Source organism: Dermacentor silvarum, chromosome 3 (genome assembly GCF_013339745.2).
Source record: "Dermacentor silvarum isolate Dsil-2018 chromosome 3, BIME_Dsil_1.4, whole genome shotgun sequence".
Classification (NCBI taxonomy): Eukaryota; Metazoa; Arthropoda; class Arachnida; order Ixodida; family Ixodidae; genus Dermacentor; species Dermacentor silvarum.
This window is the reverse complement of record NC_051156.1, coordinates 100,538,802-100,610,354: the sequence shown is the minus strand read 5'-3', so window position 1 is coordinate 100,610,354 and position 71,553 is coordinate 100,538,802. Positions and strand designations below refer to the sequence as shown.

Below are 71,553 nucleotides of genomic sequence, written 5' to 3'. Positions count from 1 at the left end.
CACTAAGCAGCTCCATTGCAACATGCCCCTTCCCACGGCCTAGCAACCCAAGTCATACAACTGAACAAATGTTTAGATAAACCATGCTCAAGATTGACCTTCACTTAAACATCACTGCTATATTGTCACTATGTGCCTCTGCAAGTCGTCAAATACCATCCTAAGCTTTATTTTCAATTTCCGAAGTTACAAGGAGCCATGATGTTACAAGGAACCACGAGATAACAGGGATATCCCAATACCTAGCTCGTATAAGTGCTTAGCACAGTAAAAAAATTCCAGCTTAACTACACTCCGACAGCGTCTCCTAGAACAGCACGGGGGGGGGGAGTCACCTACCCGAAGAGCAGTCCCAGTGGAAGACAGCGTCGCGTGTGACCAGTCCTAGAGTGGACGGTGTGACCCAGGCCCAGTAGACGAGGTCTCGTTCCAGCCGGCTCTTGTGCAGCAGCTTCTTGGTGCGTGTGCTGTACAGGTACAGCGCCCACTGGTCTGCGCACCACAGCGGTGGGAAACAGTGAGCAAGAAGTCACGAGGGTGCATGCCTGATCAACCACAAATCTGGTGACACACAGACAGCATTGCATTCAATCAAACATAGTTCTGCTGCTAGAGTAGGTCAAACCCAGCCAGAAGCCACACGAGGGTAAAAAAAAAACTAGTTAATACATAAACTAAAATCATTTTTAAGAGCAGGGAAGAAAATTTCACAACAAGCTTTCATTGTGCATTCAGCCTCTAGGAACTGCCAATGCAAGCTGTGCTAGACAACAGTCACAGTGGCATCATGGCTGAAAGTAAAAGAGGAATACTCAAGCCATGGACAAGGCCTGCTGTCCAAGACACTGGGGCCGTGACTCCTCCACAAGCCAAACTTAAAGCTTCCGGTGACACATCCACCTAATCTTCACATACACACCCATCATCACTTGTCAAGCAGTATGCACACATAGTTATTGAGATCAGAATCTGCCCGTTGTTTCAAAGCTTCAATGAACAGATGGGTTGAGGAGTAGGCGATAGCTTATTAAGGACCGCTGCCAGATTTTTGGGTGGCAAATGGACTTGATTACATCAACTGATGCCTTTTTATGACTACATGGTCACAACTGCATGTCAGTCACAATCACAGTTAACACGCAATATTTATGGGGGGAAAAGAGAAAAAAGCTGAACTACCTAACTTGAAGAAGTGCCATTACTGTCACAGAATTAAAGCAGAGGCAATAGGTCACGTGACCAGCAGAAACATGGTGGATGAGGAGGATCTGAATTTTTTTTTATTATTTTGTGCAGTGCACAAACCAGCAGGGAGAAGGTCGGGTGGGAAATGGGATGAGTGTCTTTTGCCAAGTGAGCTATACATAAAAAAAGCATTTTTCAAAGCACAATTCACAAACACAGTCTGCACAAACAAAAGATTAGGGAAAGAAAATGGTAGAATATCTTGCATAAGAGGATGCTAAATAAAAGAATAATCTGAGCTGTATTAGCCTTTTGTAATGCCCTTCGATAATTCCAGAAAAGCAGGCGGGTCTTCGATATCAACAGCTGTTGATATCGAAGAAAGACAAGGTCTTGGGTGCATTAGCGTTCCATGTGGTTTGCTGTTCCATTATGCTCCTGGTGGAAGGCCTATATGTGTAGTAAACAGGTCGATTTCGCTTTTCAGGTGAGTGAAACCGTTGGGCGAGGAAGCATATCATATCTCATGTGGCTATTTACCACTGAAAGCTGGGATGGTACACAATCAGACCTTTGCCGACTGCTGTTCCGATATGTTGATCCCTTCTGTTGCCAAGTTCGAGTGATTGCTTTTTGACGTGCAGGATTAGTAGACGGTGTACTCGCGCTCTGTGCTATAGACATACGTCAGGTGTTTCATAGACGGTCTTGCAAGCTTTGAGGATACCGGCGGTAGCTTTCTGCGTGAACCAGGGGCGTAGCCAGGGGGGGAGGGCTGATGGGGCTCCAGCCCCCCCCCCCAATATTTTTTCGTGCTGGCATGCACCGCCGACCAAAACAACCACTGGCGCTCTTTCTTTTGAATCTCTTTTTCACGCTCGAAAAGACATTTCGGCATGAACATTGCAAATTCGGGCTGGATTTCGTGGCAACGCCCTTGCACCTGGAGTCACGTAACGCAAGGAGCCCCATCCGAGCACAAACTTTCAAGGGCTTTTCGATGGCGAGCGGGCGCGTCGCGGCATCTCGCAGCGGCTGCGGAATCTACGGAGCGCAAGGATTTCAATTCCGAAATTTTATGGGTATAAAGTTCTCATAAACTTTTCACGCGAAAGGTGCACTGACATTTCCAAGGACGTGCTTTAGATTTTCAATTCTGAAACTTTAAGGGTTTAATGTTCGTATAAACTTGGGCCGACATGCGCACACTGGAGCCCTCGTGTCCAAGCCGTTCCAGAAATGTATGCACGCGCTCGCAATCTTCCACACACAAGAAAATACTAAATATCACTGTGACTGTCAGCTGGCACCTGATAATTTTCTCCAAAGATTTTCAGGAAGCACGCCCAATGTGATCGATCAGCTGGACCAGGGCAGGCAAAGTAAAATAAGAGAAAACAGAAGAAAAATAAAGTATTGAGGCAGTTCTTTTTTGTGGGCGACAAGGTCTGGCTCTTCGTGGCCATAGGGACAGTGATCCTATGGATTTAAGCCAAAGCCCCCCACTGAAAATACTGGTATTTTCAGAGCGCTTCTTCACATGCGAGCTGATTGTGAAGATACATATCTGAAGAATCATTTGGAAAGTTGCCCCAGTAATGAAATGCCTTGTATTTAAGCCCAAATGTACAAAACCAAATCATAGAAATTTGTGGTGAAATCATCGAAGGAAGCTTAGATGCAAACGTAAACGCTGCAGGCTGCTTCTCCATACTTGCTGATAAAATGACGGATATTGCTGGAATCGAACAGCTTACCATTTGTGCAAGGCACCTAAACAAGGATGCCAACGATATCGAAGGAGCGTTTTTAGGTTTTAGCACCGGAATAGATGCCCTCTTTCATTGCGACTGCAAGTTCTATGTAAATGTGTACAAACTGCTGCAGATTCTTGTCACCCTTCCAGTGACCACTACGAGCGCAGAGAGAATATTTTTTAACGTGAGATTACTAAAAAACCACTTGCGCTTTACAATGTCTGATGAACGCATGGTTAGGCTGGCGCTTCTATACGCCCATAGAGACGTCGGCATCAACGTGTCCGAAGTCATTGACCGCTTCGCTAAACTTCCCCAGCGAGTGAAGTTTGTCCTTTAGATAGCGAAGCAGCAAAAATTAATGCAAGTAAAAAGCTCTGTTCCTTCAGGTCCATAAACTCGTAATTATGAAAACGTATGACTGTTCATTAGCATTTAAAACCACAGAAATATTCACCAATTTTGACCGACCTTGCTCATTGAAAGCCTGGCCCATGCAGCGTTTCCCATCAAACACACTCGGATATTGGGTAGTTCAACTTGCTGCATCATCTGTGGCTTTCGTTTAGCCTTTTCTTTCCTTTTTAGCTACCTGCTCTTACTTCTTTTTTGAACCGAAGCAAACCCTTCTACTTCTTTAATTTTGGGTGCAGAATATTTGTTGCCGCTCTGCAAGCAGTTAAATTACACCTCTTCGTAGAGATTTCTGCATTATTCCTTTATTATTCGACAATATGTTGCTGTAGCGACCGCCGCATGGCCCAAGTACAGATAACGATTTCTGCAATCTTAGTTTAGTTCTTGCCTGGATCGTCCGTCTTTCTATGCATAAAGTTTACTGTCTGCGACTGAGCAACATGTTTATTTGTCTTGTTTACGCATTATATACAGTGACATTTGCTTAAATACGTAGATTCATTGGAGACTTATACATATATTTAAATATCTTGTTGCGAGGTTTTGTGTATACAAGCAGTGAACCTTGTTTCCAGCGACACTTTTTTGCCCTTTATCAAGTTGTATCTTCGCATTTGTACATTCCATTCTGTCTTCACATTTCTAATGTATATTTTGCAGAACTCCTACTTTTTATATGTACTCACTGTTGCGAGCTATAATCTCGGTGTAGTTACACTACACGATCGGTAACAGCTGCTCCTGCGCAATCTATTGCAACGAAGGACAGTGTCATTCAGGTTTTTCCCTGGCCGTTACAAAAATGTAAACAAGGCTCTTGAATGACAAATATTCATCAAAATATTTGTCCTCAACTTGTTCATTTCATGGCCTTTACGTTTTTCATATCAGCTGCATGCATTGCTTTGCTGGTTTGAACTGATATAGTTCTAAAGTATGTGTGATATTTTCTTCACTTATTAAATAGACAAAAAAAAAAACGCGGAATCATTGATATCAGTTATTTCTGCCATAATTTTTAGGACATGCGAATATATTCTTTTATGAAAAAACACATATTTTACTTGACAGTGCGTAGCACTCAACAATTAGTTTGCAGCATCTAACATACAATGGCATTGGCAATGCAGTTATTATTGACGTATTTGATCCTTGAACAAATTCTAAATGGAGGAGGCCGCGCTGCAATGTGAGCCCCCCCCCCCCCGAACAAAATTTCTCGCTACGCCACCGGCATGAACAGCGACGTGTCACGATCGTGATTTTACTTACGTCCATGGGGGAATTCCACATAAGTTTCGCAGGCAATGAGCTAGCTTAATTACAGAGGTTCAGTGGCATGAAGAGAGAGCACGACGTGGACTACGCTTTGTGAACACGTTCTATGTGCCCAGGCTGCGATTCCACTATGCAAGCTTTATGGTAGCGTCGGCGACCTGATTCCAAGACTGCACCATGTCGGAGCCCATGCTAATGAATTTGCTGGGTAGTGGGGCTATCTACGAATAGGTACGAGCAGACGACAGTAGCCAAGAGAGTGACTTCCGGTCCCAGTGCTTTCGAGTGAAAGCTTCGACAGTCCCCGACAGCTGAATCACGTGACTTTCACGTGCCCTTTTGTCAGGGCTAGTCAAACCGGAAGCCGCAAACAGTTTGCGGGCAGTCCGGGGCTGCGTAATCGAAGAGGCCCAAAGGCTATCCACCCCTGCTGGTGGGAATGTTGAAATCTTGAATTGCATGATAAAAATCGTTGTATTAAATTACTAGGCAGACGGCTGTGCATATGCCGGCCTTTAGTATTACCAGAGTCCTTCAATACTTTTCTCCTAGTCATGAAACTCCCGCGTAACGCTATGGGAGAGCTTCATATAGCGCCCGCAGTTGCGGCGCCGCGGCGCTAGAAGGGCGACGGGGAAGGCTGCCGCTGCCGCCGAAAAGCGGAGTGTCGGTGCGGCGTACTGTTGTGAGTGGTTGTTTTTTGTTTCGTCTGAACGTGTCTGTCCATGTAGTGACATCTACACTTCTTAATTCACAATAGCAGTGATGCCTAACACTTGCTGTGCGCCAGGCTGCCGCTCCGGATACGAGGGCGTCGACGAAAAAGTATCCTTATTCAGTTTACCAGCAAACCCAGAACTACGCGACAGGTGGAAGCGAGCAATCCCGCGACAAGAGACTGCCTGGTTCTCGTTCGAATCGGAGTATTTTCGCGGGTGCGAGAAACATTTTGATGCCGGAGACATTATTCGTGCGGACGTGTGTACAGTGAATGGAAACGTTGTGTCACTGCCACGCGATCGACCCAAACTGGTATAAAGACGCTATTCCGAAGATTTTCTAAGGCGTACCTGTGTATATTGTCTAAGACCAAAGAACGTTCGCATGCAACGACACGGCGCCCACCTGCAAAAAGGCGGCGAACGGTATCATCAAACTGCGCTGAAGCTGAAGTGGCGACCGTCGCATCTGCAAACGTCACCGATGCAGCCGAAGAAGAAATTCACGGTTAGTCTGGTACACACCTTTCGAATATGCTTCTTGCTCACTACGCAGGCAAACTGGCATCACTCTCATTACGAAATTCCTTCTTTTGGACGATATACTACTGGAGCCGGCTGAGTGCATGCAAGATATCTATCGTCCGGAGTCAACGAAGGACTGCATTTTGGACTACCTTGGTGGCTAGATTGCATGAAAGTTTGCTAAAATAAGCTGCAAGGACTGCCTCTAAACACTGAGGAGCACCTCCTGAGAGCTAAGTGCACTGACCGAAATAAAGACTAGGGGATTTTTCAAGTGCCATCAGACCAGCTTTTTGCCTTCTGGAAATTGTAGACGAGCACCTAGAAGTGTGCACCGTGGACAATATAGCCTGTGCCAATGTCTGCATGAACATTGTTGAAGACATCCTGCTGAACGACCGTACTTCCTCGGCCAGTGTTGGCTGCGCAACACGTTTTGTCAGCGCTACGGCTGAAGGTGTGCACTTTTTTTATTAAGTGCCGTTTGCATTTTTTACATGCGAAAGGAACAGGCTATTTCGTGCTAGTGCTCGTTCATCCTGTCCAGCCACAGGAGAGAGGAAAGCAGTGACAAATAATTTTTCCAGGTGTTTTGTCTCAAAAGTTGGTAGATAGAGATCCACCAACTTTTCTTCCAGTGTATCAAACGCAATCTTAATTGCAATCATATGTGCACTAGCGCTTGCTGCACTTTGGCATTCTTGACGCTTGCTAGTAATTACTCCCTAATAATCGTATACCATGCCCTCCATTCCGCCCTTTTACAAAGTAGACACTGTCCTGCAAGGGGTAGCGTGGTTAGCATAAGTCAAAATGCTATCCACAAGACCTATGCAAACTTTTCTGTTAGGCAGAAAAAATAATTTAAAAATTGGCTCTAGTTGAATGAAGAAAACTGAGTATAAAGACAAACAAGAGAAACATGCAAAAAATAATACAGTTATTCAGTTTGATCGGTAAATGTAGTCTTGAATGACCTACTGACGATGGAAGCTCCGAGCTGTTAAAGGGAAACTGAGACATCCACCCAAATGTAGCAATTTGCTACAATGGAAACCCAACCGGGTTCCTCGAAAGAAAGCCTCGCAGTTGAAGAAAAATTCGTCCTGGTCCGGGACTCGAACCCGGGAACACCGCCTTTCTGGGGCAGCCGCTCTATCATCTGAGCTAACCAGGCGGCTAGCAGATGGCAGGGCGAAGTCGAATTTGTCGACAACTCGAAGCAAAGGCAAGTGTATGACGTAATAGTTCAGCGGAAATCTGCTAGGTGGAGATAAGTAATTAAAGGGAAACTGAGACTTGGGTGGATGTCTCAGTTTCCCCTTAATTACTTATCTCCACCTAGCAGATTTCCGCTGAACTATTACGTCAAGCTCCGAGCTGGTTTCAATCTGCGCAGGTATTTTTATAAAAAGACTCAGGTGGTGTTTTCGGGCGACTAAGTAAAACTCCAACCTTGAACTGATGGTCACTGCGACATTAAATGTGAATGGATTAAAAAAATACACTCACACAGGTTTCAACAGATCATGTTTAAATTTGTATGCATAAATGCAAGAACTTTCGCTTAGAAACCACACATATCCTCTATATCTACCATGCCAAGTTCACAGCTGCTGCTGCAATTAGTGCCAAGATGACTTTATTCAAGCGTGCCTGTTCTGCACGCGAAATTCCCATTGGCAGCTTCGCGATGCCCCAGAATAAACAGGCAATTAACAGGAGAATAAGAGCTGCGGACCGCCAGCGCGCAGTAGGGCGCACCATAACTTCTTGCGCAAGCAACGTTAATTTGTGGGTCAGCTAGGCTTAGCCATGGCACACTGTATAATTTAAGCACGATTTTAATCACCTACCCAGGAATCAGGAAACATAGGTATAGGTACGAGCACAAGCGAAATTGCAACACTTGACTGGCAGCCTTGGGTGAACCATTGCTAACAATCAATGACTTGAAGTAATAAACAACTCGCATGCTATCTTATTTGGTCAATAGTAAGCACTGCTACGTTCAGTTAGCAGACACAGTGCAATAAAAATGTGGGCGAGGTGTTTTTCATGGCAAACATCCACGCGAACGCGCGACTGGCCTTCCAAGCGCGGCAGATCGGTGCCCTTCTACTCACGGCGGTGCCTCTGGTGGCAGCTTTTGTCCCTATATGAAACTTCAGGCGGGAGTTTCATGACCAGAAGAAAGTATTGAAGGACCCTGGTATTACCCAACAGTAATAAATGATCACCGGAGAATCTAGTGCCAGCACTCCTTTAACAAACCGCCTTCTAGCTCTTACTCCATTTGTCATCTGTGCCCATCTGCTCCTCCACAGCACCACTTGTTGCTCTGACCTTCTCTTGTCTTGATTTGTCTCTTTTAGCCACTTCGTCAGATGTTCGCCAACACTACATGAATGATCTCTGAGCACAACTGTGAATACGCCTTTCAATGATACTTCAGCTAAATCCCACAGTCGCAAACTGCAATGATGTATCTCTTACCTGTGATGGCTAAAAGGGGCTTGTCTGGATTCAGCTTGGCACAGCGTGCCTCGACCTTGTAAGTCTGAGGCGCAGACCGCTGTGGGTTGAACACCGTCACCACCGAGCACCTGTCGGCACTGCTGGAAGCACTGCAGCAAATAATGTACGAAGTGTCACGCCCATTGTACCGGTCAACACGCAAATTTGCACACTTTAGCTTGAGAACAATGTTACTGCACTTGAAGAAGGGTCATAAGGTCAGGATTCAGGCAGCTACGCGCAAAAATGGTTTCCAAAGACTGTACATCATTCTAAATATCCACAGTTTGTGGCTTTGTTCCCTCTATGAAAGTTCCACAGCATGCATACCACTCCAAATTTGTTTTTTACGTGGAAAATGTGCCCCATGTACCTTGGAAGGCAAGACGAAGAAATTCCAAACATGTGACATATACGCATGTCACAGGGTCTAAAGCAGTGCAAAATGACAAGTTGCAAGGCTGAACATACTTCTGTCTCGCCTTGGGTCGCTTGAATACCATTGTGTATTACGCGAAAGCTAAGGTTCCTTTAGATACTGCTGCTATATCGGCAATACCGCGCAAATTCTTTGACCCCAGAGGACGTGTTTATTATGCGGGAAGATTCCTCGATGCCGAACTAATCCACGATGTCACATTTCATTGCGTAACTGCCCCCGCATGCGTGAAAGAGCAGTAGCGACGGGGTTCCGCATAGCCCTGCCGCTCTCATGTTTCAATTAGTGCGCGGCTCTCGGTCTTTCCAGCAGAGAGAGCGTGTGAACGTGAGTATTCCAAGCGCCTGGCATAGCGAGAACGTGCGCACCAGCGCGCGCCTCCGACAGCTCGCGAGCTTCCGTGCGCAAAGGCGCGACCGTAAACTCACTTTCGGCAGGTCATGGTGTGGCGAATGCAGAGCCACTGGCTCGGGGTGACCGTGACACGCGGCCATGTGACGTGCTCCAGCGGAATGCCCAGCTGAGTCAGCTGAAACACGAGAGGAAAGACGCAGCTGTCAGTACGTGCCGCGGCGTCGTTGATAAACAGCGCGCTAGTCCGGACACCCGACTTTAATGGACCGCCAAGGGGACTAAGGCAGCTCTCTGCTAAGTGCAGAGCTCGGAGGAGAATTACCTGGACGAGTTCTGTCACGCACAGTGAAGGGGTGACGCTTTTCGGGTCGGCGGTCGACTTTTTCCTGACGGTGGACATCGTCGGCCGCTGTCATCGGACAGACGTCGTCGCGTTTGGCAACGAATGACAGTTTGTCGCGAGGAGGCCGGTACATGAACATGGGGGCATCGGGTAGCGCGTTATGTCAACGCCAACCGCGGCGTTACCGCCAGCGGGACACCCTACAACAACGTGCAGCGCTTCGAGCAACGGGATCCGGGCCGCACGCAAACATCCGCAAAAACTTCTCGGGCCGGCGGTGATGCTGATGGCGATGACCATGGCTGCATGTATCGTCGTCCCAACCACTCAGCACCTGTCATCGTGCTAGCTACTACAAAAGCAGGGGAGCAGATATAACAACGCGTTCTCTATCTCCCGAGCAAACATGTCCACTTGGACTTTTTACGAGAAGCATGAGTAGACATATTGACAAGGGTCGGCCACGAAATAAATATTCGCAACACACCCTGTCAATCACTAGCAAGGCACCCGTGAGTGAGTGAAATCTTTATTCACATAAACGAAACAATCGCGCCTTGTTTAACCACGAACTTGCTTTCGTTCGTGAGTCTTAAAAATCAGAAACAAGCGTGTCTTTATCCATACATCGCAAACGGAACAGTTTTCACCGCCAGTAGATTCACTAGGGCCGCACGGAACGCACGCACAAACGCGCTCGCGACCAGCGAGCGCACGCACGGAGGGGTCGTCAGTCAGTAATCGTCGTGAGTGATCTCTTGGTGGTAGTGCATTCCCCGGTCCTTCATCGCCTTCGCCCTCTGCTTCTCGAGCTCCTGCTTGGCGTCCGCTTCGATGCGCTGCACCTCGAGTATGTCCTCGACGCTCACTTCTTCCAGGTTGGCGTCCTTCTCCTTGTCTTCGTCGATCTCGCCCAGCAGAACGACGTTGTCGCCGCGAATGACGAAGATGCCCCGAGGAATGTCGCCGTACTGCTTGCCCACGTGTATCCTCTCGATGGTCTGGTGCAGGACCAAGTTGGCGAACTGGTCGATGCTCCGTAGGTAACCGATCAGGGTGCGTCCGTCGCGTAGAAACACGAGAAGCTTCTTGTCGAGCTCCTCGAGGAGGCTGGCCGTGCCGGGCAAGTAGAAGAGCGTCATTGTCTTACAGTTTGCTTACGAAAGTCCGCACCGCAGTCCTCGCATGCGAACAGATAAATTTCGTGAACCGAGAAAATACTAAACCATGACGACCGAACCAAACACCAAACTTCCCTGGTTGTCGACCGGCGCTCCGTGCGGAGAAACGTGCGATCACGTGTTGTTTACGGCTGCCAAAAGGCGAGATGAGCACAGCATTGGAGCACAAATTGAGGTAGCGGTCCTTCGCTTCTAGTACTCGCGAATTATGAATTTGAGCCTGTAAGTTTTGTTTTTTACTTAGGTTATGTCGCTGCGTTTATATATTGCGGGAAAAAGTTTGTTGCAGAGAGAGAGAAATATTTTTTTCCGTTTCTCCTTTTCTGACAACCTCGCAGCCGCGAACTTTGAAGCAGACACTACCGACACTACAATGACGAGTGCCAAGTTTACGCAAAAGTTCAAACTTTGTCTGCCCTAGTAGTTAATTCTAATTATGTCAGTCTGCTAAGTTCAACACACAAGGACAAGTAATCGCGAAAAAAAAAAATAGAAACGCACTCTTACGTTTACGGGCCTGCGTTTGTCGGCTGGCATGCACAGTGAAAATATATTTTCTGAAGCACTCCAAAACTTATCATAGCGTGCATGGTATAATTTAGTACATGTACCACTTGGCACAAATTGGTTCAATGTTATCGCTTTAATCTTTATAATAATGTTAATGTTATAACTTTAACATAAGTTAAAAGGAAACCGGCTAGCTGCTCACTGGTTTTCTTTTAACCACATACATAGTCAAGTATTATAAAACTTATTACTAAACAGCTGCTATAGGAATCTGACCAAGTAACTGTAATAGAACTAAGTAGCTAATAAAGCTCAAGTTACCTGTGTTCTTGTTCTATCAACTTCAAGAAAAAGAAAAAAGATTTTCCATTTTTTGTTTATATTTTACAATAGAATTGTTCTTCTTTCTTCTCATTTCCTTCTCCATGAAAGAGTTTTCGCATTTGTGGCAATGTGCGAAGCAGCCGTGCTCGGAAACAAAATAAACACTAGGGATGTTCCGAGTTGCATTTCTTTTTTTGAGAGTTGCCAACAGCTAGACAGCAAAATTAGTCCATGTCTTTACAGTTGGCTTGTTCGAGCCAACTGTTTTGTGCAGTAGTCAATTTAACATTAAATCACGACATAGAATTTCATTTGCAAGTTAACGCATACATAAAATGGCAGTTCCTGTAGGTATCTCTAATAAAACACACAGACCCCTTAAAGGAATAGCAGGTGACGTTCAACAGCTACTATAATTTGCTCATATTTGGGCTTCCGCATTCTTAGGCCATTGGGTATAGTATGTGCCCATTTTTGGCCAATTCTCCAGAATAGGCGTGTTCCATTGCAACACAAAAAGTATTGAATGCCTAAATATATTTATATATGTGTCGTACTAACCTCTGATAGAACTCTAGTCACGGTTGTTCCTTCAAAAGCATCATACATCACCTTTGTCCTCTTGACATCACTGCATTGTGTCGCAGTGCATCCGCCTGAATTGGTGTTTGCAATTCAGCATAGCTTGAGAACAGTTTAGTTGTACAGGCAAACATTGCACGAGATTACACATTGCATACGAAGAAGATATCGCGTTTATTTAACCACATCATAAAATAGCCACATCACAGACTTCGACAAGTGCATTGGATCTTCATAATTTCTTTTTTTTTTTTTTTTTGAGCCAGACAAGCAACCAAGCCAAGTCTTTAGTGAATGATGCAGATAAAAAAAATTAAATCTTGCAGCAAAACTTAACTGAAAACGAATAAAAAAAAGAACCACAAAGTGTGTTGTCTTCTTTCAATGTTATTAGAATAAAAACACAGGTCACCATACTTACAAGACATTACCAACGCAGAGACAAACACAACTTCTAAATTTAAAAACGCCTTTTATGAGTGTTAGCGATGCCGGCATGAATGAGGATATTTAAGCTGTTTGGATAGCACCAGTGTGCTAGCTGGCACAGCATAATTCCTATATATGTATTAAACGTACAATACGTAGTGCGTAACATATTGAGTGAGGCCTTTTTAGATGTAAGCGTTTGGAAAATTACGCATCAATGTAATGTCGTACAGTTAGACGCCAATCTGGCAAAGCGGAGTGTGGGAAATTAAAGAATTCATTAAGTGGGGAGCTCCGTCAGGTTTACAAATGCAAGAACAAAACATGGGGGAAGGAAAAGCCTTATGAAAATGATAATTTTATTTTGAGGTGAGGAAAGACAGTTGGGTCACAGCTGCAGCTTTTTTGCAGCAGCTTGCATAGTGTTCAGGATGTGCGTAAGAAAAATCAAACGCACATCAAAATCTGGCTAGGAGCCAGGCACGATTTAGAAAACAAACACAGCACTAGGCAAGAACTAAGAGAGATAGCAGACGACATGCACATACTCTGCACTATCTCCTTTTCTAGCTTATTTTTGTTCCGCTGTTCTTCTCAAATTGTGCATCCATACCAACCTGCCAAGCTTTCCGCTCGACACTTGCAGCCACAACAAGGAGTTCGGCTGCAGCTAGGAGCTAGGTTTCTGCCACAGCAGATTGGCAACACCTGCATTGACCGTCTGACAAAAGGAAAAAAAAAAAACAGATTCGCTATTTGTTCAGCCACATGTGTGCATGGGTTGGCATTGTTATTTGTTCATGAAATTCTGCATGTTTGACTGCACACTCTGCTGCACTATGATAGGGAATACTTAACCAGTGTTCAAACAGCTATCCTTAATTGTAAACATGCCGCAAGTACAGGAACAATGCTCAGCTGCTTGCTCTACAACTCTCATGATGAAGAATCCCGGAACTTTAGTTTGTATCAGCACAGGTATACTATCAGCATAAATTGAAACGTAGACAATTTCAGAAAGTACTCCAATACATTTTCTCTCCAGGTTCACCTGCATTTGTCACAGCAGCTTAACCTACTTCCAGGTGTCAATTATTTCTGTTGATTTAAAACGTAATTTCACCACATTTGTTGCATCTTAAGAATCATAAAAAGCATACAGCTGAAGAATAGAATGATAATTTTAAAATATTTAATGGGTTTTGTGGAAGTTTAAAGAATGTGGACTCCATGCGAGAACTCACTATAGGAAGATCAGATACGAGAAAATCCACTATTTCATGTTTAGCAGGCTTTAAAAGCACCTATCCAGCCACTTGAAAATTATGCCCGATTCAACACATTGTGAAAAACAGTGAAAGAAGTGAACCCACTGCATACAACGATCAACATACTCACACCAGGCAAAAGTACCCAACCAGTCTACCATAGCACTCATTTTATTAAACATTTTTTTTCCCATTTTATTCAAAGTTGCAGCACAATTCCAATTAGCAGTGTTTCCAGATGTACGCAACACTTTTTAAATATCATTACTTTCATCAATGCTTGTGCTGTTGATGCACAATCTTGGCGTACACAATTGTGTACATACTGCCTTAAAGGGTTAAATCAGACTCTGAAACGTCCACTTGGGACTACACTCCATGCCTAGAAACTGGCTACAGAGGGATTACAAGTCACACTGTCATGTAATAACGCGGAACAGGAGTTCTGATCAGTTATTTCCTGTTTGCATTTCAATGTATGCTAGCGGCTCAAGGACAGTTAGTTACCAGCTTTAAATGCAAGTCTGGTATTTTCTTGAATATCAGCCCACACACCCACAGCACCTATACACTGGACACAGTTCCACCTCAAATTACTGCAATGACTTACAAAGTAAGTTGAGGCATACACGGGTACAGTCATTCACAAAAATAGCCTTTATTGACGGTAACATGTTCCACCATTCAGTATACACACATGTTCATAAAAATCGACTCTAGTGTCCAAAGAGATACCATTGTAAACTTTTTCAAGGCCAGAGCTCGTCGAAGAAAATATTGTAGAAAAAATCCAAATAAAAGAACTAGTATAATCGTGAGTAAAGAACATCAAAAACCAGCGCAACTCCGTCAATCACAGTTCACATTTCCATGGGAGGTGCATTTGGTCCCGCACACTTTTACTTACTGACAAAGTGCTCAATGTTTTACTGATCTGCACTGCGCGCAATCATTATATGTTTGTGGAAAGTCGGCGTCAGCTAATGCATCCTCACAACTTTTACCCTGAACACACATTCAACACGTTTAGATATGCATTCCTCGAGAACGCGCCCAGATATAGCCATGTTAGTGTGACACGTGGTGGGTTAGCAACATGACAGCACACAACAGTTGCGATGAACAATGAATGACAGTGCAAAAGAAAGAAAGGCACATCACCATTCTGTCTTCAGTGAAAACAGTGCGGCGCATTTCTTGAATATTGGGAAACAGCACACGTAGAGAGGTCCGGCCCCTTCCGGAGTTGAAACAAAGATAATCTGTACAGACCCTGGTCTTTACATGATGTAAAATAATATGTAGCTTCCACCATAAGAGTGCATACAAATGCATATGTGCAATCAACGATACGACAAACTATCACCACCATGAACGGTCACTCCACCAAAGTAGACCATATTAAAGAAAGAAAATACAATGATATATATGAGGGTACGATTTAAGTAGAAGTAATCACCGGATAAAGATATGACATAAAAGCATTGCACTGAACGCTGTGAAGACAGCTTTAGTTTCGCATCAGATTGCACCGCGCAGGCTACTTTCACCCCAATTTCCTTGAAAAAGAAAAGGCGCGCGTTAGAATCGGGTAAGCACCATAATCAGACATTTTGTGCTACCGTTGTTGCTTCAAAATCTTCCTAGGGCTGGCCGGAAATAGGCGTTTTCGATGGAAAGTGACGCGTGTTCAATGCATTCGCTGTTCCCTAAGCTCGGCCATGACAGATACTGCCACGAAAGGGGTCATTATTGGTGTCACTATAGGGGTCAGGTGCATGCGTGCTGACTGGTCAAGTTCGAATTATACGGCGAAGGAAAATTTTATAATCGAAATAACGAAGCTTTGGGCCCACAGAAATACATGGGCTCCGGCCGAAACCTTCGCTTGGGATCGAACTAACCGAAAAATCGAATCGAAACCCCCCCAAAAAAGGAATGCTAGATACGAGATAATATTGGTTACAGTGAAGCGAACAGTTGTGTGCTTACAGCTGAAAATGTCAAATACTCGGCAAGAGCAACTTGAGATGACACATTCTCAACATGCATGCGTGAGTGTTTTGGCCAAGCAATGGCTCGAATTGACTGGCCTGCCCTAACGAGCCGATTCTGTACGATCGGATCAACCACACTGTCATGTAGTAATGGTACAAAACATGTTCGTAATTTCGATCTGTTTACATGCCACGTATCAGCATGGCAAGGCACCTACGGGCCATTAAAATTGACAGAGCCTCCGCTGTCCCATCGAAGGCATCATGCTTGCATTACTTTCGCTTAGACTCAATTATTTCTTCAATGACATCAACGAGTACGCTTATAATGAATATCAGATGTAATGAAGGTATTTTCGCGTCAGATGTAACTTCATTTGGTGTATTCAGGCAACATCATGGGAGCTGTATCGTCGGCCTATTCACTGCTTCTGCAGAGTAGCTGGAGATAAAGCAGACAGATCAGGACAATGTGCAGCCATTCACCATACCAGAAGTAAAATATCATGGTGGGCACCGCAGCGATAGGAAATATTAGAAATAGCGACCACAAGCGGCTTCGCGTGCCCAAATTCCCATGCCCTGCCTGCATTCCTTTTGTTTTCTTTTGTATACATCTTTGCTTTTTTGTACGCCCACTCTATAGCGCCCCCTAATATTGGGTCCCATATTACTAAAGCTCCATAATGTCAGTGCGCACTTCCCATTGAGTTTAAACGTCCAAGTTATAACCTAGAAAAAAAAATGCAGCTTGAGCAGTGGGTACCCTCAACAAGGGCATTTCTAATGACTACAGAACAAAATAAGGGTGGGGGAGTCACAGGAAGATGAGGGTTCTTTCACAGTTATGCAAAATTGTAGCTTCGGAAGCACTGAGTCATTCACAGGCATCGGGATAACAACATGCCGACTGATTGAAGGGCAAAAGTGCTGCACTTCAACATACGTGGGACGCCTGATGGTTGGCCTGGCTTTTCTTCCGAGCCTGAGTGGCCATGGTGACAGTGCTGTGCTCTTTTTCCAGCGTCTTTGACGATACAGACAGTTGATGGCAGTTATTTCCTTCACCCATTTTGGCCAAGGATGACGATTACGGGTGGTGGTAGCGATGACAGCACGCTCCGTCACAGAGTGCTGTCGGAGCATACGACTCGCTACTGCGACTCTTGCAAGATGCAAGAAAAGCAGCCTAGCACTACCTCTTTTGGCGACTCATGCTCACGAAGGAGCTAAGTCTAGCCCTAGCAGATAGGTATGACAACACTATTCCCGCGAAGCAAGCGTGCAGCAGTTGTGAATAATAAGTAGCTGGTATTTGATGCTGAACCCCGTGTGGCTGTAACCACCACAGCAACGCAACTTTTGATCGAGTATGCGCATGCGTGAACAGCTACAGATTTGCAGGAACGACTGGCATGCGAAATCGTGACTGGCATGCAAAACACTGCCTGATGAGGCAGCGTGCCAGCATGCGGTATACACCCATCATGCCTCGATGCCTGTCAAGAACCACAGCCTGATCTTGTTCTTGGATTGAGGCTAATTCTGAGGTTTAAGATATATCTAAAGAGAAGCTTTGTACCATGACCAAGTACCATGGTTAGCCTGGTTCGTACCAAGGTTTGCAAAAAGAAAAAGTGCCATGAGTATCTGACAATGTGCACCTTTGATCTGCTAGTGTGGCATATTGTAGGAATGTCATATGCACATTACGTGGTTCCAGCCTACCAGCACGCATTGAAAGGACCGTTTTCGATGGAAGCAAGAAGGGAACGAGTCCGAAAATACTATCCCGTAAAACAGTGGTTGCCCGCAACTCTTATCACACGTTAGTACTGCCCCAAACTGCCCCCTAGGAACTCTTGGGAACGACCAGTGAGCACTCCTACAAGCTTAACAGGGACCTCTGGAGTGTGGCATGGTGTGGTCCCCACAGAGGCAAGGGCAGCATCGGCAACGACGAGACGGTGCCATCATCCGGGAAACTGGAGGGACTTGTAGTAGGAGACAGACCGCTGGACAGCCTCGTCGGGCGTCACATTGGGGTAGTAGTTGAGCCTCAGCGTGGCCTTGGTGCGGTTGAAGAAGAGCGAGGTGCATATGTAGGTGACAGCCGAGGGCGGAGGCACGTAGAAGCGCGGCCGGTACAGGGGTCGAATCAGACGCAGCACCAGCGTCAGCAGCATGAGCACCAGGATGGCCAGCAGGTAGGGGACCGTGTAGTCCGACAGCCGGCAGCCCTGGCAGTCGACGAACGGCCGCAGGAACTCGTAGATGTCCTCGAGGGGCGTGTCGTCCGTCACATAGAACACCTCGCCTGCCACCGACTCGTCGATGGCCAGCTTCTCCATGGCCCGCAGGTGTGCCAGGGCAGCATTTCCCACGTATGTCACCTGTTGTTGCAGTGACAACAAAACAGGAGGAGGAAATGAGGTTACGAAGCAAGCGAGGCGGCTGTTTACTGGATAGATAAGAACCCCCTATCAACACCTTCGCTGGATCATGCTAGCTCAATCTGTAAAATTTCCAAGCATCTCAAGAAATGCAGCCATTTCAGAATACTGCATCTTCATAAATGGAGGAATAGCTAACTTGTGCTCATTAATGAGCACCCTTTACCATTACAGCAGATAAGAATATTCCCATCTTTCATAGTCACAGTCATCTGTGAGTTCTTCAGAAGATTGTACGCCATGAGTCAAATCTGTAACCCCCCCCCCCCACCTTTCTGTGGGCTTGGAAGGGAAGGGCAGCAGTGCCCTCACCCCTCTATGTGCAAACTTAAACTGAATTAGCACTGGCTGCTTTAGACTACCAATGCCAACTACACCGGTCAACAATTGGCACTGTCATGCATTTCAATGCACATAGGCTTCATTGCCTGCATGCGTCATCTGACTGCAGTGGCAGTAGGCAAAGCAGAGTTGAGGCTATCAAAAAGAACTGGCCCAACCGTCTTTATGACTCTGTAACTGAACTGGCCAATGTTGGCTGTAATGATCATTCTGCCAAACTAGCTGGTCTCGGCAACTTCCCATACCGCCTGACTGCCACGTGAAGTAATGAAAACAGGTCAGCTAGAATTGCTAGATGCATAAAACCACTCTGACTTATCTTATATGATTGAGCACGTCAAAAGTGCAGTGCAGCAGCTCCCTTGCTAATCCTTGTTTTTTGTAATCTCATGCACTGATCTAAGCATCCTGGTCTCAATAAGACTAGCCTTTTCTAAGTTCTTTGATACACAATTACATTTAAATGCTCACGATGGACTACAACTGTAAGCATCCTAGCAATGCGATGTAGTGAAGGAAATAGACATAGGAAGCTGCACATTTGGAACAAAGAAGCTAGTACACTTTGCACGAAAATGAGAAAGAACACCTGCATACTCTTCTGTTCGAGCACAGGTTCCTGTAAACATGGAAGTCATAACCTCACTAACTGCTATTTGCTATACAATTATCATGCTCAAGTATCCCACTCATGAAACAATTGGAGAACAGGAACAAGAAAAATGACTGGCTTGAAATGCAAATCTGGTGTCCCCTTTCAAATGATATTGGCACGCTATCACGCTGAATGAAAATGCAAACTTAGAAAATGACTTAGAAGTCAAATTTCCCTTTCCATGTTTGCCGCCAGTGTGTGACACTGTGGTGATTCATTCACAGAGGCTTAGTTTTAAGACCAGCATGCTCTTAGCACACAGCTGCAACACGATCACACATCTCACTTCAGGCAAAAGAGGTGTTTTTACTTATTTATTCTTGTTCGCATTTCATTCCAGCGACGGTACAGTTGCATTCAATATGTGCTGCAACGCGGTGTCCGTGGTTGAAGCGGCCTCAAGATTGCACTGTGGAGCTGACATACGAAAAATTGGAGTCTTCGAGCTCCTTTGGCCACGAGCACTTTGTTGCAGTTCATAGTGAATGTGAATGTACATCGTCCTTCACAGCACGGCACGCAGTGCCCCACTCACGACGCCTCTTACTCCCACTTTTGCCGATCTGCAACACATAGTACCAGTTGCCCACGTTTTGTGGTGCTGTCTTAATGCTAAACTCTCCTAACCAGCATTCACATGTCAAAATACCATCATCTTCTTTCTGGGGTTTTACGTGCCAAAACCAGTTCTGATCATGAGGCACACCGTAGTGGAGGGCATGCTATAAGATGTTGTTGACACTATGGCAGTAAAGCAGCAATGCACGTACGTACCTGGAAGCGCTCATCAACGCTGCGAATCTTGGTCAGGGTGTTCTTCCAGGACTTAGCAACGCGCAAGAACTGCACCACGAAATGATGGTCCTCCTCCCCGTACATCGCTGTTGGCCGAAGCACCAGCGTGCTGAACTTAGTGTGGCCTGCACAATCAGAGGACAACAGCAACATGCGTCAAGCCGCTGCTGCTGCTCCGACTTGATCCAGGTCACAACTGGAACAGGGATGCAGTCCCATGCAAACTGGTTGTTCTTATTAGGCTTGCAAACATGAAAATGACCACAGAGAGATGAAAAAAGAGAGAAGAGGAAATAGCTGGGGCCGGCAACTGCCACCAGAAACGGCACAACGTGAAAAAGGCTGATTTGTTCGCTGGGGTTTAATGTCCCATGGCAACACCTTGTACTCGCGCTTTGTCCCTTGAAGGAGTACTGAGATGAAAAGTGTCCTGCTTTTTTTTTTTCTTATTTAAATAGCTGTCAACTCCATGAATTTGGTACAAAGCCTCAAAAATAATTAATTACAGCGCCTCTCATACAGCCCATTCAGAACAAGCACCAAGCACAGCGTGGCTGTGGATGCAAAAAAAGGAGACTCGTCAGATCATTGAAAGTAGAGATGGCAGTCACCGTGACATTACAAACTTCAGAGCTCGCCAGTCAGCCCAATACAGTGGTTGAAAATAGGGGTGTGCGAATGCAGTACCGAACAGTACATTTCTTATCGAATATCAAACTGAACAAAGAAAGAAATGCCGAATGTCGAACTGAATATCAAATATCAGAAAATTCAACAAACTTCTTTGCTTACAAATTTTGTGCAAAAAAACAACACACACACTGGTGCTGCACATGCTCAGGAGTCTACTAACATTGTGTAACAAGAATATTGCTAGCTGCCAGTAACTTCAGTACCCAGGAATCAATATGTATAGCATGGTCTACTGTTATTAAAGGGAATGCAAAGTTAATATGCCAGCATTGATAACAACTGTGCTTGTAGACGCAGGTCTGGAAAACAATGTTTGGCATAATGTCTGTTGTATAGAATCAATTGTTGTTTTTTTCCCCTCTGAAGCTGAAGAAATGGTGAAGTTATGTTGTTCTGAATACAAATCAGATTTCCAGTTTAACAGTGGGCCGTACTGTAATTAATATTACGTACGCAACTGACATTTGGGTTATTGTGTTGCGCTGTTTACCCAAGGTGTAATTCATATGGTGATCTTCTACTATGTACATGGAAAGTTTTCCCATCTTTATGGCAGGTGGTTTCTGTGGGTTATTGTCAGGTCGTTATGGCCAGTCTGTGCAAGAGACAAAAGCGGGGAAGCACACCACGTGACTCGACACGACACCATTCCCTGCAGTCATTGGCCGCCTTTTCACTGTTGGGTTGGATGTGGTTTGCTGCCTGTCGTAAGTTCAAAAATTGGGAGGCCCACGGCAAGGAACGCATGACACCACTCCTTCCCCTCCGTCCGCGTCCATCGACCATCCGTGTAAATGCATCTGCAGCTGTCTGGTCAGTGCACTAGTCACACAACATTTTCGAGCCCATCATGTAAATCCAAAGCTAGTCTTGTGACAAGTTGTTCGAAGTTAGAGAAGAGACCAACGTGAGCCTACGAGCAGTGTTTGGAACAAGAGACCACTGTTTCGCAAAGATGGCCGCTGTGAACAATGGTCACTCTGTACACTCGGCTTTCGTTGGCGAGATGGTTTGATGGCTTTCTGAGCACCGTGTGACCGTTGCGAATAGGTCTGCGTTAATTTGGCACCAAAACCAAATTTTAGTCACCAGCACCCGAGGACGCAGTTCCAATTAAGGCCTAACGAGCCAGACAGTGTGGCCGTGGCAATAATTCACTGCCGGCCTGTGTGATAACAGGCCGCAAGCCATCGTGGAATGTGTGTTGCTTACATGTTTCTATGGTTGTCTCATCAGTGATTGGCTGCATCCAGTCAAATGATCTACAGCATGGCCATAGTGTGTGCATTCACATCAGTGGTACCACAAGACCGCCACAACGGATTTCAATGATGTGACGAGTCTGTTTTGTCACACGAGAAGTCGTGCTACACTTGGCATGCATTTTTAACTGGCCTTATTAAAAGGTAACTTTCGAAGTATTAATGCAGCACAGAGTAATCAGTGGGTGAACAGCTATCGAATAAAGCGATTAAATGACATGAAATTTTCTGTCAGTACTCCTTAACTTTTCACACTTGTGCAGAAAATGCAGTCTGAGGAGGAGAGCTTTCTAATTGAAGCAAGGGCTTGCTTGACAGCCGACTTGCAGAATTTAGTTAATTGTCTGTTCACCTGCCGGGCTCGAGTGAATGTTGTAGCCAGTCAGGCTTATTTATTTATTTATAACCTGATTGATTTTAACATCCCAACGTAATACCAGGGGCTATGAGAGACGCCAAAGTGAAAAGAGCTCCGGATTATTTTTAACGCTTGGGGGCTTCTTAACGTGCAACCAAAGTTTGGCATGTGGGCTTGCTTGCATTCTACCTCTATCAGAATGGGACCGGAGCAGCAGGGAATCAAACCCTCGACCTAATGCTCGGCACCGGAAAGCCGTGGCCGTTAGAGAAAAAGAGTACATTTTGAACAAAGCTAGTGAGGAAGGCAGAGAACTTCGAAAAGAAACAGAAAATAGCAAATTAAGGAGTAACATAAGTGAAATAGGAACGCACAAGGGACAAGTTCATGCTGCATGCAAGTGAAAACGACATGCATATGCAGCTAGAGAGAAACAGAAAGAAAACAGTGTAGCACTCAATGTCCCGAGGATGGTCCACAAATATGCACAAAATTAGGCCCACAGCAGTAGCCGGAATATTCAGACTACAACTGGGAGTCTAAATACATTGCTTTCATTGACAACGGAAATTCTCGCTAAGCTTCAACGCATCTAGATGAAAGGCCGGTACGTTTCGTTCATGGAAACTAACCGAAAAGTACACAAGGAAGCAAGGGGTGGGGCTTAAAATGAATGACACTGTCTATCATAGCTCGCATTTCACTACTTGTGTGGCCCACAAACTGCCTCGGGCATCCGTGGGAAAAGATCGATGACAATTATTTCATCATTAAAACCTCCATACATTAATGTGACACCGATGGCATGATGCGACTTGATGATGAGCCTAGATACACAGCAGAATGATTGCCTCTTACTAGAAGCTGCAAATCAAAAACTTAAAGGGACACTAGAGGGAAAAATGATTTCTTCTGTATCAGTAGATTACGCTTTCACAATACTCAAAACGTCACTCTTACCGCGAGAAGCCGCTTGATAAGCTAGAAAAAAAAAAAAACACATAGAGGCGAGTGGCGACGCCACCTTGAAGTTCCCGCACCAGCTCACCATGACATCATGGATTTTGACAGCGTCTCCTAGGTCTCAGTTAATTCTTTAGTGGTAAAAATTGACTACATTGTGTTCTAAATGAGTCCAAGATTGAATATGGCAAGTTTCGCGAACCTTTATTGAGCCATCGTGGCCCAAATACGAAAAATTACTTTACAAGTCGTGACGTCACACTGAAGTGCTGACGTTGGGGTTCCCGCGCGAAATTTAAAAAAAAATTAACTTTGAGCTTCATTTTCTTCTCTAATAGTTGACTTATTGCAGTGTAATTAACAACATCAGAGATTTCGAAGAGTACTTTATCAGTCTAAGTTGATTTATTGTTTTGCCTTAGTGTCCCTTTAAGCTTCTTCACATCAACTTATGACAGAATGTCTTCTCTTATCTATTACAGTGTAGATCGCTTATAACTGTCAGTCGCCGGAGTTGGGAATGTCCGCACTATAACTAAAACAACAATTTTCAAGACCTGTAGACATGCAAAACATGTAGCCCAAGCAGCCGCATGTATCCGAGAATCGAAGCATGCAACCGGGAGTTTTGCATCTGTTTAAATTTACAAACGTTGAAAGGTTAATGTCCAAGTATCTGCGATCTTTGCATGAAGCAAAGTAATTTTTTTTTTTAATGATGGCGACCGAAATTTTAGGTGCAGTACAGTGTCTCATCCAATTTCTTGGACTGATCAACGCGTTCATGGTGTTGAAAACATGGTGACCGTGGGACCATGTTGCCATCCGTTTGAGTGTTGCCAGAGCCCTCACTTTTGTTATTAATGGTTTCTCCGCTTTCCATGTGCTGTACAGACATTGCAACGCATTTTGTTGGCTCGGCAGCAAACCATAACTTTGGTCGCCGACGAGGCGCGCTGGTTAGGCTTATGCGGCGAGGGTGTCAGGCGGCATGCGCGGGAAGCTCGCTCTTGATATGTTCGTACCCGTAGACGATTACATAGACTATGCATGCGATCATGCGCACGGGCTGAACTGACAGCAACGCGCACGAAGTAGAGTTTGGTTCACCGGGCGATCAGCCGCGGCAACTACTACGAATGCCTACCAAGTTTGTATGTGCGCACACTGGTACGAACAGCGGAAGCTCACAAGTGCACATAAAGTCTAATTAGCTCCGAACTAAATTTGCGGAACACTGCTTAAGCTGACAGCATCACCACGCGCGATATCTGCACTTCACTACGCGCATCGCGACGGGTGCACAGAATCTGAAGCCAGGTTCAGTGCAAAGCGCACCGTTGATAAGCAGCCGAGCAAAAGGCTTCTCTGTCACCTAGGCAACCATCGCGCTGTCACTGCTTTTTTCATTCATTCGCTTTGTGTCTCATGCTCCTCCTCCGCATCGCCCTCATTGCTCTCCTCTCCCATTGGCAAGCACGCCTCGCTGAGAAGCGTGCTTCCTGCCATGCTTGTCGGCGGGATTTTCCCACAGAAGCTGCATTATAACCGGTATTTCGTCTCGTGCGGCTGCACTGTAAGCGGTATGCGTATACGTGGAGTTCTATGAGAGGGTAAACGAAAGTCATAAAAGGCCGCATCATAGCCAGCTCTGCACTATAAACGGTTACGTTATAAATGATCTAAGCTCTATGACAATCGCGAAGTGCACACAACATAGCTGACAATCTCAATCTGTCCGTCTGCCTCACTCCCTCTCGTGTGCGTGCATTTAACAGCAGTACTCGCGTAGCTCCTGCAGTGTTGCTGCTAAGAATGAAACACAGTTAGGAGACAGGAGACCCTTCAAGCGGGAAGGAAGAAGGCGGCAGCACAACCAACCATCGGCCAGCACGCGCTGGTTGGCCTGGAGTACGAGCTGCTCGGCACGGTGCTTAGTCTCGGCATAGGGACCCATCAGGAAGTGCTTCGGCGTGAAGGTGGTGTTCTCTGCGCCGAAGAAGATGTGGTTGCTGCTCACGACCACGTCCACCGTGCTCGTGAACACCAAGTAGGGCACATTCTGTCGGATGCAGGCATCAATCACCGTCCTTGTACCTGCGGCAGACAACATCGAGGAGAATTCTTGAACAACATCGTCAAGGTCATGTCGCCTGCAATCATGATGTAAGTGTGCACAGTCGGCGTCGAAAGTTTACAGACCATAGGATCTGATAAAAAGCTGAGTATTTCTGCTGCCTGGTACAATACGGATTTTTAATCTACACTAGTGTGTGCAAGGGCTTTACTGGCTACGGTCACAAACTGCTCAGAAATTGATAAGACCTGCTCTTATCAGATCCCGCAGTCTTAATACCCGCGAGAGCCCAGTGGTGTCACACTAATGAGCTTAAGGTTACAGGTTTGATACCAGCCGCAATTCGATGGGGGATGAAATAAAAAAAAATGCTTATGTGCTTAGATTTAAGTGCATCTTAAAGAATCCCAGGCTGTCAAAATTAATGCAGAGTTTGCCACTATGACATGTCTGATAATTATATTACAGTTTCGTAACATAAAACCTCAGAATTAAAATTTTTTAGCTCCCGCAGTCCATAAACTTTTGATGCTGACTGTACATGGAACAGTGCAAATTTTCTGGCTTCAGCCTTTTTTTTTTCCATCAAAAGAAAATTTCCAGATGATAGTATCATGTCTCTTCCTTACATCACTGTCTGCTTCTGCGCTGCACTTTAGACATTAATTCTCACCAACTTGCTCAGTTACTAGCCTAATCAATCTTTGGAAGCTCTCTGTGCTCCAGTCCCACTAGGTGCAGCGATCAACTGAGAGTCTCACTGAAATATTTGGCAAACTGCCTTAACCAGCTGCAGAAGCAAGGTCGAGGTCACCACCGACATTTGTGTCCAACTGACCAAGCAGTCCCAGAGAACCATCCCAAATGTCTGTGACAAAAGTGCGGAATTGTACCTTGATACTACAATGAACATGTGTTTAAGGCGAGGCACTGCTCGAAACAACTTCATTTTTTACTAGAGGTTTGAAAATTCAAACAATTATAAAGTTTCTTATGCAGATTTCAAATATGTCATTAGTTCTTGTGTTGCTGCTATAGTTACTGAGTTATATCATAACAATGCCAAAAGAGAATGATCTTTACGGACACTTTTTATGCAATAAATTTTCTAGTAGTGTGCCAATATTCGAAACTTTCGAATAACGAATCGAATAGTGTCATATTCGATTTCAGTCTTCGTATTTGAATACTTAATATTTGTAGATGCGAATATTTTTCGAATACTTTTAGAATATTTCCAAGCGTCAACTGTACCCAAATAAACATAAAAGTGGAGCAAAGATACGGTAAATTTTCACCCCTGCGGGCAAAATATAGATATAAAACATGAAAACGTGCATAGTGGAGCAGGCTACATCACTTAGGTAGCCATCCTTTACAGGCTGTATAGCGATTATTCGCACTCTCTAAAGAGCCCTGTGCACGCTGTGGGAATCCTCGGGTCCCATAACCGCCGCACGGGCAGCGAACGTCGCGTCAAGCGCATGCGTGCCAGGAAGAGTTGGGAGATCGCCCGAGCGGAGAAACCTCGTTCGATATAGAAAGCTTATTTTGTTCAGATGAACTCAATGTTTTGCGGGCGGAATAACCGAAATCTCGGGGGACCAGAGAGCGCTTTGTTCATACGAGCATCGCCCACTTTCGCGCTGTATCGGACCGGAAAAATTCGGTCGAAGCGAATAACTTCATTCAAACGACCTGGATTGTTTTTTTTTTTTTCTCGTTGCCGCATAAAGCTATGCGGTAGACGGGTGGTTCAGCATCGTGTCAGACGGCCGACGCTGCGGCGGCCTCTACTGCCTTAATTCTAAGTGTTTGTGGAGTGCATTTGAGCGACTTTGCAGAACGAGTGAAGCCGCCTCGACTTGCTATTGCTGCCGTGGTCCACATCCCTGCCTGCTGTCTCGGCCCCTCCCTGTTCGCGGCCCTATGCAGCAGCACATGGCAGCCACAATGAGTGAGGCCCACCATCATACACTCCCACGAGGGTGCGTCGGTGCGAGGTTCATCGTGCCGGCGCGTGCGCCGCTTCGAGAAAGCCCTGACCCGCTGTTCCCGGGTGGACATTGCGGCGCGCATCTTGAGGGCAAGCCATCTTCAGCCCCCGTCATCGTTAACCACTGTGACGGCTGCCACATGTGGGCGGCCGCCACACAGGACTATGCTGCCTATCAACGTGGATTCGGACATTTCCTGCCGGAGTTTACCATCGCATCTGCCCGGATACTTTTGTCAATGCCGTCGTTCCAGCGATTTCTCCACCGTAGGGCAATATTTAAGGGTGGAGGAATGTGGGAACCCTCGGGTCCCATAACCGCCGCACGGGCAGCGAACGTCGCGTCAAGCGCATGCGTGCCAGGAAGAGTTGGGAGAGGGGAAACTTTCCTTCCGCGGGCGGCGCGCGGGAATCGCAAGCGCTATCAGCGCCACCGGGTGGGTCACGTGAGATCCCGCTGATATCGCCCGGGTCTCTTTGGTCTCCAGCAAGCGGTGACGGCGGAAGGCTCCGCCGTCGCTCCCGTATTCCCGCACGTGGTTAGTCAACCGCGTTCTTGCCGCGGCAAACGCCGCCCCCCCCCCCCCCCCCCCCCCGTATTCCCCAGTTGGTAAGTCGGAAGCCCTTCTTTACCTAGTGTATTATTCTCTTCGAGGGAACCCTCAGCGAAGTCAACTATAGCTAGCTGGCCTGCTCGAAGTGTTAGTTGCAGTCGTAATAAATGCTTTCCGAGTGTACACGTGGTTGTCGTCTATTGTTTCGTCAAGCTTGTACCGGACCGCGGTTGATGCGCAGGCATGCGCCAACCGCGGGGCTCGGTGTGTCGAGGCAGAGGGCCGTTGGCCTCCCCCCATATCCCGACAACGCGAAGAAACTGCTTGTTTGCTTCTAACCCTCCATTTGTGCTTTTAATAAACAACACTTCATAATGCACTAATGTAATAACAGAAACTTGGTAACTTAAAAAATGCTAGGTTTATAACATTGTTTGATATTAAATGGGATAACGGCTGTTCATGATTGGAAAACTACTCGAAAAGTATCCGATATTCAATTCAGGCACTATTCGATTCGGATTTCATTTGGTCTCAAAAATCACTATTTGCACACCCCTACAAACTATTACACTTACAACAACAGATATGCCAGCACTATGTTTTAGCACACATTCGAAAACATAAATTTCAATTATTTGCAGTGGGCTATCTCTTGCGTGACTCTGTTTTCCACGTTTAAAAGAAAGCTTGCAAGATAAAAAAAAGCAAATCCCGCACCCAGGTTGTGCGATGTAGCAGTGTCGCAGTCATTTGTAATTGATATTTTTGTATTATATATATATATATATACTACCAGGTGTTTGTTTAAAAAAGATACTGTCGTGTCTAGGGCTCTGCCGTTCTTTCAGATAGGTGATGTGCCTAGGCGGACGTCACCTTCAAGGCAACATTTGACGATAATTTTTTTAATAAGCTTTTTAATCACTAACTTTAGGGTGCAGGTTGTAATTGCAAAATTGAAGCCGATGTGCGATGAAGTCCACGTCCGCTTAGCAGAAACCTTCAGACTAGCACCACTTTCGAGATGTGCAACTCATACGACACTCGGGCCGTGATTGCTTGAGTGTATATGTTGCTGGCTGACACTCACGGACCCAAAACACAACTTTCAAGCTTACACACCACACTCGAAAGTCAGCTTTTCTCGCGAACAAAAGGTGCTGCGTAGCTCTGGTGGAGCAGGTGGAAGCAGCAGTTCCGTGATGCTTACGTACACCACTTCATAGAAACACACCGACCTTCTTTACTACAGCCAACAGCTTTCTGTGCTGATCACCAGAGTATTCCACTGCTGTTCAGCATGCCGTACCTTCAACGTTAACAGCCTCCATGGCTTCTGCATCGGGAAAAATGGTGCAGTCGACCAGGGCCGCAGTGTGAATGACGCAGTCCACGCCCGCAAATGCCTCCTGCAACGCCTTGGCATTGCAGATGTCGCCCACGGTGGCCTTCATGGGCTTCTCTGTGCTGTGCTCTGCAATGACGTGCAAAATGCATGCAGACAACATAAAACTTGAACCTTTAGCACAACTCTTTCATGTCAGGACACACCCGATTTTCATGAACACGATGTGACCTTTCTTTGTCAAATCCCTTATCTCTAAGTGTACATTGTGATACATTCAAATCGTGATTGAAGGAACAACTTCTACTCTCTAAATCTTTTTTTTTTCAGGTGTCTGTGCCTTGAAACCCCTCATCCCTTCTCACACTATGCCTTCCCACTAGTTCCCGCAGATAAGCAAAAAGGTCAAAGAAATTAAACGACACTGGCAGCTGTTTACTGTCTATATATTTACCTGCTTGAAATTGTTTTACAATGCAATGGCCCGGCCATCAAATGCCTAAATAATAAAAAAAGTAAATATTGAAAGGAAGCCACTGTCCCCTATATCCTGGCTGCAACTTTGTTGCAATGGTTATCCATCAAACAGTTGCGCTTGATGGGGAGGTGTCTGGAGCAGACGGGATGCTATTGCTTTAAAGGGCCCCTAAACCACCCAGAGGTCGAAATTTAGTTGTGGTGTTGCAGTTGTGCACGAGTCTACAACGAACACATAGCCGAGGGAATTTTTCAAAATGGTGCCGTAATAGCAGAGTTACACGCGTTTGATGATAGAAAAACGGTCCTCGCTCGTTTCGCTCTTTCCTTCGCTACTCTCCTCGTCGGCTGGTCTCCCCTCCTCGCCGAGTGCTGCTCAAAATGTCATGTGACATACGTCATCGCCAACACGCTTCTCAAAACACTGCCAGGGGTTAAGGCACGCCCATGCTAGCCATGCTAGCAGCACATATAGACCATTTTTTCAATGGCGCCGCCATTGCGTAGGCAGTGGCGCCATCTATGGGCAGTTGGCATGCTGGCTTGGGCGAACGCCCGTGTTGAATATACGCTCGGCGGCAGTTTCTATTGGATTTTTTCGCACTTGCGTGGTCTATTTAGCATGAAATGGCGTCTTCTACGTGGGGAACGGTCCTGTGAGGCGTAGTGAAGGAATTTAAGTCTGAAGTAATTAGGCGGCTGGAGTAACTGCTGGTGTTAGGGCGGATGGAGCACCCAGCGCGAGGTGCGCGCGTTTGTTTGAGCTTAAAATCAGCCTCGGATATCAGTTAGGTATTTCTGAAAATTCGTTTCACTAATGTTACCTTAGCATTCTCAGCACTGTAATTCTAATCTCTGGTTTAGCTGCAACGAGTATAGTTACAAAACATTTGACGATCCTAACAGCATGGGTACCGTTCTGCTGGAGAATAAAGTCGTGCTGTTTTCTTTGACAAGCACTCAAGATGTTATGTGTAGATCGTGACGGCATTCTGAAGTCGATGCGCGTGCTTACTTGAAATGTTCAAAAAATATCTGAGGTGGTTTAGGGGCCCTTTAATATGTTTGAAGTTACATACTCCTTGAGTCACCTTAGCACACTGATTCTGGGGGATTGGTCAAGAATGGGCAAACACTCATACTATCACATACACAGTGCCGAAGTTGTCTGTTCGGGCACATTAGTTCACACACGCACGCACACACACATGCACACACTCCACGACGACAGGGAGAGGGTAAGCGAGGTGAAAAAAAAAAGGGAGAACGGCACCCACTGAGTTTGTTCTCGTAGGGCTTGATGTCAAAGAGGCGGATCTCCTTGACATTCTTGTCGAGCTCCTGCAGCAGCTTGACCACGTGCTGGCCCAAGAAGCCGCTCGAGCCGGTCACGAGCACCACCTCCACCTTGCGCTTGTCCCTGGACAGTGAGGAAGGGTGACCGGACATATCATTCACTGCCACTTCAAAAGCAAGTAAGCATTACACACACGGGTGAGTGCAACATACACAGAATAGCAGAAGCAAACACAGTCTCTTGAAGTATGAGGAGTCAACTAATCAGAACACAATTCTCACTTGGGCAACACTAGAGTAATACACAACACTGGCTCAACCATGATGGCTATGTCATTACGCTGCTTAGCACAAGGTCACGGGCTCAATTCCCAGCTGTGGTGAATGTACTTCAATGGGCACACTGGAACGCAAGAAAAAAAAAACACACTTATGTGCCATGCTTTGGGTGCACATTAAAGAATCCCAGATGTTCAAAATTAATCTGGAGTCGGTCCATTATGGCACGCCTCATAGCCCACTCGATTTGGGACATTAAACCTCACAATGTTTTTTAAAACTTTTACACTAGCGAAAATAAACAACCTTAGAATGTGAGGATAAATGCAGCCTACATACGCTGAAGGACAACGCACATGAAAGACAAGATGAACTCGAAAATAACACGAACCTTGGATGAATCCTGATTATGTGTGATTGTTTAACGTACCCCAAAATTGCAGTACAGAGGCATTACTGCATTCTGCAACCACTGAAATGCAGTTTCCGTGGCAGTAAATGCACTACACCCATACAAATGTATGTTTGTGAGCAACAGCACTGCACTTAACTAGTTCATTATAATGCAGCATTCATGTAGTACTGTCAAGGCAGAAGAAAAAACTACTGTCGGGGTACTGTTAATGGCACCAAGGTAAGTCCACCTCATCACATTATTTTGTGGCTATTCAAAGCCAGTAACACATACCCTGTCGGCATTTTATTCTCCTTGCTAGTCGGCACACACGTTACGTTAGCCTACTTAAACAAGGAAACAAAACCAGACACAGGATAATCACATGCAGACACATTGTCTCTCAACTTACTGCCGCTTCCTTCCACAATGCAAAGAATAATATTATTTTTCTAAAGCCACATTTTTCTGCCTTGGGGAGACCCCAAATGTAAACTCAAGACGCACTGAAAACATAGCCAACTAAGTAGCTTTTTTTTATTTGTTTGTAGTAACTAACTCAAACTCTGAATTATTTGTGTCTGAGACATGTGCAAGTGGGCCATGGCTTAGTTTGAATAATTAAAGGTTAAAAAAAAAAGAAAAGAAAGACAAAAACTGAGGGGCATGCTAATAGTTTGGCTGTCCTTTTATAACTACTATTATTGCTATTATTATTAAAACAATAATACGAACCAAACTACCATCTCTAGTTTACAAAGCAGAAAATTCAGTTAATTACATGTAACAAAACTGTTTGTTTTGTAGCTTTCCATCTAGAGTCTATTTGCTGCCCTGACTGGGATGAATAAAACATCCATTCTTATCGTTCAAGTGACAATGACACAGTCAAATTACAAGTCACACCGAGTAGCAATATACAATATGTAATGAATTATGCTGTGGGCTTTCACACCCCAATGTCGCAACCTGGCTATGAGAGCTTACCCAAACTTCAGTACATTTTAACAGGCTACAGTTGGTTTAGCATGAACATCATGTATGATGGCTGGACGAGACAGAGAAAACAGAGAGATGCTCAAAACTGTAGCCAATGCTGATCAAACTGGTGTGCTTAAGAACAATCAGATAGCATACTTCTGTACATGGTGGTAGAATTAGGAGATGTGGCCAAACGAGCGCTGCAAGCGCGTCGTTGAACCTCTCGAGTCTCTACAGTGGTCGCCAGGGGGCGACAGGGGTTTTATGGGCTCAAAGACGCGCATCGTAAGCTTTCGCTGTGTTGTAAAAGGTCGGTTATTATCGCAAATTTGTGGCTTGAAAACGTTGTTCATGTTTTAAATAGCTTGTAGAGGCTGTCTGTCGGCCTTGTCCACAAAAATGAGGGTATCAAAATCTATAGAACTTAAAAAGTTCTAATTGGCGCGGGTAATCTCGACAAGACTGACACAAAGCGCCGATCGCAAGGGACGCGTGTTTACTTTTCTGGAAGCGTGAAAAATCTTGCTGGCTAGTGTAGAACACAAAAAAATATTTGGTTTTCAGGTCATTGTGGGTAGCATTGAGCTTATGGGCGTAGTCGATTTATGATCGCCTGGCTGTAGCTAAATTTTACTGTTGCGCGGTCACCAATTGTTTAATCACTGCTCAGCTCCCTTCAGACACCTTCGCCAGTAGCGTCAGATGCCAAGTGCAAATCTGCACGCGCCTACGAAATGATATAGACTGTGAACGACGGGAGTGACGCCGTTCTATCTAGACAGAGCGGCGCCGCCGCGCCTTCGTGTTCGCGGCCGCCCTTAGCCCGGCCACTCTGAGCAACAACCAACAGAAACGGCATGAAACAGGCCCGTTGTAAATGCGGTGCAGTGGACTTCACTTGGGATGCACACTGCAGACAGATCGCACACGCTGAAGGTTCTACAAGGAATATCCCGCTGGCGCAGAAAGTGTCGATGAACTTTGCTTTTTAAATCAGCCGGTACTCCCAGTGATTTAATCTTTCAGTGACGTGCTTGGAAACTGACGATTTCTCGACCCAACGTGTTTCATTAATAATAATATTAACAATACTATATATATATTGGTCAGCACGCCAACAGTAGTTTTGGAAAGACAATAAATACTGTTTCTGCATAGTCGTATATGCTAATAAAGGAGTGTTTAGTAATATGGTAATGAGGAGGAGGAAACCAATGTAATCAATCATGAACATATCAGAAAGATATTCGTTTCAAGCGTGGTTCATTTGTCAATGACACATTATTCACTGTATAGTTCTCAGAACAAATCTGTATCCGGCAAAATAAATAAATAAAAGAATCGAATAAACAAGGAATAAACGATGCGTCTGAAGTCATGCGGCACGCGTAAATCCCCGCGTAAAGTCAGTTTTAAGCGACGGTAACTATTCAGTGGTATTGAAGACCTCCCTGGTGTAGGGCAGTACGACACGAAGCTTTTTCTCAAAAGTCGGAGACTTAAAATTCCGTTTGAATGCTCGCGACACCCGCCGGCTACGTACTTTCAAGTACGGCGGAGCGGAGAAGTGAGCCCAGACTACCCCTGCTGCCACCTCCCACAAAGCGTCGGCAAGTCGAGAGCGGACGCGTCATGCGCAGTAGGCATTGGCGGAGCAGCGCCGTTTGGCCACCTCTCCTATTCTACCACCATGCTTCTGTTCTTAGAAGGCCTTTGTGGTTTTTCAAAAGCCACCAAAGACAAAGATTCAATCAATCTAGGTTGTTAGATCCCTGACATTTAAAAACCTGATGATTATTGCTCTATATCAAGTTGTTGCAGAGAAAGTTGAGACTTAATAAGGGGCTGCACACTTTTGCAGTTCATAATGGCCATGAAAGACTGGAGTCTCTTAATGTAGGAATGGTGCCAGACTATGAGGTCATGCTCCGCCAGACACTACCACCTACGTTGCGGAGTCAGATGCTCCCACAGAGAGGGCGCCACACACCTACACACATAGTGCCAATAGAGCAGTCTCAAGGGGGCAGCATCAGCAAATTGTTGTGTCGAAAATTCCAATAAAATTGTTTACGCAACCATGTCATGACATAGAATAATGACATTGTATTTTCACAGTGACGACACCAATGCTATCTGACGTTTCCCCCATAACTTTCTCACTTAATAAAACCACTGTTCTTCATAGATGTAGTGCCTTTATACATCACGTAGCCCTAATTTGTCAATTTGGTGCTTTTGAGCACCCCTTTAATATGCGCACAGTAAGCATGTTTCACATCAGGAAGCATGACAGCCAACGTAATAGCAGCCACTAACGTAACGTTAAGTAAATGAAAAGCCCCCATGTGCTAAAATAATAAAAACAGCAACAAACGAGAAGTACGGCAAACAAAGGCTGAAGAGTCGTGTGAAGAAACGCTAAGCGCAGATTGGTGCCGCAGCTCTGCAAGGTGTGCTTTGTGTGACAAAAGGTTGGACGACCTAGAAGTGCTTTATCTTCCTATCACAAGCATACTGCATGGAATTAAAGAAACGAAAAGAAGGCATTGCTACTAGGTTCTGGTGCAACTTCATTGTGGACGTGACGTCGTCTGTTCTCATTATTTGTATCAACGAGTCTAGAAGGAAAAAAAAAAGGAATTTCCAGACACTTCAATGAAGAGTCTTTCTGCTCCCCCCCCCCCCCTTTCTTTTTTTCTGAAGACGTTTACTTTAACCTCAAGGAAGAATATACGCAGAATGCTAATGTTAGAAGGGCAGCTGCAATGGACTGCCACCTTTTTGTATGCTAACGACTGATACGGTAGGAGCGCATACAAACGAGTTGAACTTGAGCCAAGCTTCTTGCGAAAGTTATGCCTGCGTCTTTTTTTTTTTTTCCATTTGATAAGACCCAGAAATCACAAAGGCTAACACTGGTTACACTTACGTCATGAAACCTACACGTCAAAGCAAATGATGTAATGATGTTATGTGGGGTTTTTCTTTTACATCAGTGTACGGCTGGTTTTTATTCTTCCTTGTTTCTTTTGGCAAAAGTGTTGCACGAGCGACAGCAGTAGACTGACTACCTGTAATTACATTTTCATTTTCTTGAGCATGCCAGTCCAGTGAAGAAAACGGAAGGCAATAATATTTCTTGTCCCTCTGAAATTTCCTCCATGGAATATACAATTATGAAAGTTGAGATTTCGCAGAATGTCGACTATCGATCGGTGCAAACTATACATGATTTTATTTAGTAAAATTGAAAGTGGGCTTGAATATAACAAGGCCACACTGCGACTGCAAACTTTACCCGTGCTAAATCGCATAGCGAAATCAGCTCAAGAATAGTCGCCAGTGCGCCCGAGTAATAATTCCAGCTCATACTGGCAGTTTGTGATACTGTTAGGGTGTATGAAGTATACGCCGTGAAATGCGAAACACCGTGGCAATATGCAAGTAAATGCTGCTAGCGAAGCTTGAAACTTAAAGCGGCTGCTTTTAAGTGCTCAGATTTGTGAGCGTATACGCAGGACTTTGTTGTAAAACATGCTGTGCATTTACACATGACTTCACATATGCGCAAAACACAAGAACAGCTGTGATGGAACCTTTAAAGACTTGTTTAAGCTCATTGTAGTCGAGCGCGCACAAGAACTAAAGATTATGAAGATGATGAAAACATTGAGGAGTTGTTTCTTTCAATCCAACATGCTTGACTTGTTTTGTTCTAACAGTCCTGGTGAGAGTGATTTTGACAGCTTTGGGTATTGACTCCTATATGCAGTCTAATGTTCTTTCACGAAAGCCAGATGCCAATTTTAGACAAGATAAATTTTAGAAGAGCTGGACAATTCATGCTAAGTGCCAAAAATGCCAGCAAACCAGCAATATAGACAGTCAGAATGCTTAAACAGGTGGTTGACAAAGCCACCACCACAACAAGTGAAATTCTTCTGAGAAAACTAGATGCAGCACCCAGGAATCCCCATTGCAAAAATTGTTTTCGCACAATATGAAGTTAATGCCATAACGCGTCTAGGACCTTAAGTTCCTTAATGCAATTATACGTAAAGTTCCTGCGACACATGCATTTTAATGACATTAAATACTGCAATGATAATAGGTGCAGTGAATGCAGTTACTTCGGTTGCCAATAGTAACATAATAAAAAAATTATTATGCAGGAAAAGGTAAAAAAAATGGCCCTAAAAATTTAATATGCATGTTTTATACAGATAAATTTACTTCATAAATGTATTCTTTACACATTTCAGAATGCAATTCACTGGGAAAAAGTATATGCATCCGACGGCTGAATGAGCTGCGAGAATGTCACTATGGCTGCAGTAGCATTCACTTCAAGGGCACCTCAAACCACAATTTTTTGTGGTTTTACACCTGGTCAGACGTTATCCCCCCCCCCCCCCCCACAATTTATTATGTCGCTTAGATATTGTTTACAGTAAAAGCTCGATGATACGAATCTCACGGGTCACGAAAAATATTCGTATTAGCCGAAATTCGTATCATCGAAACACAATTAAGAATACTGTCGAATCTCGATAATTCGAACTCGAAGGGGCCCGAAAATTTGTTCGAATTAAAAGGACGTATTTTTGAAGTATTCGTGCACCATAGCACGATGCACGAACGGTGCGAGTCGTGAAATATCGCGGCGCGCAAGCGCATAGCAAGCGCGGGCCACGAAACTGCCCACGCCGGCTAACGGTCGCTTCCCGATAACGACAGAAAACGAAGCTTCAGGGAGCGAGCGGGCGGCGCCGGCACACGGGTGCGCGCGGAGACCGTCGAAGGTGAGGGAGGAGGGCGGCAGGGAAGCGGATTTGGCCGCGTCAACTCCGCCGCTTCGGTGGCTCCCCTCGCCCTCCCTCTCAACTCCCTCGTAGCTCTTTCACCTTCGACTCCGTGCGCACATCTCCGTGCGCGCCCGCCGCCGTGCTGGCGCCAGCTTATTTTAGCCGCCCCCTGAAGTTTCGTTTTCTGCCGTTATCGGGAAGCGAGCGTTTGCGGGCGTGGCAGTTTCGTTGGCCCGACTGTGCCTCCGCCGCTGCTTCCCTCTGCGCTGCTGCCGCAGCGTGCAAGGTCAACATGTGACTAGAAAATAGAGGAGAAGGGTTCACTGCCATTTTATCCGCGTGGCTGAGACGTCGGCACTAGTGTGTGCTAGAATACGGTTGTCTAGAACACTCTACGACTAGAGTGTTCCGGCTCTAGTCGTAGCCGCTTGTTCCGGCGCGATGCAGAAACGGCGACCTTGCAATTTGAGAGAGAAGGAAATTTCCGCCGCGGGTTCTTTTTTTTTTTTTTTTTTCTTTCCCGTTCCTTCGCGCGCGGCATTGAGGGGTCTCTCCTGAGCTTTTGCTCTACGGCGGTGTCGGAGCAATGCCGGTCGGAGGCGCCGCTGCGTTATTTGGCGTGCTGCTAAGAGCATTGTCGGTGCGCAATATGTTCGAAATAAGCGTGTTCGAATTAACGAGATTCGACTGTAGCTAAATTAAAGAGTCAGAGGTGAACTCACTCAAGCACATGTACGTAAAAAGCATTTATTTCTTGAAGCGTCACCGCTTCAAACTCTTCGCGCCCAGTCGCGGAGTCCGCGCTGTCCGGCGCCGCGCCTCCGCACCAAAAGAGGAGAGAAAGCGCGTGACTGCGCGCTGTTCTCTTTCGCGGCCGTCGGTGGGGCGGCGTTTATTCGTATCAACCGACGCAGGCTGAAAATCGATTCATAACAACCGTTCTCTAGCACGTTGCAAAGTAATGGGGCTCGGCCGGGACCACAGAAAAATTCGTATCATCCGGAAATTCGTATTAGCCGTGATCGTATCATCGAGCTTTTACTGTATTGGTATTATTAATAATTTTTTTTTATCCCAAGCAGTGTTTTGCTTATCTGCAATCTCCCCCACTGTAAGTTTATTGGGCCATTTATTTAATATTCAGTCAATCTCGTATCCCTCTCCCTGAGCTTTTGGAAATATGTGCATTTGTATTTTCACACCCAACCGAACACGTCTTGTGAAAGCTTAGTTTCTTCTACCAGTTTTCATTTTCTCCTTCTTTTCACATGTTCGAACAGGATATCTTCTTACTTTCTGTTCTGCGGGAAGACGGGTCCGCCGCATTGCCAGTGCTGCCTGCACGTTCACATCTGTTCCCCTTTTCCATCAGTCCTGCTTGTAACAGCGATGCTTCCCTTACCAGTTGCCCCTTTATAACAACTAAACACCGCCCCCAACCCTCTTTTTCATTTGTCCCCTCTCCCCCTTTTTTCTTTGAACAATTTAACTTCCGCTTCCTCCTCACACTGGCTTATTCTTCTCCTCTCCCCCATTGAGGGTGCTAAGGAAAGAAGTTGCTGCCCTGACAAAGACAAGTACGCCTGCCGAAACACTGGCTTTGGCGAGGATTCCTTGTTCCACCACTGTTTATCACTTCAAGCCTCCATCTTCCTGTGAACCGCTCCCTTGTTTTCGGTAACTTGATGTGGCAAGGTTTGACGTAATCATTACGTGGACAGTGTTGCAGATCTGAACCTATTTACCACCTAACGAGTGGAGCGACGTGCTTCTCTGAGCAGCAGCCACAGCGCACCGATTGGGCTCGCGACAAACAGATAGCACATCACATACTGGAAGCACAAAGGCACACAATTAACGCATGATTCAACGCAACCTCACGTCCGCAAGTTGTAGTTGCAACACGTGAAGTAGTTGCTTGGCAGAAAGCGCCGCAGATCTAGAACAAGTGCACTGCAAATTGTTTGGAGTGAGACTTCGATGGCTTCACTACTTGCATAGTTTCAGCAGCGTTGCCTGCTAGGGCCCTCATCTGGAGAATACATGCGCTGCACTCTCAACACCTAAATATACTTTTTTTACTTTGTGCTGTTTAATGTGCAGCAACTACAGTCAGAAAAGTCAGATATACAGTTCAAGCCACTACCAAAAATTTTAATCATCGCCAAAACCCCCGGTGTCGGGTAGCCCACGCCTTGCACTACCATCTCTTATCAGAGGTCTGAGGCAGAGCCAAGGAATGCCGCGAGCTGCCATGGTTTTACATAACCAAATAGAGATAGTAGCATACGGTGGCCATCCTAAGCAGCCTTCATCAGTCTCCTGCTAGACATGATCTTTTCCGAAAGATAAGAACACGAGTCACTGTAACCTGCAGGGGCCGAGGACACAGCAGGCTTATCAATAGCTCACACTGAAGTGCCTCTACGCAAAGAATAGATGCCAGGTGATAAACACACGGATGTGTCTGTAGGACAACACAAGCTTGCTGGGAGATGGCTGTTTTTTTAAATGGTATTGATGAATAAACCTCACCGGAGAGCTGAAGCACACCAAGATTAAAGACGTTAAACTGATACAGTGGAGCGCTACTGGCTAGCCAGGTTAGTACAGGCAACCCAGGTGAAAATTTCGCATAATTGGCATTTTGGAGTACAGCAATACAGCCCATCATTATGAATTGCTTCGAGTCTGAACAGTTTATCCTATAAACTGAATGTGGGGGGCAATCGAGTGCCAATTTTCTTGCATTTTTTAGCACAACAGAACATTTAAGCTTTTCTTTTGTCAACCTGCATTAAGTAAAAATAGTATGACACTAAAGTTTTTTAATACCATTGACCAGTCTCTGGCTTGATCCGCAAAGTCAGTAGTGAAGTCTAATTACGCATCGCTAAAGAACCACGCTGAGCACACTGCAGATGTGAAAAAATTTCTGCTGACTAGTTCTTTCATGAAAGCCAGATGCCAATTTTCGGACAGGATAAATTTTAGAAGAGCTGGACAATTCATGCTTAGCGCCAAAAATGCCAGAAAACCAGCAATATAGACAGCCCGAATGCTTAAATAGGTGGTTGACAAAGCCACCACCACAACAAGTCAAATTCTTCTGAGAAAATTAGATGCAGCACCCAGGAATCGCCATTGCAGAAACTGTTTTCACACAATATGAAGTTAATGCCATAACGCATCTAGGACCTTAAGTTCCTTAATGCAAATATATGTAAAGTTCCTCAGTAGGGTTTTCACTAGGGCTTGTTGGTTTTCCATAAGACCGTGTATCATTGCGCGCAAAATGACATAGACAAAAGAGGAAACACGTATAACACACACATGCGCTTCGTGTGTTATACGTGTTCCCTCTTTTGTCCATGTCATTTTGCGCGCAATGACACACGGTCTTATGTAAAGTTCCTGCTACACACGCATTTTAATGACATTAAATACCACAACGATGATAGCTGCAATGAATTATTATGCATGCAAAGGTAAAAAAAATGGCCCTAAAATAATAATATGCATAATTTATGCAAATGAACTTACTCCATAAATGTGTTGTTGGCACATTTCAGAATACAATTCACTGGGAAAAAGAATATATGCATTCAACGGCTGAATTAGCTGTGAGAATTTCGCTATGGCTGCAGTGGCATTAACTTTAAGGGCACCGCACGAATGACATTAAACTTGAACACCAGTGAACATGACTTTTTTTTTTTTTTTTTGTGCCCCTGCGGACTGCGGAATGAGTGTAAAATGAGATGACATATTCGTTTACATTTGCCTAACTTTGTGCTACTGAGTACAATATGTGTTTATAAATAGCATGCATACGTAATTTTCAGATATGATGCATTAATTAATACTGCATATGCATCAGTCACGTGAGCGAACTGACTGTCCAAACTGCAGATATTACACATTCAGCGTCACTTACTTAATTCGCTCTGCTATTTCATCATCATCATCAGGCCATAGTCATGTTTATTTGGCCAATATGTCTCCTCTTTTTCCCTTTCATTAAACCTTCTCTACCCCTCCCCAAGGAAAAGCGCCAGCTCCAAGACGTTGCAACAAAAAATTTTTTGCACGTCGCACATATACTGCAGGCTTAATTTGGTGCTACCGTGACCAGAACATTGCTTGTCAATGGAATGTGTGCAAGCATGTCACATTATGTCCCGACCCTTAACTTTTTTTTTTTTTTCTGAAACAGTGCTCACTTCACCTGTGCATCTGCTGTGCTGTAAGTATATTTAAATACACGCCCGCACGGTGAGAGAGAGGGCCACTCACGCTGAGGGTGCTGCCCACGGGGAATCCACGTCTTCGAGCTCCGGGCTCTCGTTGCCATTGGTGCTGCTACGCTCGGGGTCGAAGGACATCTTTCTTCAGCTTGCTTCAGCCTACCAGCACAACACCACACGTTTAATTAAAACATATTCGTCTCGCTTCAAGTTCCGAGTTCACCAAGAATTATACCACACTTAGTATATACCTTCCTGTGCATGCGGCATTCAGCTATTCAGTGTTCTAGAGAGGGATCGAACGGCATAGGTGAAGATCGAGGCATGCAAAAACATAAGGAACTTCATGCAGGCAAGTACACACACACACACACACACACACACACACACACACACACACACACACACACAAGGAAATCATGGCTCTGGGTGCACATACCCTACGTACGCTTTTGTGTGTGCAATTAAGCGCAAGGCAGGAGATATATGATGCAACGAACAGAAGACGCATGGGATAAACACGCCACTCGATGAATCCACAGCAGAGTTAAAAAGCAGTACACCTATACGACCGGTTGTCACGCAACGCACCTGCAACGTTGGGTCGCGACCGCCTCGTAGAGGATATGCGACTGATAACACCGCCCCTAAAGGGTTTTCAGTTTTCGCTCACTGTCCTGTGCGGCAGCACGTTTCTGCGAGGAGCGACCATCTACTCTTGCACAACAGCAGCGCGACCAATCGCGTAGCGCGCAGCGGACAGAATGAACGTGAGGACCATCCGTCCGGGGCCCTCCCTTTTCCTGCTGCCCGAAGACCGCGACAACGATTACATCGCTTACGTGAAGGTCGATCGTAATAGGAGCCACGCGATATACACTATCGCCGAGTCCAAATTATACGTATGCCACATCCCCTTCGAGCTAAGGAAAGCGCGGCGTCAACAAAGTGCGCTTACCACGAACGACGAAAAGTTTCCAACTTTCTTTTCTCGGCTTAGCCTTGGGTGTTTCTTGCGCCGGTGAGAACAGCGAGACCTCTAAGGCCAAGCTCGATAACGATCGAGGGGAAAGGTTGATGCTTGATACGCTGTTGGATCTCCGCTCCGATTTGCGCGCTGTCGGTGCACCGCTTGCCCCCTTATCTAGTTTTCCTTTTTTCTAACCGGCGGACACAGAAGACCTTAAGAGATTCCATCGGTCTTACTCGTAACCACTTCTAGCAGCTCACCTTCGCCGACTCGTAATATTCCTCCCGCTTCGCGAGACGGTTTCTCTTCCGGCGACGTTAGCGTGCTTGGGTGACAGCCAGTGAACCCAAGCTGACGTAACCTGTTGAGCAGCCTGACAACGGTGCCGGCTCGCAGGAACGAATAAACTCAATTGAACTCTGCAGCAAGTTGCTCCGGCGCATACAAACACAACCGGCCGAGCAGGCCCGCCTCTCCACCGAAACACGAACCAAACGCTCCGTCGCGCCCACGCTCGCCCGTCGACAAAATGAGCGAGGAGGAAGAGAAGTGGCGTAGAGAGGAGGACACGGAGGAGGACAAGTACGGTGGTTTAGGCCGCGAGGTTACAAACGTCGTAGCAGTCACAATTTTTGTAAAGTTTCATAGTAGGCAAAACTTAACCGTAACCTGCATTAAAAACTTTTGACGATAACTATAGATTCAGCAAGGTTGTAGCTTTACTCTGATATTTATTTTGTTAATGGAGCCTTATTTTGAGAGGCAATTTTAAGGTATTAATTATTTTGCCTTTATTTCAATATAAAAGCCACACATTACGGTAAATGTAATGACAGACATCACCTACAGCTATTAACGTGGCTACGTTTTGTAAAGTTAAGCCGCGTCAAATTAGGCTCGAAAGCAACTATCGTCTGTGCACCATGGGGCAAAACAAAACCAAAACAAAAGCGCATGTCAAATACGTGTAGGCGGGTTTGATCGCGCTTTTGTTTCGTGACCCGAGCGCGTGGCATCGTCTGCTACGATGGCCGTCCGTACTACTGCAGCGTCTGCGCCGGGAAAAACCATAATTCACGGGGAGCACGCCGTAGTCTACGGCAAGGTGAGTTTGCAGTACTGCGCAAAAGACTCGGTGTTTCCTGCCGTCTAGGCGGATCTTAACAATGTTTGCTTTAGCCTGCGTTTTTTTCCTGTGCTACGTACACGCTGCAGCGAGTCCACCGAGCCGAAGCTAGGTCGCTCGTGCGTGAGCTTCCGTCCTGCTTAGGAAAACAAAACGCGCCACTTTTTCCTCGAACTCGATATTCGTCGCTGGCGTTTCTTTCTTTCTTTTTTTCTATTTCTTTTTCCTCGTGCTGCGCTCGATCGCTCGATCGAGCTTTAGCTGCGGATCGAGTGGTCCTTGTTTGGTATAGATTGCACGTTGCTTGTGTCGCGCAATGAGTATATCTGTCGAGGGCTTTTAATCTTTCTTCTCCTTACCCCTTTTCCCGAGGCCGCGGTGGCAGCAAGCGTCAACCTGCGGACCCGTGTTACTTGCTGCGAGCATGAGTCGCTCGTTGTCTTGGAAGCGCCGGATCTCGACTTCGTCGAAGCCTGGCCCGTCAGCAAGTTTGAAGTTTTCTCTGTTCCCGAAGGAGGTGCGTTGAACATCCGTATTTTCGGTGATTTTTTTTTCTTTTTTTTTTTACTCTCATCTCTCTCTCTCTCTCTCTCCACACACACACACACACACACACACACACACACACACACACACACACACACACACACACACACACACACACACACACACACACACACACACACTATATACACTATATATATATATACACACACACTGTATACTGAACTCAGTAGCGCGATATCGGAACTCGAATAATTCAAAATCCCGGTTAATTCAAACAAATCTCGAAATTTTGGTTGCGCCGCTATGTTCAGAAGTCACCTATTTCAAACAATTAAAATTGGGATGGTAAAATTATTATGTTTCACAAGGGGTGGAGCAAGGCTCACAAGAATTAGCAGGCCAAGAGTGTACATTTTGTTAAGGGCATTAATAGCCAAAACACGCCCATGTTTAGTTTTAAAAACAACAAAGTGCTCGTATACGACCTATGCATATATCCCTGCTAGTATTGATATCTATTCTGACTGTACGTATCTGTTAATTAGAATGTGACCTGCAGCCAAGTTAGTATGTGTGGTAACCCATGAATCTATTTGGGACCATATTTTATTTTACTTTGCATAGTTCAAACTTACATTAGTTTGAACAGAAACATCTGGTAGTAGTAGTAAATTATTGTATTGATAGAGAAGGAAAGGGAGGTTGGGGGGGAACAAAAGGCCATGAGCGTCGTAACTGTTGCACTCCCAGTGGACCCCTTATAACTGCCCCACGGTAAGGGAAGAAGATACAGGGTAAAAGATCGGAAAAAAATAAGAGAAGAGTTACAATAAAAGAGGACGTTAAATGACATACATAAGTCTGAATTAGCACAAGTTGATTGCATATTCCTTGCAGGTGCATGGCGCAGCATAGTTGCCACACGCTAAACGGATTTCTAATTGTCTTGCAGGCTATACGGCCACTGTCATCGCATTCGCCACCCTTGTGCCAGATATTTGCAGCGCCTTCGAAGTCGATGCAAGGTCCTCCAAACCTGGAGACCAGGCGAAGCTTGCATTCCTCTTTTTGTTTGCTGGCATCACATTAAGGCACAACGATGGGTAGGTACAAATGCGCTGTAACCGCAGTTGTAGTATATGCCCAGATATGACTATATGATTAAATTGTCTGCACAAGATTGTGCAGAGAGAGAAAACTTCAACGAAAGAAAAATTGAGAAGTCAGCCAGAGGAGAGGGGAATACAGAGCAAGGTTATCAACAGCTAAGGGCAGAAAAGTCGGCCTGAGATGCATTCCTTTAGCCAGAGTGGCTGAACAAGGCATGTCGCTGTGGCCAATGTTTTGACAAGAGGACTTGTCTTTGTCAGGGCAGTAACTGCTCTTCTTTGCGACGTCTGTGTACGCGTAGCTCACTCTCCCTCATCCTGAATGGGAGAGGAGGAGAGAGAGGTGCGTAGAGTAGTTAAAGTGTTCAAAGAATAAAGAAAGAAAAAAATGGGGTTTGTATTTTAGCTGCGATAGAGAACAGGGGGTACTGCTGTTGGTCCTTCCAAGAAGTCGGGATAGCAAAAAATGGAAAAAAGGATCTGTGCGTGCAAGCAGAACTGTCAATCTGCAGGTGTGCCAAGTTTTTCAGAAAACAAAAACTCGGACAATAAATGGTTCAGATGTTTGAAAAACGAGCAGTAAAAAGTAAGGAAAAGGGAGGCACCAAGAAAGCAACCAAGGAAAAATAGTGGCAGAAACCATCGAAGACGATTGTCAGAGTCAGCGATAGCTTTCGTGTGTAAACTGCTGCAAATATCCCCGTGCCATCCGTGAATCATGAAATTCTGTGGACACATAAGCAGACACACGAAGTGGCAATCTCTTGAGCATCCATAATGTCGGATGACACCACGACACCTTCACTGTGTTGTGATCACTGCACCCAAGTTCAAACTGCATAGTAACCCCCATTATCACAAGTATCCCGGTTGCAACTTCGTCGCAATTGCTATCCATCAAGCGGCCATGCTTGACGCGAAGGTGTCTGTTGTGGATGGGGTGCTATTGCTGTATTGCTGTATTTAAGCCAATGTGTGACCTTGCCATTTTCGAGGATTGGCCAAGAATGGTCACATACCTATGTCACATAATGCAGTGACCTATGTGGTCTACTAGGCCAGCCAGCAGCCAGCAGCAAGTCGTCTATTCGGTGACTCAAACTTATAGTGAAGACATCTTGGATCACTGTGTATGCGCCACTGTTTATTTTGCAAGATTGTCCAATCATACAAAGTGGCCAAAGTAGCTATAAAGAAAGCTATCGCTTTAAAAAGACAGAGCCTAATCCTAAACTAAATGCCAAACCAATTTTTTTTTTTTTGACACTCCAGCTTCCCTCACCCTACTCTATGCACCAGGTCATTTTCCTCTTATTCCTCCACTATTCAGGGTAGCGTAGAGCGAGCTATGTGAATGTAAACTCCGCTAAGGAAAGCAGCTGCTGCCCTGACAAACACAAGTCCCCTTCTTGAAATGTTGGCTACAGCAACGTTCATTGTTCAACCACAGTTGATCACTTCAAGCCTACATTTTCCTGTCAAATGCGGTTTTGTTTGGATTCCTCTAGCCAGTCGCTCTGCGCTGTGTGTAGGGGAAGAGGGTGGCGGCAAGGACAGAGGGAAGAGGCAAAGCACGTGACGGACTGATTTACTCAAAGCCTGCAGTCCAAACCCATGCCCTTTGAAATAAGGTAAGAAAGGCCTGAAAACCAGATTTACAGTCCTGCCAAGGGCTCTAGACTAACATGCTCAGACGATGATCGGCCCCCGACAAAGGCAAGAGTAACAGCTAATGTCCGGTGCATAGTGCACGTAATTGAGGAAAAACACATACTATACATGGTCCGCAGTTCGAGGTGCATGGCATAACTCGCAGCACTGTGTAAGTCCTGTACAAGATTGGAGCACTGGGCAAGTTGGAACGGATCCATGACTTTCAGCACAAAATGACGGCGACAAGGAAAAGTAGGGAAGACACGAGCGCTGTCTTTCATGTAAAGGTTTATTCTGACGAGGCACATAGATCAGCAAGCCCGTTAAACTGCCAAGGCTATTCATATTGAAAAGCGTGCGCAGTCTTGTGTCAGCCAGGAATCTATCGCTCTAAATGATGATGAGATTGCTTATCTAGATTACATACAGCTATGCCTTACCCCAGGTCCATCTGATTTTGTTACCTTTTCTGGCAGTCTCATATTGTTCCCTGTCTTTTTGTTTGTTTCTTAGTGTGTGTGTGTTTCTGTGTATTCAAACATCACACATTTTCAATAAACCTCTAGTTAAAATAGAATGCCAGTGGCCATCCCCCATTTCCTTGTCTCCATCGTTTTGTGCACTGTAAATCATGAGTGTGAACTCTGTGTGTCACATAATGTGCACATACCGATGTGTAAACACCATTCCCAACCTAAGAATGTTATTGCTGTGCTGGAGTCTAGGTAATAGCCTAAGCGACAGCCGAGGGTCCAGTCTCTCAGATGTGACTGTGGTGGCATTCCAACTAGTCTCAGTGTAAGCTGGAAAAGTCTAGCCTGCTGCTAGGATTGGGGGAGTGAAAACTGAAAGGTGCAAAGCAACTTTCCAGCAGCTCAGTCACACATTCTCAGACACACTCAGTCATTCTTATGTATTTTCTCTTCGTTTTCTGTCAATTGGCATTATCATTGCAACTTTGGCACTACTTTGGCAAATCATCTTTTTGTCCTAGTAGCGTGGTTGTTTAGCGGATGTTCACCACGCTTGCGGCAACGCGCGGTGTGTCGAGAAATGGACACAGGAAACAGACACGGCACTCACCATAAACAAAACACACACAGGTGTATTTAAGGTATAATAAAAATAAAATAAACAAGGCATACATATAAAACACAGCAGGAGCATACATTGGGAGCTCGTGGCTACTGGTGAAAGTCTTAGCATGGTCTGTACAATACTAAGGAGTCCCACACATCCCGACATGAACTGCTTACATGCAGTTCAACTAGATGTGACGCTCTCACGGTATTAGTATTCGGATGAGCAGGTGTGGTGTGGCTCGTGCTTGTTGGCTGGTGATGGCAGGTGGAAGAGAGGGGTTGGTGATGAAGTGTAGTATATCTCGCGGTTCATGGTTGCCTAGTATAGTTGTCCAAGGCAACCATACACGCCAGGGCCTGGTGCTCCATAGACGTTGCTCACACAGCCGTCCTGGATTTTGGCTGCTGGTTCCTGTTATCTCAGGACTGCCAGGTGGCCTTGGAGCTCACTTCTGCTGATTGGTGGCCGGTTGGCTGCTTTGGTCACTGGCTTTTACCGTTGAGGGCCCCAGGAATGTCAGCTGTGTCCGATCTCGTTGGCTGACAGCCACTGTATCTCTTCTCTTCCCACTTGTCTAGCCACTGCAAACCTTTTGGGCACACCTAATCACAGCACACAACACACTGTTCGAGCACACTGATGTCACCGCTCATTTGACTATGTCCCGTGCACCTGCCCGAGTCATGGTGAGACTCTGCTGCCACACTTTGTCGTCCTTCTCTTCCTTTTCTTCTTCCCTCGCCGCTCCCTCTACTTTTGGTTGTCTTGGCACTTCCTTTTTCTTCACTGACCACACTCCACTTTCATTTTTTTTTCTTTCCTTATTATTTCTTCATTTCAAGTAAATATATTTGTAAGGTGCAAAGCAACGTTCCAGCTGCTGAATCACGCATTCTCAGGCAGATTCAGTCATTCTTCTTTATTTTCTCTTTGTTTAGAACTGTCTTCCTACTGTCAATTGGCATATCATTGCAACTTTGGCAAGTGATTTATATATATATAGTGGAAGATCCTCTTGTTCTTCTTGCTCATGGCATAGCAAGGGCCTCCACTTTGACAGCCTTGATGCCATGAGGTAGCATATGAAGGTTTATTGCCCAATTGCTTGCTCCTAAGCTCACGCACTGCGCGATGTGACTTCACTTCATTTAAAACCACCTGTTGTGTGCAAGCGTAATAACTTCAAAGCTGAAGCCAGCCAGGCAGACGAGATAATGACTATACCAGCTGGTAAAATACGAGACAAGGAATGCTGTCTCGGCTCTCCGCATCTAGTTGTCTGTCATGACAAGCCTGTTTATTATTGCGATAGCAATTATATGGACACTCAAAAGCAGATTTCTGCCGTCGGCATCGCCGTCGCCGTGAGGTTCCGTATGACGTCAATGGAGATGAAATCGTCGCCGCGTGCCGAACGCTGTATGTGCGAGTGAAAGGGCGCGAGGGGCGCGCGCTTTCACGGGGAGTGAATGCACGGCGGAGAACAAACGCGCATTCTGCGCCGTGCTCGCTTAAGGGCGGCAGAAGTAGGCGTCTCTTTCCTCCTATACAATCACCATATATCTAGAGCAAACGCGTCTTCTTCCGACGTGCGAGAGGCCGTGGGGGAGGGGGGGGAGGGGGAGGAAAGGGAGGCGACGTTTAGCTGTGGCACCAAGTGCCTATTTATATCAGAGGCTCCGGCAACAGTCACCAACGCCGCACGCATTTTGAGCGAACGCGGGCAAAACGCCGACGGCATCGACAGCAGTTCTGCGTGTTGCCGGTGCTGCTGCATGTCCAAGTTTATACAGCTGATAAAACTAATATCATTACTCCGTATAGCTCTCTTCAAATTTGCTATCGCAATTTATGCTTCGCCTTTCAGGTGAAACTGCGACAACTTTTGTCCTGGCCTGGCTTTTTGGCGACTAGGTTCATACATAATTATGGTTTTCCGAGTATTTCGGATGAGCCAAGTGTGTACCCAAACCAAGTTAATTATCAAACAAATATATATCGTTACATGTAACCACCTGACCCAATTTGGTGAAGAAGCGATGAATTTTCTGTATGCTTTCCCGGCCTCATTCTTTGTCTTCTTCGTACCAACAAAAATATCAAGCCCCTCAGATCCTCTCATTCTTCTTACTCATGGCATAGCAAGGGTCTCCACATTGACAGCCTTGATGCCATGAGGTAGCATATGAAGGTTTATTGCCCAGTTGCTTTCTCCTAAGCTCACGCACTACATGTCACCTGCGGTTAAAAAAGGATGTTCCACATCTGCTACCATGGCCATGAGTAGTGCTGGGTGACACTACCATGGCTAATCTTGTACATATTGACCCTTTTCGCGGAGCAGTTTGCTCTAGAGGAATGAGATGGCACTTTCGGTGGGGCGCCATATGTTGCCTCAGCGAATGCGCACGAATACGAAACCATTACTGCTTCTGCCCTGCTACTGTGCGATCAGCTGTCGGAAATGCAGACTAGGTGTTTGCTAATTCACAGTGCCCAATTCATGCTGCAAAGTGTGTAACGATAAAGGGAAGACGCGTGCGGTAGTTCCCTGCAAAAACTAGTGATTCACAAATTAAGGAATGGAATCAACCTGTGTCGCCGCTGCTAGATAAGGACTGCCTGTGTTGCCGCCCTTCGCGATGCACGGCTTTCCTCGAGGATCAAAAAAGATAATTAATCCGCCAGCACTGTATAGCTAATCTCCATAGAAAGGACTTCAACTCAGAATGTCGGCACTTAAGAGGGAGTACCGCTCATTGCAAAAGAAACTAGCGCCACGTACTGGCATAGTAAGCTTCTCGCACGTTGTCTACATACATCCACGCCTACTCACGTGCACGCAAACTTACGCCCACCCTATCGCCAACGTATCAATAATAAATTAATGGGCAAACACTTGAATCAATGTGCCGAAGCATGAGTGACGGCGACTACACCGACAAGACAGGAATGTTGGAAGCTGAATGTTTCGTGACGGTCCACAGAGTAAGCGAGGGACTAGCGATAATACGTCTTTGCTATGAGCTACCGCAAACATACAGAACATTTATATTCCAAGCTTTGTGCGCTGCAAGAACAAATATATCGCTGCAGAGCACACCCACGAGCGACTAGGCTGAAAAAAGATATGGCCGCACGGAGGAAACGAGGAACTTTACTGAGTCAGAAACATGACAAGCCGCTGCTTCAAAATGTTTGCCAAATAAAGAAAGAAGAGCACATTGATCCCGATTTAATTCATACGCGGAAAGGTTGGACAGCTTGGAATAGAATTGTAGCCCCACTTTTAGTACAAGCACCGTATACGCTGCTCGCGCCGTTTGGACAAGGCGTAATGAGCTCTGAAAGCACATACATGTCCTCCGTGGCTGTGGTCAAAGCTTCGTGTCGTGCACAAAGCCACCGTCTACGATATGCATCGAAACGGAGGTTTACTGCGCCGCACCAGCATCACGCGCTTGCATTGTCAACGCGGAGGCAACGGAGGCACCTGAGGCAAGCAATGGACGTGTCGCTACGTGATCAAACATGGCAGCGCCCACGGGAGCGCCCCGAAAAGGATCAATACCCAAGAAAATGGATGAGAGGATGGCCACTACAGTATCCTAATTGGTGAAGTACCATATTCATAATGTGAATGACCTATTCCCAGCTCCCAGCTGCAGCAGGTTGCCTTTTCGTCCACTTTTGTTTCCCTCTTTCTTATTATTTCCACCATTTCAATTAATCGTAATGCTTAATTTGCCCCCTGCTTTCTCTGCCTTCGTAGTCTGTCTTCTTCATGTCGTTGTAGCTATAACAAAGGAACTAGTCCCTTGGGCCCCCTTATTCTTCTCGTTTATTGTAACAGAGGTGTCATTCGAGCGACAACACCTCTGTCACTGAGCTTTAGCAGATACGAAATGGCATTGCTAAATGAAAAGAACATGTGCAAGAACAAGCGAATGTGTCTAAACATGTGCACTTGAACAACAGTTTTATGACCCTGATTTTTCTCCATAGCACCATCACATGTGGCTGGAACTTGTGTCGGACTCCATCGCCCAACACATGTTTTGTACAGAATTCTATGTGATAGAAAAGAATAAAATATACTTTAGTTTGTGCTTCACTATGCAGGCGCACATTACGAAAGCAGTGCGACATAACTGCTTAATTAAAGAAGAGCTGTTGTGTGCAAGCGTAATAACTTCAAAGCTGAAGCCAGCCAGGCAGATGAGCTAATGACTGTAGCAGCTGGTAAAATATGAGACAAGGAATGCTGTCTCGGCCCTCCGCATCTAGTTGTCCGTCCTGTCTGCGGAATCTATCAAGACTAGCCTGTTTGTCGGCCTGACCTTGCTTTTCTGCGGCTAGGTTCATATACAATAATGGTATTCCAAGTGTTTCGGATGAGCCAAGTGTGTATCCAAATCAAATTAATTATCAAACAAATATACGTCGTTACATGTAACCACTTGATCCAGTTTGGTCAAGAAGCAATAAATATTCACAAAAGAAATTTTTTAAATGTATACTTTACAGACAGAAGTGCTTGTTGATGCAGTTTGCACAACTGCAGTGCACCCTAACGGCAGCCAAAATATCAAAATTATCGGCACATTTTCGAATTGTGCGTGACATATCTGGAACAGCTCATGGATTTTCAATACAAATGTAAATTATTGGGGTAACACGACTTTTTATTTTGTGTATTTGTAAAAAAAAAATAAACTATTTTGTTTCTAAAGATTTTTTTTTTATATATAGCAGCACATATTACACCTTGACTGAAACTTGGCTGCACCATTATAGCCATCCTTCAAGTATAGGCCAAAATTTCGCTCAGCATCTGTTCAGCTCCCGTGGGGGCATAATTGCCTAAAGGTTAGCTATTCTGATAAAAGTCCTTGACGTTTTACAGCGTAGCTGTCTGTGGCTAGGATGCCGGGATGTTTTTCGCGTTTGTAGACAGAAAACTATCATCATCAATGGCTCGTACCCCCGTAAGCACTCATACCCCCGTAAGCAAGCAAAAAATGCAATGGCTCATAGCCTCGTAAGGCAGAGGCTATAAGCACTGAGCAAAGTGAAGCGAGCAGTGCATACATTCTTTAGAATCACACAACATACAGAACAGCATGTCGAAAACTACCATCAATGGCTCGTACCTCCGTAAGGCAGAGGCCACAGGCACTTAGCAAAGTGAAGCAAACCGTGCATACATTCCTTGGAATCACGCATACAACATACAGAACAGTATACGTTTCAATAAAGAACAAACTCAAAACAAGTATCCGAACCTCATAATTTATGATAAGGCGCTTGTGATAATAATGCAAAGCACGTAGCACTCCCCGCATACATTTCCTGGTAAAGATTACTGTTGCGCAAGCTGCCACGGCGACGCCAACTTTCGACGTGGGGTGTGACGTCCGTGGCATATAAAATAACCAGCCTAGCAACTGATTTCAATGCTGTTACAGCACCACTATGGGCGGCAGCCTGCTGTAAAAATTACCATTACTCCCATTACTCTAAAACAGCACTACTATACCATTACTCTAATGCCATAAAGCATTGCATGCCCTCCTCAGCAGCTGTAATGGTGGTTTTCAACCGCTTCGTTGGACATCCTCTTTCACAGGGCCGGGATGACGAGTTTTTCCTTTTCTTCCTGCTTTCCCTTTTAACACATAATCGTTTTCCACTTCATTCTTCTATAACTCCCTGTGAAACGTCTGTAATGCAGCTGAAACCACCTCTGGTGAACATGTTGATATGCGTGGAAGACGTAAACAGTAAAAAAAAGGGAAAGTTCTGGCAATGATATGGCTTGCAGCGCCTCTAAACAGCTTTGAGTTCAAAGGCGAGTGAGCGGTTTCTCTATCAAGTCCACTACCTTTCTACGGGTGCCCTTTCCTCCTCACCACTTACAGGGTACTGCATATCTGGCTGCACATGTTCGAAAAAAGGTTTTGCGCTCGCCACTGCATTTTTTTTTTGCTCAAATTTTGCTGAAAGATCGCATTTTGGAGTCTACGTCGGTTTATTTTAACACTTGCCACAGTTAGTTGCGTGGTTATTAAGAAAAAAGTGCAAATTTGCCTTCACTTATGGGGATGCGAGCTGCTGCAGCGACGGCGCTAGCATAAACTTGTGTCGCCGGCTGCTTTCCAGGTGGCAAACTACTACTCTGTAGCTTGAGAGTGTCTGAGGCCCTTAACAGACAACAGAGGCGTGATAAGCAGCAACTCCCAGTTAGACACTCAAATATAACGCAATAGCCCCAAACCTCCTTAGTAATAGCCACCTAGCGGTACAATTGCACTCCAACTATAACTATCACTCCTAAGGACACAAAACAAAGGGTTTCTGTCAGCATACAATTAGCAGACTAGGTATCCAAAAGGGTGTCTTGAAAAGCCTCAATCATCAGCTGCAGCTTCTCAGTTCACCTACTCTAGTTTCGACAAGAATGAGTCTCGACCTTTTAAATATTGTCGGTGACGTAACTTGAGCTGGAATATTGCTTGAATGACGCAGACGCTTTGGGCCGGCCAAGTTCACCGTCAATTCAAGGCTGCCACTGGGAGCAGGCCTTGGATCATCGGCATCCTACAGCACGGCCTTGGCGACGGTGCTTCTGGCGAAATGCGGAGCTGTGCAACGCATTCTGTCTAGCAAGGACCGCGAGCTCATCTCCTTGTGGGCCTTCCAGGCGGAGTGCATCCTACACGGTCTGCCGTCGGGCATCGACAACACAATCTGCACATACGGTACTCTTCAATCAACCGATATGCTTCCTTTCGCGAAATATGGGCAGGACAGGCAAGAAGAATTGGGAAGAGGATCACATTGTGGGGTGACAGACCGAATACAGCGCCTCATCAACAGGACCTATCCTTATCAGGACCATGATGATTTATTTTAATGAAGGAATGGCTTCAGGCTGAGCCTACCATTCGCAGTGTCCTTGGGTGCCTACAAAGTGTGCTGTTGTACGCTGTCGTAGGTAGTTGTATGCAGTCTCCATGTTCTTGTGTATTTATGAAGAATGCAGTATCAAGCATGCAGTTGTTAAAGTTGGCTCATTACACGTAATACTAAATTAAGTGAGCGCAATAAAAGACATGGGCAATATAGGGAACAGCACAGGTGCTTGTTTACAACTAATGTTAGTTAGCTTTTCTTTATATATAATATAACCTGTGGTGGTGTTTGTTTTGCATGTGCAGACAATGAAAAGTTTCTTTACTTCTTTCCGAACTACGTTAGTTGCTAGTGAACGGCTGTGCTGTTTCGGGTCTTGACTGTGTCTTTTTTTTTTTTTTCACGCTCATTTAACTTATTCCGTATGACAGGAAGCAATGCTTTGGTAGCTTCCCTATTTGCTTTCATGCTGCTGAATTTCATGTTTACTTTATACTGACTCAACAGAACGTTCTTTAAATTTGGAGGGAGTTGATATGACTGGGCATTTATGCATACATTTGTTTTTTATGCCTGACTCACAGAGAAGACTTCAATTGAAATCGGTCATGGTCACAGCCAGCCATGTCATAGTACATAGTCCCTGAAGGGACCCGATCTTGATATTCCAAGAGTTGAGAAAAATTAGGCTGCTTTTGCTGAAAGCATATAAAAAGGACCTTCCACCTTTTCTCTTTCAGGAGGTGCCGTTCTTTTCAAAAGTGGCAAAATAAGTGAAACTCTTGAGAGGTGAGTGACATCTAGTAATTGCAAATCAGTTCCGCAGAAATCCGCACTGTGGAGGAAGATTCGTGAAAGGGGAAAATTTGTCACCCACAGGACAGCAGCTTGAAGCTGCAAAAGAAACCTATATGGGTTTCTCGGAAAAAAAAAAAAAAAAAAACTTCACAGTTGAAGGGAAGTTTGTCCTGTTCCTAGGATCGAACTCCGGACCAACGCCTTCCCGGGGCGATCGCTCTACCATCTGAGCTCTGAACCTAGCTTCCTCCACCTTGTGGGCTTTTGCAGAACTGGTCTCCTGTATTCAGTGTCCCTGTGCTTTGAGTTGCCAAATAATTCGGCCTTGCTCAGGAAGTCATTGGTCCCAGGTTTGATCATTGGACCAGGACAAATTTTTCTTCAACAGCGAATCTTTCATTTTGAAAAAACCTGCATGGGCCTTCTTCGTACATTCGTGCTACCAATCAGGTGGATGGCAATTTTCCCTTTCAGAAACCTAGAACAGATGAGCTGCACATGACTTACTTGCTCTCTCCCCCGATAAGAAAACAATAGGTAACGACGTTCATTTTCACAACCTATTATTCCTCGTGTGGACAAATGTGGCTTTTGTGAAGTGCTTCTGTTCGTGTTACTGAAGAAAGTGAAATAGCACGTGCACGCATGTGTGACTGTGGCTGGGAGGACATGTCAGAAATCTAATAATGTGAATGTGGTTGTGTCACCGTCTCGCATTCCTCCCACACTCTTCCGTGTATCAGCATGTGTACGTTGTATCAAGATAATGAAGTTTTGCCTGACTGTTTCGCGAGGGCTTGGCAAAAATTTAACTCTTGTCAGGTATCACAATTGAAAGAGAGCAAGTTGCTCTCACCAACAAAGCCAAAGCCTGTCAAAATGACAAAACAAAATTAGCAATTTTATTGAAATACCGTATGTTTCACTTAATTTTATTGCCTTAAAGGGACTCTCAATAAAGAGTATTACATAAAGGATGGGCATATGCCAGTATACATACAGGGAACAAGTGAATAAAAAGTGTGTGTGTGTGTGCATTTGTATGTATTCACCAAACACTGAATAAAGCACAAGTACTTAATAACTGAGATGAATGCATACAATCAGTAAAATAATCAAGGCAGGTGAGCATGGCAACTTAGTGTAGCTATGTTACAGTGGTAGTTCTGTGCTGAAAGCTGTCCCAGTCAGTTGGTGCTGGGAAAAAGAAGTGACAGCATGGAAGTGTAGCTCAGAAAAATAGTAACAGCACTGGGACTAAGCACTAACGATTTTCATGTGGATGCACAGACCTTTCTGGGACCTTAGTTATTTCTGATATGGAGACAGCACTAACTGCTTAGCACATAAATGCTCTCGTGACAGCATTCTAAGGCATTTTTTTTTTCAGCATTCCCAGCTACAAGGTGTTGTTAGTGAACACCCAAGTTCCCAGAAACACCAAGGCTCTAGTGGCAGGTGTCAAGAAGAGGCACGACCAGGTAATGTGTACTCAATGTGCTTTGCCGAATACTGTCAGGTGTCTGGACTGTCTAAAACAGAATGTTTATAGTGTGATCATTTTCATTATTCACAACCTGTCACTGTGTTTTTTTTTTTTTTGAGCAAGGAATGTCGCTGAAGCCAATGCTTCGACAAGAGGACTTGTCTTCATCAGGGAAGCAACAGCCTGAGCAAGATAAGTCACCTTGTTGAAACTTTGGCTTCAGCAACATTCCTTGTTCTGTCACAGTTTATCAGAATAGCTCGTGGATAAATTTTGGGGCAAATTAAGTGCAATATGTTTGCCGTTATTTTGTACATCCATGTCTTTGTGAGTGCATAAAGCATATGAATAAAATTTCTGCCCAAGTGAAACTGCCTCTCTCGTGAATCGGCCCTACACCTAGTGGGCTTCTGCAGAATTAATTTCATTACTAGGTTCATCTTAATCACAAAAATACGAGCTAATCCCACAGTCAGTGACATAACTGAAACCTTCTGTATTCTTTCAGTCACTGTCAAATCCAACAAAGTTCTGATCAGGTAATTAAAGTAACTGTCGTCCTCTTCAGTTTCCAGAAGTTATAAAACCAGTCTTGGAATCCATCGAAGCAATTTCTGAAACCTTTTGGAAGCTCCTGAAGACTGCACCTGAGATGGCAGAGAACATTTTCTCCAGAGCCTTGGTAAGCCTCTACTAAATTAAGCTATTCACTAATTGCTGATCATAATCAGCAATGATTAAATGGATCAAAATTGTGCATTGACATTGTACCTGAAATTGCAATGTGGGCAGATCTTACAAGCAGTGTACTCAAAGGAATGGCTAGACTGAACCTGATACCAGCGCATGATATGCCCCCACGAGGGTTTTAATGCAGTGGAATTATATAGACCAAAACTTGGTCTTCAGCAATGTAGAGAAGTAGTATACATCACTGGTGGAGCAACTGGCAGGGTGCTGTTCCCTATAGGTGACATTGTGCTCATGTAGACAGCAGCTGTATATCATAATGTCACAATAACTCTAAGGGGACTGAGGTCGGAAAAGTCATTTGACAGAATTAGAAGTGGGCATTTTGGGAATCCATACTGAATAGAACAGTGCGAACAGAGCACAGACAAGGCAGGATGAAGCACTGTCCACCTTTGTCCTCTTTTTGCACTGTTCTATTCAGTTCAGTAGGAGTCATGCGAATGTCTGTAGGTAATATAATGATGTAGAATCTCATAATGCTATCGCATTACAGTCACTCGGTTGAAGCGTGAAGACCTATAAGTTTTCTATTGCTTTGGCGTTTGAAGTTCCACGTGTGTCTGTGCGTGATGCAGGAACTGGTGGAGATGAACCAGTCCCTGCTCAACTGCCTCGGAGTTGGCCACCCGCGACTGGACAGGGTCGCCGAGATTGCTGCCCTACACGGTCTTGCTGCAAAGCTGACGGGGGCAGGCGGCGGTGGCTGTGCGCTGCTTCTCTGCAGTGTTGGCTGTCAAAATGGACTGGGTGCGTACAAGTTTGCTTAAAAAGCAAGATTCCTGACTGCCCTCTCCGGGATAAATCGCTCGGCCCATTCATGCAGAGTACATACATCACACATGCATCAGGGGCAGCCACCGCTGCAAGGAGGGGGGGGAGGATGGTGCTAGATACGGCCGGATCTATCCTTGCAAAGGCATGCCAGCAAGTGCTTTGCCCGGGCGTCTCCTTTTAATTGTATGGGGATAAACGTGCCTCAGGATAAATAGTTCATCACAGCATAGCTCAATGGTAGAGCATTGCACATGTAATGTTAAAAATTCTGGGTTCCACTCCCACAAGTTGCAAAGTGTCTTTATGTCCACTTCCATTTCCTTTTCTCTCATGATTTAAACATTTGCCAAGCAATGCTTCACAGTCATGCCTTGCAAATCACTCTTCACTAATTGTGACTTGAGGCCACGATAATGGGGACGTAAGTGGGGGGGGGGGGGAGATTCACAACTTCAGGTTTCGCACATTGCTGACAGGGATTCATTCAGGCATGGCAGACGTGTTCCCGACACCCTCAATTTTAACTAAGGGTGTCAAATGAACTGGGACTTACCATGTCAAAAGCAGTTTGAGATGTAGTACTCATTCTTCTTGGTACTAATTTCTAGGTTATACGGTAAGCCTAGAAATGATTACTAAGTACAAGTTTATTGTTACGATGGAAGTGACCATACTGCCCAGCAATAGGAAGGTTAGTTACTATATTTTGTTAACTGTCTGTTTAATTACACACATTGTGGTCTTTCGAATGACCATCAACCGTGGTTGTAGTTCCTCTCGAGGGAATCACCTAATTATCCTACATTTTCACATTTTCGAACACTTCAGCTGAAACACACTACGTGGGCTGCCTCTACGCAGAATAACATCCATGTTTTTGCAAACGAAATTCTGTGCAGGTGCAAGTGGTGAAGCTAAATCACTAGCAGTGTGTAAGCAGCTCGAAGAGGAAGGCTTCCTGTTCTGGGAGGTGGACTTGGGTTGCCCTGGAGTCACGCTAGACTGACCTCTGCTCGTCAATCAAAGGGAATTAACTTGAGGCCAGAGCATGCTTTAGGTCAGAGCACAGCATCAATCGAAAGTCACTGTGCTGTCACAACTTTGTGCGACAAAACACAGCACCCATCTACGTTCATGTCCAGAACATTGAGTATACAGGACAGAGACTAAGGTGTGCAGTGCAAACGACTGTACGGCATGCACATGTGTGCATCAGCTAGAGATTTTTAAACAGCTCTGTATGAGATGGGTGCAGGTACAGTTTGTGCTCTCTGTCTGGTTCGCGTTTGTCTCAGGAAGTTCAGCTTAACACTGAATGCTATCAAATGCAAGAGCCTTGCTTATACTGGAGCAGACAGAAATATCGCAGCACAGCAGCTTTCTTATCCACCTCAAAACGGCCCAGCCTAAAGACGCAGATGTACCAAATTCTGTAGTGTATGTTTTGTTTTTTTGTGTGCCTGAAGGCACACGAAAAGACCAGACACAACCTTTTCCTGCAGTTTTCACATCTGCGTATTCAGTGCTGTCCTGTTTCATGATAACTAAGCAGCTAGCTGATGTTTCCATGTTAGCCCTTACTTGTCTTTTATATGCTTGAAACACTTGTCCTGTAGTAACACATGGTGTGGTTACACTGTTGCTTTGTGAAGAAGGAAAGTTCTCAAGCGAGGGCAAGGAAGTGTCAACAACTTATCTAGATGGGTTTGGCAGATCTAGAGAACAGGTGGTAGCAATGGTTAGATAGGTATTTTAGTGCAAGGCCAACTATAGGGCCATGAGTTATGCAGGCCTCACACGTGCTATTAAACTTCAGGCCTACCGCTCGCATCAACAGAATGAACTGACCCTGTAAGACATACCTAGACTAGGCAACCCACCAAATGCCTGATGTGCGCCCAATTTTAAAAGGATGTTCTTTTGCTTTTTCACTAATGCATGCCAATATGTGTGTAAAAGAGTAGAAAGCATTAAAAAAAATGACTGATGGGACCATAGGTCGGCAAAATGAACGGAACTCACTCAGACTCACTCACAAATCATATGTTTAGCTTAGGGCTCAATCAGAATCACCAAAATAACACTTAACCAGCCTCATGTGTACTCAGACTCACCAGGAATCATACTCATCAGGGCCACTCACTAAGACCGGAATCAGCCGGGTACACTCGAGCTCATGCTAACGAAAAATCGCACCTATCCAGGCTCACTCAGATTCAAACTCACCAAAAGCAGTGCCAGCCGTACTTAGTTGGACTCACTCACTAGATTCACACCCAGGCAGGCTCACTTGGACTCATGGGCTGAAGGACTCATACTCACCTGCGCCCACTAACAGTACATTCAACTGGCACCTACTGTGCTCTAACTCGGTTTGCAGTGATGCTAAGTCCTCTCAAGATTGGAACCAGAGAAAGCTTGTCCCAACCGAACATTCAGCTGCTACCAGAGATATAGGAATAGCCATGGGATTGAGCTTCTGTTGGATCTTGGTCATTATACCAGCTTTGAAAGTGAATGCTCCGAGTTGGAGCACGGCGCTCAAAATGAACCAGTCAAATCTGTTCTGAGCGCTCAATATCAACCAGCCGGATGTAAACTGTACTGTGAGAGCACTCTAGGAGTGCTCTAAAGTGACCCATCAAATGTACCTTAAGACTCACAGATTCACTCAGACACATGAAATCACGAGCTGAGACTCACCCAAACTCACGGAATGGTGAACTCAGGTTCAAAGGTTTATAGCTAAAGATCATCGCTAATGATCGGGGCCCCTAGTCCAGGCTTTGCTGGCTCTTGCCATCCTCTCCACTCTCTGAATCAGCTTGAGCTGGTCGTCGAGGGCCAAGCTAGACAGCAGCGCCTCCCATTGCTCCCTCATGGTGTTCTATGTTGTGTAGCGCACACTCCCACATAATGTGATATAGGGTTGGCGTGGCCCCGCATCACGGGCATTCGTTCCTGTAGGCTGTAGGATGTATGTGATGTAATATGTGTAGGTACGTGTAGGTGCCTGTCTGGAGCCTACGCCAGGCAGTGGCATCCTCTGTGGTAGTTCAGGATGGCTGAATGCTCGGGGTCAACTGGGTCTGGGTCATCTGCAGTCGGCGTGATGAGTGCTCGGTTATGTACGAATCCTTGAGCTGCTCTGTCAGTGTACAGGTTACCCGTGATGCCAGTGTGGCCCGGTATCCAGGTGATGGTTTGGGTGATGATGTCCTCAGTGTCCTTCTTGGGTATTTGGGCTAGGACTTTTGCAGCAGGTCTTCGGGTTCTTCCCTGCAGAAAGTTGCTGCAGGCCTGCTGGGAATCCATGAGGATTGTCAGTAGTTTGTTTGTGTGTTGGCCTTCGCGGATGGCTAACGCGATGGCCAGCTCTTCGGCTTTTGTGATCATGCAGGGGCGGGTTGATGTACCAGAGGTATTGTGGCCTCGTTGGTCGCAGACCACTGCCACTGCGCCCTTATTCTTCGTCCCGTACATGGCGGTGTCCGTAAAACGGGCCGTGGTATGGAACCTGAATGTTTTCTTCATGTACTGGGCCCTCGCTCTTCCCCTGCCAGATTGTAGGTTACGGTCCCTGCTGCGTGGTATTGGGGCAATGTGATACCTGTGACCGATTGTGATTGTGTCTGTGCTTCTTACTTTCTTTATCTACACTTTGCTGTCACTTTACCTCCCCTCTCTCCCCAGCATAGGGTAGCAAACCGGATCTTCCCATCTGGTTAACCTCCCTGCCTTTCCCCTTTCTTCTGTCTCTCTCTCTCTGTCCTGGACGTGACGAGGCATCATGCAGGGTTCTTGGGTTCGTATTGTTGTGGCTTTGAAGGCCCAAGGTTTGTAGGACCTGCCAGCCCGTGTGATTCCGAGCAAGTCTCTATTGTGAGACGTGAAGGGCTTCTGTGAGTTTGCTGAGGGTGTTGTATAACCCCAGCACCAATAATTTCTCAGTCGATGTACTCATCTCTGTCAACAAAAAAAATTGACTCCAATTAGCTTTTCCAATAGGAATCAACTGGGACCAATAGGAATCAATTGGAAAATCCTTACTTCCAACCGGTTATGATTCGGTCAGAGGAAAACCAATTGGAGTTGCCAGTTGAAATGAACTGGACCCAATTGGAACCAATTGGAAAATCCCTAGTTCCAACTAGTTACGATTGAGTCAAAGTGAAACCAATTGAGTCCGATTGGACTTGCCAATTGGAATCAACTGGGCCCATTGGGGAATCTTTACCTCCAATTGGTTACGATTGAGTCAGGGATGGATCGAACCAACCGAGTCTAATTGGCAGTTTAAACCAGCTAGGCCCACCTTGCATTCCCAACTGAGTCTAATTGGACTATCAATAGGAATAAACTAGCTAGAATGTAACCAACTGGGAAATCATACTTTCAGTTTATGAACCCATTCAAGGAAACTGGAATGAGTTATAGCTATATATGCATGCAGTACTATAGCAAACCTGTTTCTGACAGCTGGAATCATATTTAGGTTTGCTTTGTGGGGTACATATATATATATATATATATATATATATATATGTATGTATGTATGTATGTATGTATGTATGTATGTATTGGTATTGCCCATTGGTGCAATTGGCACCAGTTGGTTTCGAACCAATTGGCACCCATTGGGTACAATTGGTCACTCCAACAAGAACCAATTGGTCATGTTCCAGTTGGTTCAATTGGTCCAGTTATGTACTAATTTACGATTGGAAATTTTCCAATTAGTACCAATTGGAAATTTCCCAATTGGGGTCAATTGTTATTTTTTGACAGGGATCGGCAGGCGGAGAGCGGTCTTGAAAGCCATCCTCAAGAGTGTGTCAGCCTGTTTCGTCTCGAATTGTGTGAGAAAGTAGTAGGGCAGGCTGTATGTAATTCTGCTCACCACCAGGCTTCTGCCCAGTTGGAGGGTGTCCCCTTCCTTCATGCCTCTGTTCTTGGATGTTACGCAGGATATCATGTGTGATATCGCCTTGACACTGGTTTTCAGGCTGCAGCCACATACCCAGCACCCTGAGCAGTGGCTTCTCTGGTATAAGACCTCCGTTGAGGTGTACCTCAAGTTTTCGTGTTGGGTCTGTGGGGACTGTGTGGTTACCCTGGCCTCACCAGACTCGTATAAGTTCAAATTTCTCGGGTGAGCATTGTAATCCCCGTTGGTTGACGTATTCTTGGATGAGGTGAGCTGCAGTTGGCAGCTGTTCTTCTCTTAACAGCTGAGCTGTTTAAGCCGACCGTCAGTCCGTGTGTGGTGAACAAAACCTCGCTGAGCGATGACGTTACCTGCGTTGCCTAGCAACCACCTTGCGGAGCGGCGTGTGCTTTGCCTCCTCTCCGTGCCGTGCACATGTTGCCTTTACATAGGACGTCAAGGAGAGGGAAGGAGAGCATATGCGCGGCGCGCGCTATGCTTGGGAGAGAGAAACAGAAAATGAGAGCGAGTGAGAGAGGAAGAAATTGTAGCAGCACCAGCGAGGCAACGCGCAGAGCTGCTGCTGACGCTGTCCACGTTTCCCCGCGTTCGCGCCAAACGCGTGCGGTGTCCGTGACTGCAACAGGCACCTCTGGCAGCGGCTCGGCAGGTTTCGACCAGCCACGCCCCGGCAAGTGTGGAGGCGCAGCTTGGCCATGATGTCACCGCGGAGATAAAGCTCAGAGCCGCTGCGACGGCGGCAGAACTCTCGTTGACTCTGTGTCGAGTACATGTAGCCTTAACATGGGATGACCAAAGAAGATCCGGACACCCGAAGAAGAAGCCGCTCATCTTGAAGCGCGTCGCGCGGCCAAGCGAGAATCTGCGCGTCGGCGGCGAGCCGATTTGGCATACCGTGCCTAGCAGCACCTAGCATTTCCTAGCAAAACTTAGCCAAGCCTAGTAAAATCCGGAAGAAGCTAGGTCGATCACCAGCTTCGCTGTTTACTCGAGCCTTGCACCACTAGTGCAAGCTGCCCACCTTTTTTCAATGAGGGACCCTGTTGTGGTCCAGAGTGTTACATCGTCTGCGTAGAAGGCGTGGCGGAGACCTCCTACGTCTGGCAGTTTTCTTGCGAGGCTGATAATGGCAACGTTGAAGAGTGTGGGTAAGATGACAGCTCCTTGTGGTTGTGCCCTTGTTGGGAGGGTGGTACACTGCAGTCTGGATCTCCCCCCGTCCTCAAGCTGCACTGTGTCGTGGCTTAGGAAGCTCTGAACGCACTTGTACGTTTGCTCGCCACAGTTGGTGTTGACGAGCCCTTCTAGGATTCCTTGGTGGTTGACGTTGTCGAAAGCCCCTTTCATTGCTAGGAGGACGTGTTAGCCGCTGCGGGGAACGTTGCTGAGGACTTCTTTCTTGATTTGGAGTAATACGTCTTGCGTGGGACAGGCCTGCACGGAAATCAAACATGGCGGGCGAGACGAGCACGGTTCCTCGACGCCACAGTGGCTCCATGGTTCTGGTTTACTAAAGGTGTAGCCTACTACGTGGGTCATTGGGTGCGTGACGGCGCAGTCCAATGGGGAGGAGGTGATTCCACGTCATGAGTGTATAAAATGAGCGCATTCATCAAGTTCCAAGGTCTACAAACGCTATAATGCTTTTGCATTCCCACTCGTAAGCAGTCTTACGTGTCTCTGCTGAATTTTCAAAAATTAAAGCCAGATTTCTAAAAATCTTGTAATGTTTCTTGGCATTTTTCGTATTAAATGTAGGTGTTGGGATGGCAAATTTTCTAATGGAATGTGAATGTCTGAGAAAATACAATGTTCAAATATGGAATCAAATGATGAATATATCTTATTTCTAAACAAAGTGAGATATGAAGGTTGTGCATAGAGTCCTTGCGAAAAAAGAAAGAAAAAAGACTTCTTTATGTTAATGGAAACACATAGTCATGTTAGCAACTAGATGTCAGGTGAACTGGGGAACTTTTCAATGAAAAATAAGTGAAAATTGGTCAGATTTGGTGCGCCAGTGACAATGACAGCAATGAACAAAGGAACAGCATGCCGCCTAATGCATCTAGTGGAGCTGTGCTTGCTTAAGGTAGCTGAGTTTTATGCTGCAGCAGCGCACATAATTCTAAACATGATGAAATTGGTTAATTACTAAACTGCATTACCTAAATCGAGACAACAAATTCGCAGGCTGCCAAGGACGAGGCATGCTTACTTAGCGACTGGAAGCTGCTGTGCAGAGGACATCTCCTCTATGTGATTGCTCAGGAAATGGTGCATCGGCGTAACAACCGTGGTTCTCCTGCAGCGGTATCATTTGAAAAAGTCTACACTTTAATCAGTCGTTCTCACTGCAGGCTACGACGACTGTTGTTATCCCTTATAGCATTCGAACAGATGTGAATATTCAACCACTTTGAATAGTGAATTTTCTTATCAAATAACAAAGCCTTCAATTCACATTGGAAATTTTGAATATTTGCACACCCCTAGTTTTAACAGAATAATTACGAGCCCTAGTTATTTATACTAAGTACTCGTGCTTCAAATGGCAAGGGCGGTAATATTTTAAAACAGTGCAGTAGAGATAACATTGTCCTTTTTGCAGCCCAGTAGTACCAGTTGCCACAGTGTAGTACCAGTAACCAAATCATCATAATCATCATCAGCCTATTTTTATGTCCACTGCAGGACAAAGGCCTCTCCCTGTGATCTCCAATTACCCCTGTCTTGCGCTAGCTGATTCCAGCTTGCGCCACTGTCAGCAACTATGGCATCACGACAACAGCCTGACCATGAATGCATGATTACGATCGAATGGCGACAGCATGATTATGACTGCATGATCACTCCACCTAGTTTTCTGCCGTCCTCGACTGCGCTTCCCTTCTCTTGGTATCCATTCTGTAACTCTAATGGTCCACCGGTTATCCATCCTACGCATTACATGGCCTGCCCAGCTCCATTTCTTCCGCTTAATGTCAACTAGAATATCGGCTATCCCCGTTTGTTCTCTGATCCACACCGCTCTCTTCCTGTCTCTTAACGTTAGTCCTAAGATTTTTAGTTCCATCGCTCTTTGTTAACCTCCAAGTTTTTGCCCCATATGTTAGCACCGGTAGAATGCAATCATTGTATACTTTTCTTTTCAACGACATTGGTAAGCTCCCAGTTAGGATTTGGCAATGCCTGCCGTATGCACTCCAACCCAATTTTATTCTTCTGTAAATTTACTTCTCATGATCAGGGTCCCCTGAGTGACCAACTAATTGCTAGCAAATACAGTGGACTTGTGGTAATTCAACCTCGATTAATTTGAATTTTTACTTAATTCAAATGTACTGGAAAGCCTTGGCGAGAAACCTTATATTTCTATGGAAGGAAAACCTCGTTTAGTTTGAATTTGAAAGCATGCCGCTTCGATTAATTCGACCTCCACCAGCGCCCCCTCAAGTGCCGCAGCATTTACTAAAGGTTGAAAACACGAGAAATTCAGCAGACGATGCTACTGCTTCCCTAGTCATGAAGCTGTTTTATTTAAATTTATTTTTATTGTTTTGTGCCCAGCGCTCCTTCTGCCCTTGAAGCCATCTGTTCCCACTTGTTTCATGTTGTGTTACGCTGAAGCAAAGTTTAATCGTGTCGCGCTCTTCGCCTCATGCTGGTTGAGTCCCACTTCAAGTGCAAAAACAAAAAGTCATTACAGACTACTTCAAGCAATAAAACAGATTTTATTTAGTTGATTTAATCGCCATTAGTTCATTTGACCTACCGGATAATTCAACCAAATCTTGCCCTCTCTCAGTTATTGAATTAATGGGAGTCGACTGTAATTAGTTGATCAGTATCTATCATGTACTTACTGGTATTTGCTGTCGCTTGTAATGTGTTTCCAATAAAAATACATTACTTTTGTAAATATTAGTTTTTCCCAAAGCAGGTACAGGTTGTATGTATGCAATAATACATTTCCGTGTGCTTAAAGTCAACAATATATTTATTTTTATTCACTGGTGCGGTGAGAATTGTGGTGAGTGGCTTAATTTTATTGTATGTTAATCATTTATGCACGTGTTCTTATAAGAGCACACCACTGATATAATATTTTCGTGTAAATCAAATGGCATAAAATATTAATGTTGTCTAAGCAGAAATGTATGAATATAACAAAATTCAATAAATTTCTCATTGCAGTTTGTACCACCATTAATAAAAGGTACCTGAAAAGCAAATGAATTGTGCATATATAATTGCTCTTGAATAATTACTCTCTTCAAACAGCCAACAGAGGTTCATGAAGCAAGAAAACAATAATTATATCCCACATGTATGGGAATAACTTTAAGCAAATCTCTCATTGATATTTGTGAAAAACACTGTTCTTGCAATCATTTACAAGCGTAGAGTACACAAACAAGTTGGACACATTTTCGTCGAGAAACACCTCGCTCAACATAAACTTGTTCTCGAACATGTGCTTGAAGCTCGCACATGTAGATCCCATGCATGACAACAAACAAATTACGACAACGGTATGACTACATCAGAATGATAACGACGAAATGAAAAAGATGTAACGACCACAATGGCATTACAGTGACTGTATCATGACGACTTAATGATGAGAATGTTAAGATGATGACAGCATGACAACTATGGGATGACAACACCGGAATCACTACAACTTAATGACGACGACGTTATGATAACAGTGGTATGACAACACTGAAATCACGGCAGAACGATAAAAAAAAATCACACCTGAGTGATAACGACGACATGACAAAGATTTAATGACCACAATGGCATTACAGTGACTGTATGATGACGACTTAATGATGAGAATGTTAAGATGATGACAGCATGACAACTATGGGATGACAACCGGAATCACTACAACTTAATGACGACGATGTTATGATAACAGTTGTATGACAACACTGAAATCACGGCAGAACGATAAAAAAAAATCACACCAGAGTGATAACGACGAAAGAACGACGACGGTGGAATGATCATGACGGCCTGACGATGACACTCGACAACGATGGAATGATGAGAACTACGGCATGACAATGACAGTATGACGACATTGGGAGGCAATACTGAAATGACGACAATATTATAATGACAATGGAGTGACAACGCCAGGATGACAGTGGGATGGTGATGCTGGAATGATGACAACATGATGACAATTGGATGACGATACTGGAAAGATGGCGACTGTCAGCAACTATGGCATCACTACAACAGCCTGACCATGAATGCATGATTACGATTGAATGGCAACAGCATGATTATGACTGCGTGATGACGGTATGACGCATTCATGAATGTGACAGCGTGACAACAGCAGCATTATAACGATGAAATCACAATGCAGTGATGGTGGCATAGCGAAAATGGCAGAACGATCACGATGGCATGACACGGAGGAATTATCGCACTGAAATGAAAGCGATGAAATGATGATGACGGCGGAATGACGACAGCTTGATGATCGACGATGGGACGACAGCTATGAAATGACGACAGCATGATTACAATGGAATGACGACGACTGCATGACGAGGAAGGAATGATGATGATGGCATGACGACAACATATTTGTGTAGGAGCTCACATCTGCACTTTCGTGCATCACTGCAGCCCTGGGATGCCTCGGTTTGCACTATACGCGGTGCTTGTTTGCACTACGTCCGGTACTAGCCAATCGTGCAAGACAGCAGCAGCCAGCACCTGAAAAGCAGGTGCAAAAGGCGACGAAAGCTTTGCTTAAAAAAACTAAAACTGAAAGATAGTGCCTCGAGTTATATGGCTGCCCGAAGCCAGGGATGTAACAATTACACAGCACCACTTCCGCGAGTGATGACACGTCATGAAAGCTGAGCGAATGCGCATTGGGCTGAGGTGTCACCGCTGTGATAATAATATGGAGAGTACTATAACACATATACAAAGAGGGTGAACGTCATCCCCATCATGAAGCTGCACCACTCAAGGAAGCATGACATGTGTACACACAGACAATGCGAACGCAAAGAACAACAAAAACAAATTCTGGCAGAACCCATCTCACAATGGCTGTCGAGTTTAATGTGATTAGCATTCAAGAAATGTAGCAACACACTGTATTGCAACCGCCGACACACATCGTGTATGAGCTGCACGCTTCCCCCTGGACACGCGGCACCATCTAGCGGCGCGCCCGCAAAGTTCCCCTTCTTTTGCGTGGCCTCCGAGATGCGTGGCTCGCCAGTCGTGCTAACGCTGCGAATTAATCCGTCGGTGTCCGCGGGCATTCAATGTGCAGCGCTAAAGCTGCTGTGCTTCAGAAACCCCTGTGACGCGGGTTCGACTTCACCCAGCACCGGAGAAATGTCAGTTGTTTTCTTTTTTCCACTGAAGAGCGACGTAAAAAGGCTAGGTGAATAGATAGACCCAAGCACACTGAAGTAGGCTAAGAATGCTATTCGCATTAAATAATGTTTAATGATATATATATTACATATATACAATATATTATAATTATATACATATATTTGAAGGCGGTGTTATAGGGGAAAATTTGCCAGTGACTATTCCTTTGTACTATCCGGAAATAGCGCAGAGACTAACATGTTTTTTTCTTTATAATAACCAAGTGCCCATATAGAGCTGCTAAATAAGGAGGTAGTTAGCATATCAAAGGCGGTGAGTTTTAAATATAGTAAGAGAATGGTAAATGAAGTAGCGTCTAAAATAGTCAAAATGGCTGGAGTGATATAGTTTGGAGCAAAAATATATAGGCACCGCATTCCCTTGTATATACCTTTGCACACTGCTCGCTTTGTCTTATGTTACCCACATCCTTCCCGGTGATCAAATGCTGACCAAATTTTGCGCAGATGCCATAGAATAGTATGGCAAACAGTGTCCTTTACGCCATCTGACTTCAAACAATGTGCCGACATGAAGGAAGATGTGCAACAGCACGCAGCAGAATAAATAAAATAAAATGTTGTTTCTTTTCTGAATGCGGAATTATAGAGGAAATGCAGAGCTGCTTTTGCAGCTTCAGGTTCTATTATGGCACGTCTGTGTGGCTATTTATCAGTGACTGTGTCAGCACTCGTAAAGTGTAATCAAAATAACAAGAATCCGAAGTGATGTGCATTGCTGGTGCGGATGATATGTTGCGTGCTGTGCAACATGTTCGTAGAATTGTTCGCTGGAACACCAAGGCATTTCGCGACATGTGCAGAACATGTATCCTGAAAGTGGTTCTAAGCATGAAGTTTCTAGCAAAAAGCTATGATATGAGCACTGACTTGACTTCCATTCTGCAGTTGCAGCATTCCACCTAGTGACTGCAATTAAAAAGTTATACTGTATATGCTCTGACAGCATTACTAAATATACGAGTGCCATATAATGGATTGTTAATAGTAATGCCGCACAGCATCAAATTTTTTTCAATCGTGCTCGGTTATTAAAAAATATATAGTTAGCATCAAAGTCTCCTGTCTTAACTCTCGTCAATTGCTTGCGTCAGTGACACTGGCTGTGTTTGTGCATATTGCGATAGGTGTATCTTGTATCATCATATACACTTTAATTCACCAGATGTATTGAAAATGCAG

The 71,553-nt window shown here is 45.2% G+C and overlaps 4 protein-coding genes across 8 annotated transcripts in view; 1 reads left to right on the top strand and 3 right to left on the bottom strand.

The window, feature by feature from the left end:
* Positions 1-9,955, bottom strand: part of LOC119445624 (clathrin heavy chain 1) — a 42,528-nt gene extending 32,573 nt beyond the window's left edge. Inside the window, exons 1-4 of one of the 2 annotated variants that reach the window (XM_049663464.1) lie at positions 9,514-9,955; positions 9,266-9,366; positions 8,378-8,508; positions 340-492 (exon numbers count right to left, since the gene is read on the bottom strand). In XM_049663464.1, the coding sequence (XP_049519421.1) occupies positions 340-492; positions 8,378-8,508; positions 9,266-9,366; positions 9,514-9,591 (463 nt within the window). In that variant the 5' untranslated portion in view covers positions 9,592-9,955. The remainder of the gene's footprint in view (positions 1-339; positions 493-8,377; positions 8,509-9,265; positions 9,367-9,513) is intronic. The other variant, XM_037709886.2, reaches the window with a different exon arrangement.
* Positions 9,956-10,047: 92 nt separating this feature from the next.
* LOC119445623 (U6 snRNA-associated Sm-like protein LSm1) lies at positions 10,048-10,849 on the bottom strand. Its single transcript, XM_037709885.2, has one exon. It carries the CDS (start codon positions 10,674-10,676, stop codon positions 10,269-10,271), a length of 408 nt encoding a protein of 135 aa, XP_037565813.1. The 5' UTR covers positions 10,677-10,849; the 3' UTR covers positions 10,048-10,268.
* Positions 10,850-14,466: 3,617 nt separating this feature from the next.
* LOC119445622 (3 beta-hydroxysteroid dehydrogenase type 7) lies at positions 14,467-43,292 on the bottom strand. Of its 4 annotated transcripts, none has more exons than XM_037709883.2 (7): positions 43,034-43,292; positions 41,853-41,962; positions 31,076-31,218; positions 29,286-29,450; positions 25,228-25,443; positions 20,050-20,195; positions 14,467-18,218 (listed from the first exon to the last, which is right to left on the bottom strand). In XM_037709883.2, exons 2-7 carry the CDS (start codon positions 41,939-41,941, stop codon positions 17,799-17,801), a joined length of 1,179 nt encoding a protein of 392 aa, XP_037565811.1. In that variant the 5' UTR covers positions 41,942-41,962; positions 43,034-43,292; the 3' UTR covers positions 14,467-17,798. The 4 variants fall into 4 exon arrangements, with proteins under 4 accessions (XP_037565811.1, XP_049519420.1, XP_049519419.1 ...); XM_049663463.1 differs by lacking the exon at positions 43,034-43,292 and adding an exon at positions 42,762-42,930; XM_049663462.1 differs by lacking the exon at positions 43,034-43,292 and adding an exon at positions 42,395-42,686.
* Positions 43,293-43,710: 418 nt separating this feature from the next.
* LOC119445621 (mevalonate kinase-like) lies at positions 43,711-60,016 on the top strand. The gene is made up of 9 exons (XM_037709882.2): positions 43,711-43,878; positions 44,272-44,416; positions 45,359-45,509; positions 54,780-55,012; positions 55,907-55,955; positions 57,355-57,445; positions 58,019-58,132; positions 58,779-58,950; positions 59,877-60,016. Exons 1-9 carry the CDS (start codon positions 43,801-43,803, stop codon positions 59,981-59,983), a joined length of 1,140 nt encoding a protein of 379 aa, XP_037565810.1. The 5' UTR covers positions 43,711-43,800; the 3' UTR covers positions 59,984-60,016.
* Positions 60,017-71,553: the final 11,537 nt, after the last annotated feature.

Excerpts from the sequence above, each read along its gene's own strand:
- LOC119445622 (XM_037709883.2), bottom strand. The coding sequence starts at position 41,941 with ATGTCCTTCGACCCCGAGCGTAGCAGCACCAATGGCAACGAGAGCCCG. Across the intron at positions 29,451-31,075 it reads GCCCTACGAGAACAAACTCA|AGCACAGCACAGAGAAGCCC; the intron begins GTGGGTGCCGTT and ends ACGTCATTGCAG. Across the intron at positions 18,219-20,049 it reads GCGTTGATGAGCGCTTCCAG|GTGACATACGTGGGAAATGC; the intron begins GTACGTACGTGC and ends CTGCAACAACAG.
- LOC119445621 (XM_037709882.2), top strand. The coding sequence starts at position 43,801 with ATGGCCGTCCGTACTACTGCAGCGTCTGCGCCGGGAAAAACCATAATT. Across the intron at positions 55,013-55,906 it reads CAACACAATCTGCACATACG|GAGGTGCCGTTCTTTTCAAA; the intron begins GTACTCTTCAAT and ends TTTCTCTTTCAG. Across the intron at positions 57,446-58,018 it reads TCAAGAAGAGGCACGACCAG|TTTCCAGAAGTTATAAAACC; the intron begins GTAATGTGTACT and ends CGTCCTCTTCAG.
- LOC119445623 (XM_037709885.2), bottom strand. The coding sequence starts at position 10,676 with ATGACGCTCTTCTACTTGCCCGGCACGGCCAGCCTCCTCGAGGAGCTC.